Source organism: Mercenaria mercenaria, chromosome 2 (assembly GCF_021730395.1).
Source record: "Mercenaria mercenaria strain notata chromosome 2, MADL_Memer_1, whole genome shotgun sequence".
Classification (NCBI taxonomy): domain Eukaryota; kingdom Metazoa; phylum Mollusca; class Bivalvia; order Venerida; family Veneridae; genus Mercenaria; species Mercenaria mercenaria.
The window spans coordinates 43,338,700-43,393,687 of NC_069362.1; the positions used below are offsets into that span (position 1 = coordinate 43,338,700).

Consider the following 54,988-nt stretch of genomic DNA (forward strand, 5'->3'; position numbering starts at 1 on the left):
AGATCTTGACAACAGGCGGGCTCAACATGTTGCTCGTGGCCATCTAGTTTTAGATGCTCTCATTTCAAAAGTTAATTGTGATAAGATTTGTACATGGCAGTATGTGTATTGAATTTTATAGCCGGTTACTAAGGGATATCTAAGCATTTGAAAACCCCTGTACCTAGGAGTTAAATACTTTATGCAGATGCTTCACGTCAAAGCGGCCATTGAAGCCCTGGCCAATACACCAGAAGAAGAGACAAAAGGAAGAGAATTCCAAGGTTGAGATTTCTAGAAAACAGGATTACATGGCTATCACCTTGTTAGAGGTAAATTCTTATATGTTAAATCTTAAGTTCTCGAAATGACAATATTATTTTTATGTGGGAAAACTGAAGGTTATTCCACTTTGTATATCATCATGAGAGTATGTCACAGAAGAACCTCTACGAGAAATTGTTTCAATTCATGGCATGAGATTCATGGTTTACTAAAACTGATGTTTCTCCAGGATACAAATTTGCAACATTTGAAGGTAAAGTGAATGTGTATGTAATCTCTCAACTTTGAGAAACATTCATACATTTGTATAGCAGCATTGCTAGCAATACCTGGATACCGAGTTTGGAGTTCTAAAACATCAAAGAAGTGCAAACTTGAATAAATGGTAAATGTAACTGTAAAAATTCGGTCACAACAAAGTGATTTGCATTACTTTATGTTGGTTCATTTTTTTTTTCAGTTCAACAGAAACAGTGGAAAGGGAGATCAGGATACCGACTTATGGATTGCATATTGTGCTTTCCATTTAGCTGACTATAAAAGGGCAATGGAGGTTAGAGCATTAAATATGTCCATCAAACTCTCATTGTGCATAAATCAAGTATAAAAATGAAAAAATGCACTGACCTGTTTGCCTGCTGGCGGCAAGTGATTCTGCCCTTACGCCCAGTGCAGACCAAGACCAGCCTGTACATCCATGCAGTCTGATCATGGTCTGCACTGTTCGCCATTCAGTTAGTATCTTTTTGGTAAGCACCCTTTTAACAGTAAATGGTGCTGTCCAAATTGAAAGATAGACAAGTTCATTGTTGGAATTTAGCAGGGTAAGGGTTAAACAAAAAGGGGTTTAGAGACTAATATGTAAGTTACAAACAATGAGAATTTGAAATTATTTGAGTTTTGTTTAAAAGACCTAATGGTATTCTAAAAGTCTATTGTATGTAAAGTTGTGCATTTATTCCAAGTGTAACAATTAAGCAAAATGTATTCATAACCTTTTCCCACATTGATGAAGTTGAAAATAGTTAACTGCATATGTTTGAGAAATGAAGTTCCAGATCAGGATTTCAGTATATATGTGTGTGTAGTAAATCTCTTAACATAATAAAAAAAAAGTCTGATAAAATGTATCAGATAAATTTCTTTGAGTTGCATGCTACAGGCAAATTTTCATCTTACATAAAGTTTTCAGATTAAGGTTTTTTAAGTAGATTTTGAATGTGTGCCTGGAAAATTATGTGCAAAGTGTAACATTCCGAATTTCGACACCATATTGAAAGTAAAGTTACTGCATCCAGAAAGAAACTAGCAGTGTTTATACAGGTAGAGAGAAAAATATATAATATTAGATCAGTTTTCCAGTTACAGAATTTTAAATATATACTTTTTACAAAAAAATATGTTGAATTGCATACAGATTAGGTATTTAAATCCTTCAAAATGCAGTAATTATATTTTACAGGAGTACCAAAGAATAGTTAACAAAGGAAATTGTCACCCCGATGTCTTTGTAAACCTTGGTTGTACATACTTTTTCCTGGGCATGTACCCAGAGGCAGACGATGCTGCACAGAAAGGTAATCTTAACTTTGATAATGACCAAGTTACGCAAATCCATGATTAAAATCCTAGATCCGTTAAATCCTTGTTCTAGTGACCCAGATTATGGTTAGAGCTGTACCAGTTATATATTCCTTAATGTTGTATCTGGAAGATCCCCCCTAATTCTTAAAGAAATTTTCTCTAGCCTATACTTCTTAATTTAACTTTTAGCTCAGTAGTAATCAATATTGTAGCTTATTTAAATCACTCTTGAGTACGCTTCCTGGAAAAAACAGAACTGGTGTCATATGAAAAGATATGGTGATGACCTCAGTGGGGCTCAAACCCACAACCAATGGATTGAGTGGCAGACGCCTTAACCACTAGACCACACTCCCTTTATATTCTGTATATGATTGGTGTTTCAAATTGTATTTGTACTCTTCAAATGGAAGCTTCATGAGAAACCTTGTGGAGTATCATTATTTGTTAGCCAAAAGCTTGATCAGAAGGATGTAACTAAAAACTTCAAAGAAACTTGGAATAAGTTTAAGTTGAATATAATGTTGAAAGTAACACTGTTGCTTGTCTTTTTCAAGAACAATGCTTTGTTTTGCTTAGTAGCCAAAGATAGAAAAAAAATCTGGTAGCTTTAAACCACTTTATATGTTATGTGTAATATATTCTTGCATTACATGGAGACTACTTTTGCAATGTGTTTTACCTATGCTTACTCCTGGACTCTAGTTTCTCTTACTTATGCTACCTTATGCTACAGTTAATTATGCCCCCACCCCCCAATTTGAAGAAGATGCGGTTTAATGAATTGCTCATTGTTGGTCAGTCGGTAGATCATTTGGTTTCTGTTAAGTAACTAGAGAATGCTTGGTCTCACTATGGTCAACCTTCATAGGTTGCCTGTAGTTTGTAGATATTCTTTTCGGGGTCAGTAGGTCAAATGTCAAGGTTACAGTGACCTGGAGACTAAAACAATTTCATGTCTATGACTAAAGAGTGCTAAGAGTGGCCTAAGTTTTTAAACTTCTGTGGTCAGTATATTCCTCCTATTGGGGGTCAGTAGGTAAAGTGATCTCTAAACTTTAAGTTAATAAGTAACAAATGCTTTGGCTCTCAGTTTTCATAGGCTATTTGCCAGTACTGATTAGTCAGTAGATGACCCCTGCAGGTTTTGAGGTCAATTGGTCAAATGTCAAGGTCACAGCATACAAAAATTACATATCCATTCGCCTCGAGTAGGTCAGCGTTGGGAGCATATGTGTTTTACAAACAGCTTTTGATTAATTATGTTAATTCCTACTCATTTCTGTTGTGCAGATGTAGTGTTTATAGGTGTCTAATTGTGTGTGTATGATGCATGCTGATAACTTATGGTAATGAATGGAATGTTTGTGTCTATCTGTAAAGTTCAAAACAGTGTGAACTAGATTCTTGACATACTTTATTGCATAAATTGTCAACCCTGTACCTTTGTATCGCACCAATTTTTAGGGCAGTATAGTTTAGGACTTGTGTCTTTTTCGTGGTTTGTCTTCTAATTTCTCATTTTGGATGCCTTGAGTGAAACAAAAATATCTTTCAGTTTGTTCATCTGAAGTTTCCAGATAGATATGAGAAAATTTGTGTTACACATTTTTTTAAACTTTTAACAACTGATTGCCAGTAAAGGCCTTATTTAGAACACTTAACAATTCTTTTGAAATAATTTGAATTTTATAACTCTAAAATGGGGTTGTAGCTGCCTCTGTGAAATTAAACAAGAAATTTGAAAAGCTTTAAAATTTAATACCACGCAATATTTTTAAAAAAATGGTAAAAGTTTCTGACTTGTAAAGAATAATGTGCACACTGTTCTGAAAGTTTCTGTGGAATGTTGACATATAGATATCCATTGTAGGTTTGAAGCTAGCTGGAATTTCAATCGATAACCTACAGAACGATAATTGTAAGAACATTTATATACATTTTCAACCTTATTTCCAGCGTTTACATGTAGTCAGTCTTTGTTTGTTCTGTAGTTTTCTCACAAAAAAATATAAAAAACTGTTGATGCATGAAAAAGGGTGTGTTTGATTTTTACTAAAATATGGGACACTTGATTGTCACAGAAATAAAAGTTTTGAACAAGCTGAAAAAAAGTAAAGATATTGAAACAAACGATCAAATGTAAGAAACAAGCATTTTTATATGATAAGATTTTTTTAGAAATGTCAGGAATTCAAAAGATCAAATGAATTAGAGGTCATTTGAGGATTTTGGCCAGAATTACCAATCTGCAAAATTTAGGAGTGTAAATCGGACACTATTTTAAAATGATTTCAACAATCATTTTAATGATTTGGGTCAAAGTTTTGCTTTCAGTTTCAACACTTCTTGGAAATAATATTTGCTTATTTCTTACTCTTAACAAGTTCAGCAGCTGTTAAAATATTAACTTTCTAAAGTTCTTTGTAGATTAGTTTTGATTAAAGTCAAACATACCCTATTGTGAACTGTCAATACAAAACAATACCTTGTACGCAGTCACGTTTATAAAACAAAACATTTTGTAAACTTAAGTCACAAAACTGTACAAAAGAAGCTGAATTTCCAGCTATCATCACCATAAAATTGTATTAACAAGTAATGTTCAGATAAAACAACATTCTAATCTGTAACATTTTCAAATTCCATCTGACAGTTTTTACGATATGTCAGTTTGTTTTCACTGTTTTTATATGAGAAAAATTTGAACCACATTTAAATGGTATTTCAGAAATATTGACACACTGGTGTAAGATGGAAATATTTTTAAGAACTTGGTAATACATGATTGTATCACAAAGTCCTATTGTCAGTGGGATGAACAAGACACATGCAGGCGCTATAATTTAAGAGAAATATATTTTGCATGACATTACAAATAATATCTGATAAATGCCATTTTTGAAGTATATTCAGTTTTTGCAAACTGTAAAATACAGAATGCCAGCATACGAGTAAAGTATGGTAGTAAGCAGGAAGACAAAAAATTTGTTATAGAATACAGGCCAGAATGCAAAATTAAATAGGTGTTTATAAAGTTCTCTGGGAAGATAACTCTGGACCACTGCCAAACCAGCCCCTCAAGCTTAGAATGCTGGAACTTATCTGTAGGTTCAGGTGATTTCCTATATTTTGATTAAATAAAAGTTCTTGTAAACTTACGTTATGCCCTGGGCATATAGTGATTGAACAGTCAGTCCGTACATACGAACCAGATTGCCTATATCAGCCCACATAAATAACCCGATTTAGTTCATACTCACACCCAACAATCCTTGTGGCAAGACCTACAAACTGACCTAACTATAGGTGACCTTGACTCTCATATGACCTTCACCTTCCAACTTAAAACCTTTATAAACAACATTTTTGGTCCTACAGCCCACATAGAATGACACAATTTAGTTCATACTCGCACTCAATAGTGGCAAGACCTACAAACTGACCTATATATATAAATGGCATAGTTATCATAACTGGCTATAGTCAAGATTGAAATTTAACTACCAAGATAACCTGGACCTTTACCCGTCTGTACAAACCAGATTGCCTACAGCCCACATAAATGACACAATTTAGTTCATACTCACACTCAACAAACTTCATACTATAATGTAGATGACATTCACCTTCATATGGTCTTATTCTTCAAACTTAAAACATCAAAAAACAACATCTTCGTTCATACACCCAGGGGCATGACTTTGCGTTTTAAAAAAAGCAGCATGTGCATGTATTTTGCTTGTCTGTACAGTTAAATTACTATTTAAATAGAAACAGATACATATTGCTTGAGGCATTTCCCTTTTTTCGAACACTGGTTGCAGGGTATGATATATTACTTTATTCCTTATGATGTTTGATACTTTATAGTATTTGATGAAAATGTTACATATTCAAACGAGAACTCTTTAAGTACATAATTATGTAAACCACAGCACTATGTGCTTTTTAAGTAATTTTCTTCTGGATTGTAACTTAGTTAAAAATAAAAAAAAACTTCCATTTTTGGAGATTGCGTGTGCAAATCACAGGACTATGTACTAAACATTTTCTCGGAAACGTTGGATATAAAAGTATAGTCCATAGATGAATAAGCTGTGGTTTGTAGTTTCTAAAATTAGATTGTATAACGCCATGCTAGGACTACAGCATAACAATAATAATGATTGAGTTAGAAAATAAAAATTTGAGCCGTGCCATGAGAAAACCAACATAGTGGCTTTGCGACCAGCATGGATCCAGACCAGCCTGCGCATCCGCGCAGTCTGGTCAGGATCCATGCTGTTTGCTTTTAAAGCCTATCGCAATTAGAGAAACTGTAAGTGAACAGCATGGATCCTGACTAGACTGCGCGGATGCGCAGGCTGGTCTGGATCCATGCTGGTCGCAAAGCCACTGTGTTGGTTTTCTCATGGTGCGGCTCAAATATTATTGTTATATATCAGGATGGTTGAGAAGTTATCAGCGGAATATGAAAAACCTTGTTTGCCATTGTCTTGCTAACTTTTGTAGATTCATTTCTATGTCTTTGTGCATGACATTGTGTTGTTTTATGAATGCATGCTGCCTTTTGTTATTAACATGTTTTTCTTCTAATCTGTTGTTATCATCATCATATATATATTCCTTTTTGGTTGGTTGTGTGTGCCATGGTTTTTGTGTATATTTATGAAGGAGTGTCATCTTATTTTTTGATAATTTCATCAGAAATAAACAAAAATTTCAGTACTGTACATGAACAGCATGTTCAGTTCATCCATGCTATACAGTAGTAGTATAAATGATAATTAATGTTTTTGAAAGTTTCTTATAATTCAATTTTTTGGCTTGCTACACAAAAGAACGTGATTGCAAAGCTAGGTTTTATATTAAATGTTTCTATAGGTATGTCTAAAGTTCAATGAAATGTCAGTGTTTTGTAATTGGACACCTCAGATTCCTTCTGAAAAATGAGATAAATGCCTTCACATATCCATACAAGTTAGACCAAAAATATTGTGGAAGAGTGCAAAGGTTTTTAGAGGTTTAAACTGAGACAACAGTTAAAATATGTACATTGATATTTAGGTACATGTATATACAAAATGTACATTATGTCCATCAGTTCAGGTATATTTTTGCTTGACTATTTTAAATTTTCAAATATTCAAGCTTTTGTTGTCATCCACATCACAGAAATTTTGCATGTTACTAAAACTTCTAGGCCAAATGCTTATAAATTTCGCACATGTCTTTAGCATTATGAGGTGACCTAACATTTTGGCAAAATTGGACCACTTCTCCATTTAGAAGTCTTGGTTAAAGTTTTGCAGGTAAACAGGTTTTACAGGAACTATTGAATGCCTTCACACTCACATCATGAAAACAACTGTTCCTAGCCAGGTTCCGTATCTCCAACTTGACTACAATTTAGAAAGTTATGCCCCTTTTTAGCTTGGAAAATTTTGCCAAAGCTTTGGTATGTAAGCTAGTATTAGTTGGAAGGTCTTCAAATAGTGGAACACACTGTCAGTACCCAGTTCTTTTTATGCCATTGTTGTCAAGGACCAGGAAGGTTTATGGTGTTTAAACTGTCTGTCCATCCAGCACACTTTCTTAGGTACTCAGTTTTACAGTTTCAATCCTATTCAAATGAAACTTGGTAAATACATTATCAACTTTCTTACAATATTCTGTCATGCACTTTGAAGGGACATAATGTCATACAATGTAGACATCAATCTTGTTGTTTAAAGCATTTCAGAAAATTTGGGGAAAAGATGTAATGAATATATTTTTCCATAGCTAGGTATTTTTAAATGCAAAATTCTTTTTCCCCATGAAACAGTTTTATTGAACAGGTAATTTTTTATCATTTTCAGCCCCTCACTGTAGACTACAGAATCGACTGTTATTTCATCTGTCACATAAATTTAATGATGAGAAACGGTTGATGGGTTACCATGGGCAACTACAAGACATCATTGAGGACCAGTTGTCGCTCGCATCTATACATTATCTCAGATCTCACTACCAGGAGGCTATAGATATATACAAGAGAATTCTTCTTGATAATAGGTGACTTTATCATAATCATTTTTTTATCTTGTGAATTAACATAGAGACTTGAGCATTTGTAAATTGAGATGGGAATAGGAAAGAGAAACAATTTCATCAGAACTTTTGAATTGGTTTAAAATGCCACACGCGTTCCTTAGGCATGCCTTGTACACTGTTTTAGTGGCAGTGCTGCCAGTGCATTATGGTTCAGGGCTTTTTATTAGTAAAACTCTGGCTTTTTTAAATTGAGAAATTTATGGTGATAATTGCCCATTTTGGGGACAATATTTTGTTAAAATGGGCCTTTTGCCCTTCTGTTTATAGAGGTCTGTAACAGAGGCCACCAGTTGGTGGCTTCATAACTCGAGATTAGCTTGACTTCCTAAGATGTCAAAAAAACATACTTTTACATACTGAGAATTTTCTTCTTAGCCATAAGTGGGAGAAAGAACTTATTTTTCAGCAGGGAGGTGGCCGAAAGTCTTCCTTTGTTATACAAGGGTGAAAAAACTTGTGTGGCTTTTCATAATTAATCTCTACTGTATATTGTAGAGTTATTTCATATTGTTTCATTATTAAAAGTAAATAGTTTGAAAAATTGCAATGAGGTTGAGACCGAAGAAAGTATGCATAAAGTAAAATTTAGACCTTAAGATTTGCATGAGTAATGTATGAGTTTCACTTTCATTGAACCTATGCTTTTGTTATTTTCAGGGACTTCCTGGCATTGAATGTATATGTTGCTCTGTGCTATTACAAACTAGATTACTATGATGTTTCTCAGGTAGGTGTTTTCTACACTAAATATATTCAGTCCTGCCATTTAGAGTGTCTTCTAGTATTTGTGTCTGTTATTAGTCCACTGCTGATGTTTAGCTAGAGGGGACTTTGTGTTAGCCACCTTCCCACCCACTGTTCATACATCAGTCACACAAAGGTATCCTGCAATAATTTTAAGGGCTCACGAAACTTGGTACATGGATAGGTGGCAATATGGAGAAAATAAATGCACATTCTTTTATTTCATTGCTGTGTCAATAAATGTAGTTGCTATGGCAACATATTGTCAAGAAGTTAAACATAAAACTGCACTCTACAATAACTTAACAACAAGAGATTTTTCTCATGAAACAGTTCATACATAGAAGACAATATGGAAAACTTGCACATTATTTGTTGTCTCCATTTTTTATTCCATCAAACACAGATGATAGAGTCTTCTATAACTTTAGAAGTACAAAGTGTTTTTGACCATAGAAGGCAGTATCCACATCATTTTACTATCTCCATCTGTCTGTCTGTCTGTCCATCTGTCAGTCACAAAAAATGGACCCAATGTTTAAAATCAAAGAATTTTTTCATGAAACCTTGTTATAGATGGAGTGTTATTTTAAAAATATGCAGGTCATCATATAATATAGTTTCAGTGTATAAAATAATTGTTCCTAAGGAAGCAATCATGAAGAATGCCCCTACGATAGAGGCTTTGTATTGTTGGGCAATAGTCTGATTTCTTTTACTTTTTATTGAGCTATCAAAATGTTGTCATTCATGGATAATACTATTTAAACATTTTAGTGGATCTTTTACATCACTTCGGTAGCTGGCCTTTCTATGGATGAATGACACTGGTCATTAACTTTAAGTCATTTTCCCCTTACTGCTGTGGACGCAGGTTGAAGCCTTGTCAGAAGTGGATTATTTTGTGTAGGGAAGCTATTCAGGTACCTTTGGGATGGTCCTTGGTTCAACCCAGATGCTAAACCTTGCCTAAAACTCTTGTACATTCTTTCACTATAAATACTGAAAGAATAGACCTTGAAACAGAAAATATCCATAGACAAAATAACAGTTTCTAGCTACAAACATGAACAGTTACAACATGATAAAAGATGACATTGTGTCAGTAATGATCTTGTCACACTTTGTTACGCTCTGATTAAAATCAGTTTTTAATGACCAGGTTGTCGAGACTTTCTGATGACAGCATACTAAAAATGGAAGTTTTCTCAGTGACACTATATATTAATTGTTTTCAATTACAGGAAGTTTTAGCAGTATATTTACAACAGTATCCAGACAGTGCTATAGCTTTAAATCTAAAAGCTTGCAACCACTTCAGATTGTATAATGGAAAAGCTGCAGAGGTATGTCCAGTTTATTTCACATATTAAATTTGTCATATTATAGCCGTCAAGGCTAAATAATAGTTTTCTCCTTTGCAAGATACTAAACTTAAATGAAATGTGAAATCTAATTACTAAAGAATTCATGACCTTAGTTACATAATACGGAATCTGAATTTCCACCCTTCAGGAGTAAAAATAGGTGCATGTATAGTGCCCACCTGTATTAAACAGCCATTTACATTAACCCTTAGCCTGCTGGCGGCGATTGGTTTTGCCTTTGCAACCAGTGCAGACCAAGATCAACCTGCACATTCGTGCAGGCTGATCTTGGTCTGCACTGTTCGCTATTCAGTTAGTAAATTTTCAGTGAACACCCCTTCGAATAATAAATGGTATTGCCCAAACTGAATGATGGAACAGTCCATTTTAGAAATTTAGCAGGCTAAGGGTTTAGCAATATATAGTCTGCTGATTTCCTGAATTGACATTTTGCTTTAATTTTCACCTGTCTTAAGCAGCCACCTGCCTAAAGCAGGTACATTGGGTCACTCCCTTGGCAGTCTTCTTGATACAGGTTTGACTGTACATATTATGTAGGCTTTATCAGCAGCATAAAGCGGTATTCATTAATTGTAAAGATTAAATGTGTTTGAAGAAATGTCTGGTAGCTTTTTTTTGTGGGTAAACTGGTATTTTTAGCAGAAAATCATGCTTAATGAAACCTGGTTTTATATAATTACTTTTACCATGGTTATAAAGAATGTACTTACCTTGTTCCATTGTCTTTCAGGCAGAGTTAAAAAATCTTCAAGACACAGCATCACCTTCATTCATCTTTGCAAGAGACCTCATCAAACATAATCTGGTTTGTAGTTTGAAACATACAGAAAATTATCAGTATCACAGTGGTGTACATTACTAAATAATTAATATATAGCAAAATCATGTTTTAATATAATTATTTAAACACGACAAAGATTATACACCGTCAAAATAATTTCAGGGATCTTAATTCAGTATTCTACTGTAAATGAAAAATTTCTTGTAATTTTTCATTGGTGTTAAATTGCATATAGTTTTAGGGTCATTTATTGTTCACTGTTATGTTGTATTAGGACACCTGCTTTGATACTATATACTTGTCTTGTAGGTCGTGTTCAGAGGAGGTGAAGGTTCACTGCAGTGTTTACCTCCCCTGATTGATGTTATACCAGAAGCCAGATTAAATCTTGTCATTTATTATCTGAAACAAGGTAGGTAACTCCTTATGCCACATGTAGTAGTGAGAATTCATTTATTACCTCCTCTGATTGCAGTTACGGAAGTAAGGGAGAGTACAGTGGTTACCTCCTTGGACCAGTGTAATGCTTGTAGATCGGATTCCTTTTTAGCTCGACTATTCATAGAATAGTAGAGCTATTGGACTCGCCCATGCATCCGCGTCCGCGTCCCGATTTGGTTAAGTTTGTGTATGTAAGCTAGTATCTCAGCAACCACTTGTGGGAATGGATTGAAACTTCACACACTGATTTACTGTGATAAACTGACTTATATTGCACAGGTTCCATAACTCTGTTTTCCTTTTTTACAAAATTATGCCCCTTTTTCGACTTAGAAATTTTTGGTTATGGTTTTGTATGTAAGCTGGTATCTCAGTAACCACTTGTGGGAATGGATTGAAACTTCACACACTTATTTACTGTGATAAACTGACTTACATTGCACAGGTTCCATAACTCTATTTTGCTTTTTTATAAAATTATGCCCCTTTTTTGACTTAAAATTTTTTGGTTAAGGTTTTGTATGTAAGCTGGTATCTCAGTACTCACTAATGGGAATGGATTGAAACTTCACTTACTTATTCACTGTCATGATCTGACATGCACAAAGCAGGTCCCATAACTTTATTTTGCTTTTTTACAAAGTTATGCCCCTTTTTCAACATAGAAATTTTTGGTTAAGTTTTTGTATGTAAGCTGGTATCTCAGTATCCACTAATGGGAAAGAATTGAAACTTCACACACTAGTTCACTGTCATGATATGACATGCAGTGCAAAGAGTCAATAACTCAACTTCGCATTTTACAAAATTATGCCCCTTTTCAACTTAGGATTTTTGGGTTAAATTCTTATATGTAAGCTGGTATCTCAGTACCCTCTAATGGGAATGGATTGAAACTTCATACACTTGTCCACTGTCATGAGCTGATAAGCACTATTCAGGTTCCATAACCCTATTTTACTTTTTTACTAAATTATGCCCCTTTTTCGACTTCCGTATTCATTCAAGCGACAAGGCTGTTGAATAGCCCAGCGTTGCTGTCCTCCGACAGCTCTTGTTATACCAGGTGTTGAAATATATGAAGTAGTAACCAAAAATTCAATAACCAGGTTAAGAATGTTGCATGTTGAATTAGATATTTTATACAAGGTTTTATATTTTTAGGCAGAACTTTAACATACGTCTTTTAGTTGGAATGCAGTTCCCATTACATGTGTCAAACATTTTAACTTGTTCAAATACCTGCATTGATTTTCTGTTTGTATAAATTTTTTTGCACTATCCAGTGCTGTATTTAAAAGTATAACTTTTTCACTCACTTGGCTTGCTTAGAATAGGTAGTAGGAAGTATTTACTTTCTCTTTAACATGGTGTTGTAAAAAAAAGTTTCTTATGGCATCTGAATGTAAATACAATATCATGATCTGAAGTAAGTTCATTAGTAAGCAATATCAAATCTTTCTCGCATTCGAGGAGGCCTCCAAGGGTAAATGCTTAAGGTGGCTGACTTAAAATCACTTGCCCCTCACTATTGAGGGTTTGAGCCTCACTCGGGTTGTTGGATTCTTCATGTGAGATGTTGGCTTAAAGTTGGTGAGTGGTTCTATCCAGGAGTCTGTGATGAAATAATGCAAGTAGAGGCACCTAGGGTCTTCCGCCCTCATCAAAGCCTGAAAGTCGCCATATGACCTATAATTGTGTTGGTGCAATGTTTAACCCAACAGCAACAACAACAAAAAAGACTTTGATATCCACTGAGTCATGACAGCTACATATTTTAACAGTTGATTTTTCTTCACTAAAGTTAGTGTGTATTACAGATGATGTAACAGAGGCCTATAATCTGATAAAGGACTTGGAACCAACCACACCACAGGAATACATCTTGAAGGGAGTTGTTAATGCTGCACTAGGACAAGAACAGGGCTCTGTAAGAACCAGTTCTACTTTAACTTTATTCCTGAAAATGATAAACTGCTTTAGTTGGACTTTTTAAATTTATTTTTGTCATATCATTTCAAGTTAATAAAAAGAGGTTTGTAATATATAGCTGTGGGTGAGAAGTGAATGTCATTGAGTTGGAATCACTTGCCTCTCACCAATGTGGGCTTGAACCTGACTTGAGATGAAGAATTTTATGAGGAAGCCATCCAGCTGGTTTAGGGAAGGTTAGTGGTTCTACCCAGGTGTCTGCCCAGGTCTGAAATAGTGCCCAGAGGTCTCTGGGCACCATGAGATCTTCCTCCATGAAATGCTGGAAAGTCGCAGTATTGCATATAATGTGTTACATTAAACCCCTCAGAAATTTGATACGTAGCAACAAACTATATTTTTAGCAAGTGATTCTGCCTTGGTGACCAGTGCAAGATGGGCAGGCTGATCATGGTCTGCATTGTTCGCTCAATAAATTTTCAGTGAACACCCCTTCAAATAATAAATGGTATTGCCCAAATTAAATGATGGACTAGTTCATTATTGAAATTTAGCAGGGTAAGGGTAAAGGTTTGAACTAAGGATGAAGCAACTTGTATTTACATGTAGTTGCATAAAGTTATTCCCCCTTACGTAATTACATTTGCTTTCTCTGTTGTGGGCATACAGGTCAAAACGTACCCAAACCAAAAAGTACCCATGTTTTTTTTCAATCCCCTGATAAATTATTGTTAATGTAAAAGGGGTATACTTTTTGTTTAAGGTATTTTATATTTAAACTACAGTCAAAACAAGGAAAATGTATTTCTTCACTCTTCGCTCACCCTCTATTTTCCCTTTAAATTAAAAAAATATATAAGAATTTTGTCCCTCACTGCCTCAACTTTTCAATTTGTAATAGTCTAATGGATCATTTTTTGAAAGAGTATTTAGCCCCTCTAAAAATGAACCTGGGTAAAAAAAAAACATGGGAAAATGGTGACAGCTCCAGTTTGTGAGCTTAGGAGACTTGGTACGATTCAAACTGCAAACTATGCATTTCATACCTCTAGGCAAACATAATTTCTGCAGATAGATTTGAGCAAAGCCTTTATAAGTCATTGTTCAGTTATTTGAAAAGAAAAGTATGTTAAAGATGAAATCAAGTAATGTCTTTGAGAAATACACCCACAGAATTTCACAAGGTTAAATAATTATGCTGATAAAAGCTACTGGTGGGAATAGAAAAGTCTCCGCTGCCTGCATATAGGCATCAAAGTATGCGACAAATGTCTAGAAATATGAGGAAATCAAAGAAAACAATTTGAGCCGTGCCACGAGAAAACCAACATAGTGCTTTCGCGACCAGCATGGATCCAGACCAGCCTGCGCATCCACGCAGTCTGGTCAGGATCCATGCTGTTCGCTTTCAAAGCCTATTGCAATTAGAGAAACCGTTCGCGAACAACATGGAGCAGCTCATTTGAGGATTTTGAGATTCATGACTGTGTTATCCTGTAATGCAGGTAACATAGATAAGTTACTTTTCCATTGCATTGAAATAACATAGATAGGATTAAGATTGACAAACAGTGTTCATTCAATAATCTGCATTCTATAAGAAGTTGTTTCCCTTGTTTTAAAAGCTCATAATGCCTTTGTTTAAAATGTGACTGCCTGTCTGAATATTGATGCAATACTAGAATGTTTTATTCAATCCATTCTTTTTGGTTACCTCCCTTTATTGCTGTCACTATAAAAGTTCATGCGCAGAATTCAAAGTAGCGTTTTTAGCTCATCTGATTTTTTGAAAAAAAATGATGAGTTATTGTCATCACTTGAGCGGTTGTCGGCGTCGGCGTCTGCGTCGGCGTTGCCTGGTTAAGTTTTATGTTTAGGTCAGCTTTTCTCCTAAACTATCAAAGCTATTGCTTTGAAACTTGGAAGACTTGTTCACCATCATAAGCTGACCCTGTATAGCAAGAAACATAACTCCATCTTGCTTTTTGCAAGACTTATGGCCCCTTTTGTACTTAGAAAATATCAGATTTCTTGGTTAAGTTTTATGTTTAGGTCAACTTTTCTCCTAAACTATCAAAGCTATTGCTTTGAAACTTGGAATACTTGTTCACCATCATAAGCAGACCCTGTACATCAAGAAACATAACTCCATCTTGCTTTTTGCAAGAATTATTGCCCCTTTTGGACTTAGAAAATCAGTTTTCTTGGTTAAGTTTTATGTTTAGGTCAGCTTTTATCCTAAACTATCAAAGCTATTGCTTTAAAACTTGCAACACTTGTTCACCATCATAAGCTGACCCTGTACAGCAAGAAACATAACTCCATCCTGCTTTTTGCAAGATTTATGGCCCCTTTTGGACTTAGAAAATATCAGATTTCTTGGTTAAGTTTTATGTTTAGGTCAACTTTTTCTCTTAAACTATCAAAGCTATTGCTTTGAAACTTGCAACACTTGTTCACCATCATAAGCTGACCCTGTACAGCAAGCAACATAACTCCATCCTGCTTTTTGCAATAATTATTGCCCCTTTTGGACTTAGAAAATCATTTTCTTGGTTGAGTATTATGTTTAAGGCAACTTTTCTCATAAACTGTCAAAGCTATTGCTTTAAAACTTGCAACAGTTTTTCACAATCATAAGTGGACACTGTACATCAAGAAACATAACTCTATCCTGCTTTTTGCAAGAACGATGGCCCTTTTTAGACTTAGAAAATCATGGGTAGGACAATATTTCTATTATACAAAAAAAATCAGATGAGCGTCAGCACCCGCAAGGCGGTGCTCTTGTTCTAACCGTATGATTGTGCATAACATCTATTTGGACAGCTGTTTCATCTGTTTTCAAAATAAAATTTAAAGCCTTATGGAACTTCAAATAGGGCTTAGTATAAGTCGCTAATTCATATAAAATTTGATCGCTATGCAACTAATTTAACAATGACTTAATAAGGAGAAACTTTTGCCTTTTTAAGTCTAAAGTCTTAAGTTTCAGACAAAAAAAAAACATTGATGAATACAGGCCCTGATTCATGTCCATGAGGAATATTGTTCGCTATAGATAAGTCATTTCTGGTTTGAACTCCAGAAACATTGATAGGTAATCCTTAAGCGAGATATTGTTAGAAATTGGTACTGTAAAATCAGATGCATTGCGAAGTCAAAATTTTGTTGTATATAAAATAGGGATTGCTTTGTGGGGTAGAATATTTACAATATATTGCTGTCTTGTGAAATATGTTGAATGTGCTGTTTATAGCAAAGGGCTATTGATTGCAGTTATAGCACGTTTGCAAGCATCGTTCATTAGTTATCAATTATTTGCAAATAAAGCTAAAATGAATCCCTCGCAAAAATTTATGAATTGACAGTATTCAGTCCAGTGAAGTGGCCTGCATTGCCCATTAGTTAAGGCTGCTTCCCTCAATTCCCTTTTCCCTTGCCACTGTTGGATTGAAAACTTACTTTGTAGAGTTCTTCAATGTAAAGCAGCTAGACAGCTGACTTGGAGAAAGTTTGTGATTCTCCAGACTGGGCAAGCTAGATCTTCCTCTCCCGCTAAAGATGGAAAGTTACCACTTACAAATGTAATATGTGTGGGTAAACAAATCCATGTGCCAAAGAAATAAAGTCACTATAACAAAACAAATAGAAAGAATGAATTTGATACTTCATGGTTGTTTTCTCCTTCACAGCGAGAACATTTGAAGATTGCTCAGCAATACTTCCAGCTGGTTGGTGGTTCCGCCAGTGAATGTGGTACGTAATTGCAGACAATGTAACCACTTGTATATACATTATAGATATGAGCTATGCCCTGAGCAAGTCTCTTGTTACCCGTGTTTATTGTTCACCTCAAATGTTCCTGTAAATATACATGTATAGATGTCTCCATAATATAAAGCTAATAGCTTGATTACGGAAGGTCAGTAGTTCTATCAAGTGCCCATGATGAAATAATGCCAGAATGCAGAGGGGGCCTGAGGTCTTCTTCCACTATCAAAAACTGGACAAGTCCCCATCTGATCTAAATTTTGTTGGTGTGACTAAAAACCAAGCAAAACAAAGAGTACTGATGGTTGTCATTTCTTGTGATTAGATGTTCAGAACCACTCTTTGTCATTTATAAGACTTTATTGCCATGGTGTATTAACTGAAACATGAGTTAAATTTGATGATTTTGCAAAAAATGCAAAACAGTCCTTTCAGGGGGAGAAAATGGAAAAAAATGTGTCTGATCAGTAAACATGATGATAGAGACTTGCTCAGATTGTATCTAGCTTGCCTACCCTGGCATGCATTTTGCAGTGGAGGAGTGAATGCTGATAAACATGGACAAAGTATACACCAAACATTTTTATTTTCAATTCAGAGAGAAGGCTTAAAGGCTGCTCAACAATTTTTCCAACTTGTTGGTGGGTCTGCAAGTGAAAGTGGTAGGTAGATGACAATCGGTTCTGTGTCAGTTTGCAATTTTAGTTTGGTGAAATGTTTAGGAATTTACAATTTTTTTACCCCTCCCACTGTAAATTTTCTAGCTAATCTACACTCGATTTTTGCAGTATAAACATATTCTGCGGATATTTTGTTCGGTGTTTATCAACATTATATATCTCCATATTGTTTCTCCTTTGTTGTTTTTGTGTTAATTTCTGGTTATTTTGTGTCTTGTTTGCTGTGCGTGCAGTATTTCTCTAACATACTAATTCTAAGATATATTTTAAAATTCTACCAGTATGTAAACTAACAGTTGTTCTTATATATCATCATGAGCATACTGTGTTATAATATTATATTATTTTACTTTTAAATTCACAGTATGTTTTGTATAGAAAGAAAGTATTGTTCATTTTGTGAATAACATTGGTGTAATGTTATCACCGGACCCCAGGAGACTGCATGCATGATTTGACTGAAAATGGCTTGGTTAAAAAAAATATCGGAGTCGGCAAACAGATGCAAATTAATTTTTCTAACAATAAAGGTCAAATTCTAATGGATACACCCAAACAGTTTTTAAGTAGATTCAAAGATTTTGTACAGGAATATCAGAAATTGGTTTTCTATGAGAATATAAATTGCAATTTAACACAGCACTGTCTTATTGGCTGTTTATCAAAATATTATATTAAAAGATCTGTAGTCTGACCTATATTATGATTTTCTGCTACTCATGCAAATACAAATATAAGGATTGAAAATATGCATTTAGGCAGGTATAAACCACATGGGGACATTTGGCAAATCATCCAAGAATTGATGGATCAATTCATGGATTTTCCGAAGTCCAGCTGTGGTTTATACCTGCCAAAACGCATAAAGAAGATGGATTATTTATGAATTATAATTTTAGAATTTTATTGAAAAGAAGTGAATAAAGATACAGATGAATAATGAACCTTCAATCTCGGACATATTTCAGCCGCGCCATGAGAAAACCAACATAGTGGCTTTGTGACCAGCATGGATCCAGACCAGCCTGCCCACTCACGTGGTCTGGTCAGGATCCATGCGGTTCGCTTTCAAAGCCTATTGCAATGAGAGAAACCATTAGCGAACAGTATGGATCCTGACCAGACTGCGCAGATGCGCAGGCTGGTCTTGATCCATGCTGGTCGCAAACACACTATGTTGGTTTTCTCATGGCACGGCTCATTTTAATTCTCAGATAGTTCAAAATTCAGATACTTTAATCAATACTCGGATGTTTTACACTAATATACCCAGCAAAGCTAAATTCCTTTCTGTCATAGATGCCTTATGCTAACTAAAATGTTAAGTACTGACTTAGAATTTCTACAATATATTAAAGAGGTCTTTGTAGTCAAATATTTAAGTTCTTAAGACTTTGTTAAGTGATTTCGTGGTTAACAGCCTTGTTTGTGGTGTTATAAATTCATGAAACATGAGGATTTTTTTTTAGGACATAATGCAGACTATATTCATGAATATTTTAAATAGGCGAGTCATATTATTTGTGAATTTAAGTGACAATAAAACCATCTTAAATATCACCTAATATTCAGTACACATTTAATATGTACCATATCCAGTGAAAGAAAATAGAGATATAGATTTTACAATTTTGTCTTTTGTGAGATGGTTATAAAATTATTTGCCAGTTTACTTCCATTATGAAAAACCTGGTTGATTTGCTACTTTTAAGTACTGTGAAATCATTACTATTCATGGGGGACAAATTTTCGTGGATTTCGTGGTTGAGTCAATCCACGAAATTTAATTCCAATGAACGATAAAATTCCCATTCATTTTTTTGTTCGAAAGTTAAAATCCACAAATTCATATCCCCACTAAATTGCTGTTTTGACCAAAGCCACGAAATGTCATGCCCATGAAATTTAATTGATTTTACAGTATTTATAATATTAATGTAATATTTTGAGCAATAGGCACCATTAGATTCTATGTTTTTTGAAGAAAACAAATTCAACATTAAAAGTTCACTGACAAATAGACTACCAGAAAGAAAATAGAATCCCATTTGTTATTGTGTGTGTGTTTTTTTTTAAATCTTTCAACATAGAGACAATAGTACAAGTTACATTTTGTGTTTCAGATACAATTCCTGGTAGACAGTGCATGGCATCTTGTTTCTTCTTGCTGAAACAGTTTGAGGACGTCCTCATTTATCTGAACTCCATAAAGGTGAGACTTTATATTATAGTCATTTCAGTTTCACTGTTGCAAGAATGCTGACAGCTAAGGAAAAAGTGCTTTTGTCACATATGATAATAATTTTGTAAATGTTACTCTGCCAGATTGGTGTTCTGGTTAGACATTATTGTGTTGCTATAGTTTAACCTCTTTTGATGACATCTCTGCATGTCTCCAAGTAAAAGGCAACTTTTTATATTCTCCGGTGTAAAAGTTTCTTAATTAAAGCAACAACCTCTGAACAATAAAAATATTTGGTCCTCCCTGAAATGTTGCTCCCTGGAGGTTGTATTGTATTGTCCACAGATCTGAAAACTTTTGACTGAAGGATAGGCAGTTTTGAGGGTTTTCTATAGTTCTATTGTCTAATTCTGGTTGTGTTAATTTGTTCACTGCCATTTTAGCAATAGGTGTTTGTATCTTCGTTCAGTTCAGGTTTTATTGGTACATGCATTTTTTTAGAAATTTCAGATTGATTGCTTAAAATTCAATTTGTATTGTATGATGTAGGACATTAGAAGATTTTTGTTTTATTTTTCAGAGTTATTTCTACAATGATGACACATTTAACTTCAACTATGCTCAAGCAAAAGCTGCTGTAGGCAACTTCAAAGAGGCAGAGGAGGTAAAGTTACCTTATATTTACATAATAAAACACATGATTATATTATGATGGTTCTTACAAAGGAGCTGTGGTGAAGAGATCTTTAGGTAATGGAATTGTTAGCTAAAGATGAAAGGCTTGTGTCTTCAGTGAATCTGTGTGCTTGACATTACATCAGAAGTCATAAGTCTTCGATTTTAGACTTTTAAAGGAAGTGCCTTTTAGCAGAGGCTGGACAAAACCACTAATCAGTTTGTAAAGACAAGTAGAAATTAGTTTTGAGCCAGTGGAAGTTGCTATAATAAACAGCCTGCAGGACAAGTGTGATTTTGTATCCCCCCCCCCCCCCCCCAAAAAAAAAAATAAAAACAGTTTCAACTAAAATAGATTGATGGAGAAGCTGAATAGCTACAAAATCTTCAATGGAAGTTCATCTGTCATTTGTAATTAAAAGCTAAGGTCTGTCCCAGTCTGTAATATACCTTGTTTTCATCGCATTAGCTTGATGCTTGTAAGTCCAGAACTAGATTTCTGTCTGTAAAATTCATTTTTAGCTCGACTATTCAAAGAATAGTCTAGCTATTCTACTCACCCTGGCGTCGGCGTCACACCTTGGTTAAGTTTTTGCATGCAAGTACATACAGCTATCATTTAAAGGCATATAGCTTTAAAACTTATTTATTCTTTTTCTAGTTCAATTACCAACCTCACTGAGTCAAGTTCCATAACTCTAACATGTATTTTGACCAAATTATGCCCCCTTTTGGACATAGAAAATTCTGGTTAAAGTTTTACATGCAAGTTACTATCTCCAAAACTAATGCAGATATTGAATTGAAACTTCACATGTGTCTTCGGGGTTATAAAACTAGTTGATAGCACCAAGTCCCATAACTCTGACCTTCATTTTGGCCAAATTATGCCCCCTTTTGGACTTAGAAAATTCTGGTTGAAGTTTTGCGTGCAAGTACATACAGCTATTACTAAAAGGCATATAGATTTGAAACCTATTTTTTCTTTTTCTAGATCAATTACCTACCTCACTGGATCAAGTCCCATAACTCTGACATGTTTTTTGGCCAAATTATGCCCCCTTTTGGACTTAGAAAATCCTGGTTAAAGTTTTACATGCAAGTTACTGTATCCAAAACTAATGCAGATATTAAATTGAAACTTCACATGTGTCTTCAGGGTTATAAAACTAGTAGATAGAATCAAGTCCCATAACTCTGACATGTATTTTGGGCAAATTATGCCCCCTTGTGGACTTAGAAAATCATGGTTAAAGTTTTGCGTGTAAGTACATACAGCTATTACCAAAAGGCATATAGCTTTGAAACTTATTTATTCTTTTTCTAGGTCAATTACCAGCCTCACTGGGTCAAGTTCCATAACTCTCAACATGTATTTTGAGCAAATTATGCCCCCTTTTGGACTTAGAAAATTCTGGTTGAAGTTTTACATGCAAGTTACTATCTCCAAAACTAATGCATTATAAAACTAGTTGATAGCATCAAGTCCCATAACTCTGATATGCATTTTGGTCCCCCTTTCGAACTTAAAACTCTTGATATTTAACATTTTGGGTAATAATTTCCTGCTTCTGTGACAATATTTCGAATAGTCGAGCTTGGCTGTCTTACGGACAGCTCTTGTTCTTTAAGAGAATAGCAGGACAACTACAACTGTCACCGGATGATTAAAAGTCCTTGGCTGGTTGTTCTGCAGGAAAACTTGCTTTCAAAGAATTTGTTGATGTCTGCATTTAGTGATATTGTCTTTCTTCTTTTTATAACAATTAGTTGGCAACAAAAGGGTAACAGGGCTGAATTAAAAGTTAGCCAGTCATTACTTAATGAATGATGTATTATCTGGGATATTAATTATTTCTGGAGGAAAAAAAACGCAGTAAAAGAAGTAGTTGCTCAAAGTCGAAATGAGATGAACAAAAGCCTGAATATCCAGGGTTTGGAGCAACCAAAACTGAGAAAACAGCTGGGGACCATATGAGTTGCTTTGGTTAGCCCTGGGGTTCAAGCCCTAGATGTTGAGCAAGAGATATTTCAATATACTAGGCTGAAAATATTTTACTTATCCCTGTGTCTACATTTTTCAGGTGTTCTTGTTAATACAGAGTGATAAGATAAAGAATGACTACACATACCTTAGCTGGTTAGCTAGATGCTGTAAGTATTGTTTCCTGTTTCGTCGCAAAATATTTGAGTATTTAACCTATTACCTGCAGGCGGCAAGTTATTCTGCCTTTGTGGCCAGTGCAGACCAAGATCAGCCTGAACATCCGTGCAGTCTGATCATGGTCTGCACTGTTTGCCATTCATTCAGTATTTTTTTGGTAAACACCCCTTTTAACAGTTAATAGTACTGTCCAAATTGAAAGATGGACAAGTCCATTATAGAAATTTAGCAGGCTAAGGGTTAAACTAATTTCTCTGGGATTGAGCAGTGTGTGAATACCAATGTCCAGTGTTAAGATATAATGGATTGTGAAATTAATTACTCACACATTCCTCTAAAATTATCAACAGTCTTTTGAATGTGACTTTAAATTGGGGCTTTACTCCTTTAATGTAAACTTGTGTGTCTTGACAGCTGCATTAGCATTCAAAACCTTACATTATGGGAGATAATGGGCAATATTATCAAGTTATTTAACATTGTTTTGTACAATACGGTAATATTTTTTGACAAATGTCTATTTGAAGAAACACCAAAATATATATAATTTGCTATATATATTGTACATAAAAATGTTAAATTATAGTTTCATTCTGTGCTTATTTTTCTAAGTAAAATATGGAAAAAATGTCACACCAAGACTTTAAAGTATGAATGTTTCTCATTGCAGAGTTGGTGCAGCTATTCGGCGCATGCGCGGAATTATTATCAAATGGAACGCACGGCAAAATACTCATTTTTTTGCATGTCCGCATGCATTTAGTGTATAATGTGCATAATATATTGACTAAAGGTTAGGGTTAGAATCACCATGGTTACAAAATATATACATTTAAGGTATTTTTTTTCAAATTTAGTTAATCCAGTATATACCGGAGTCTGTAATATATCACGGGCGCACCAACTCTGTATTTAGTCACAGCCTTAAAGTATATACAGAGGCATCACATCAGGTGCTCATTTATGTTGTTATTTATGCAGATTCTCTCATGGGTCAGTGACTTTCACTGTGTAGTTAACATTGCAATCAAAGTTGTTGCATAGCCTAGGAAATATATTGTACCTATCTTAGTAATATGGAAATAAAATGTGCAGTCACATGGTACAAATGTGAATCACTGAATGAAATAGAAAAATGGGGATGTAGTCTGATAATAGTATTCACTGGATTTAAACCTTGCATCCCTTACTATAACATTTGACACTTGATCAAGTGCATCTCTGTCCAATCTTCCCCTTGATTTGTAATCAGCCAAATTGAATGAATATGGGATTTAGGTTTTTCGTAAATATTTAAAATAAAAAATTAGTGTTTCAGGTGTGATTGCACTAATATAGGATGTATGAACTTAACCCGTAGCCTGCTGCCGGCAAGTGATTCTGCCTTTGCGACCAGTGCAGACCATGATCATAGTCTGCATTGTTTGCTATTCAGTCAGTAAATTTTCAGTGAATTTAGCAGGGTAAAGGTTAAGAAGGGAAAAAGAAATGAATTTTTAGACTTGAATGAAAGTTTGAATGTTGTCGTTTTTTTCTCTCAGATATTATGAACAGGAAAGCCAGGCTGGCATGGGAGTTGTACCTGAAGATGGAGACATCAGGAGAGTCCTTCAGTCTATTACAGCTTATAGCCAACGATTGCTACAAGGTTTGTTTAAAATGTTGCCAAGCTGAGTTTCTGTTTTATCATATCAATATAAATATTGTATATTAAAAAATATGAATTGTATTTCACATATTAATCAGAACTCATAGAAATCAAAATATTAATTTAGATTTGTACTAGATGGAAATCCAATTCCATAGCATGCCAGCGTTACTTTCAAAAATATTCAGGACAAAGTTATTGTCATTTTTGGTTCAATTAAAAAGAAAAGTGGTTAACATATATGATAAAAATGGTTATTTAAGAGTAGGGTGATTTGGGATGTAGTCAGCTCTCCTGGATTTTCAGCTTGTGTGACTTGCGTGATCCATGCCTGCCAAAATCCATTTGAACAGCAACTCGGATCAAACTACTGTTGTAATAACCCTGTTATATCACAGAACTGTTTCTAAGAGTATTCAGAGTGTATTAAGATCATTTCATTTTAGTCAAAGTTGTAACATATTGTTAACATGTAAATTTCAATTACTATTTGCCATGTTTAAAGCTAAAGGAAAATTAAACAATAAATAGACATTATTACTATGGTTTTAGGGATAATTTAGATACAGTGAAACACCGCACGCTCGAGCATCGATGACTCGAGTACCCTGGCTCACTGGAGCAATTCATGTGGTCCCGGCCGATTTCCTTCTATTTTCTATGCGAAATTACCACGGCTGGGTCGAGCATCGATAACTCGATCGCTCGAGCATGACGTCTGGTCCCTGTGTATTAATTTACTCTTTGTTGCTTCTGGCAAACTCGAGTAGAGGTGTCAAATTTTTTCACACCTTCGATGGTCAGAATTTGCCGGTTGATTAAAAATTTTCACACACCGTGAGAATTGTGTGGTCTCTTCCGCGACTATCTTAAATGTTTGTTTGTCGGTATATGTGATCTGATAATGAGAGTAATTATTGATAAAAGTTGAACAAAAGTTTTATTGATCAGATATAGATGAATAACTGATTATTTAAATCTTCTTTTCTGCGGGATCGAGAAGACTGTCATGAGATCTTAGTATTTTAATCAGCAGTTGTTTGCATGCAAATGAAGGAAATAATATAGCCTTTTCATAAAATTGAGACGATAATTTTGATATGCACTTGTTGATAAATAAAAATAAAAAGTCCTAGTTGTTTCTTCACGTGTGCCATTTACAAATTACGTATTAAAACATCTATCATAGATAACGTTTGTAATACTTTTTTTTTAAATGTCACAAGCATGTTATTATTACGCATCACCGTTTAATCTGCAAATGGTAGCGATGACAATTGATATTGGTAAAACAAACAATTTTCTTCTTATGTTGGTGAATGTTTGGGTCGCTCGAAACCATGGATAACTCGAGCATTTTGCTCATCCCCTTGCGACCTCGAGCGAGCGGTGTTTTACTGTATATATAGAAGATGCAAATTTTCCCAGTTTACAGTAAAAGATTTGCTTTTAAAAAGTACATAGTTACTGGAAAAAGAGATGTGAATTTCTTTCCAAAAGTTTCAAATCTAAATTAGCCCAGCGTTTTTATTATGTTTTTAGATGGGACAGTTTTACTATGCAGCCAAAGCCTTTGATGTGTTAGAAAGGTTAGATCCAAACCCAGAGTATTGGGAGGGTAAACGTGGAGCTTGTGTCGGTGTGTTCCAACTTATCATTGCTGGTCATGAACCAAGGTATGTGGCTTTTGCTTTAATTCAACATCATATGGACTTATTATCTGTGACTCCTTTGAATAGGCCTCTGTGGCTGAGTGGTTAAGTTTGTTGACTTCGAATTGTTTTGCGCTGGTAGCTGTGGGTTTGGACTTCACTTGAAAAATAGAATTCTTTCATGTGAGGGAACAATACATCTGGCTTATGGAAAGTCAGTAGTTCTACCCAGATGCCTGCCCATGTCTGAAACAATTCTTAGTTAGGCACCTCTATCTTCAAAACTGGAAAAGTCACAAACTCAACCCCCACCCCACCCCACCCCACCAAAACAAAAAAGGCTATTAATTAGAAACTTCTTCAGTGCTGAAAGGTAGTTACAGTATGTATGATAATCTTCAGTTAACTTTTATTATTCTAGTTTGTTTTTAATATGATGTTTGTCAATTCAAGTTCATGTCAGCAAAAGCAAGTTAACATTGAGCTTCTACAAATTATAGACAGCTCAACTTTTGCATTTTCAGGGAAACACTACGAGATGTTATCAACATGTTAAGAAATTCAAGCACACCGCAAGTAGAGTACATGGTCAGAACGATGAGAAAATGGGCAAAGGAGAATCTCGTTCCTCTACCATGATCAGCCACAACAAGTGTTCATCTATCATTTTAGCATGCTCCTCAGTGAAGAGACTGCTCTATGCATTTTTCATATATAAATAGAAGCAGTTAAGGTCTAGATTTGAGACATTTTTAGTCTCGGAGATATGCATTTCTGAGATTTTCCTTTTCTTGTCTCTGAGACATTATTACCTAACTGGTCTTCTATGGTACTGTTCAGCTGTTTCTTATTTACAACTATCGATTTATACACAGTTGGAAGTCTTGTGTAGATATACAAAAATCAAAACAGTTGAAATTTCTTCTAGTAGAAAATATATTTGTTATTAAAGGAAAATCTGACAGCTGTTTGAACTGCTGTTTGGTGTAAACATGTATGGCATATCAACATTATAAAAGCTTCTGTTTTGACTTTTTCCACTTTGGATTACATTGGATTATCTGCTGTACCTCTATCCTGGTTTTGTGTCAAGATAAAAAACCAAAAAAATAGAAAGTGGAAAGATTGTAATCTACTTGTGGCATTATTTGTAAGGACTTACCATTAAGAATGTCTACTGTTCACTTGGCTTTATGCCAGAGACTGATTAAACTTGCGAACTTTGGGTATTAACATTGATAACAAAATATGAATAAATTATAGGTCAAAATGATACACTTTGAAATTATTAATATTTGTAGGGGACTAATTTTTGTGGCTGCATCAATCCTCAAATTTGGTCCCAAAGACCAAGCTAAAGTCATGTTAATGAATGCTTGATAAGTAAAAGATCCTCATGAAACAGCAATTTTGGACAAAACCACAGAATTTCATGCCCACAAATTTAAGTGATTTCACAGTAGTCTGTTGTGTGCTTATTTAGATGGTGCAAGTTGGGGGACAGGCTGCTGATGGCTGTATATATATTCAGATTTTGTTTGAAAGACAGTCTGCGGACAACCATATATTTATTCAGATTTTTATAAGAAAAAAGTCAGCTGCTTTTATAACGTTGGAATTACAGTAACACGTTATATAGTTATAAATTAGGGAGTTGTATCACTGGGGCTTGAGGTTTAGATAAAAACATAGTTACCTAGAGCAAGCTCTTTCTATATTTTAAGTGACTGAACCTTTGTTTAGCTCAAAATAGCAGTTAAAAATATTGTTTGCACCTAAACACCGGTTTTTGGTTAAATGTTACATCCATTCATCAACCAGGCTGAAAATTAAGCATATCAAAAAAATAAACTGCTGATAGAATATTATAAATTCAACACTGGCTGAATATAATTGTCTTATTTTTATAGAGACCATTTTCAAATAGTTCAAGCTTTATTAACCTTGAATGATTATATTTCTTATATGTTCAGACCATAGTCTTGAGGCCTATATATTGTTGGATTATCAATACTTCATCTCATGATTGTAAACTGATCCCTGTGTGACTATTGTCCTATGGTTTTATTTCATGTCTTTGGGTTCGATATCATGTGACATCATTACCTTAAATCATGCATCTGTTGAAAGGCTGTGATATAATAAAATCTCATTGATTTTTATACATCCTGAGGTTGTTTTGTGATACCCAAATAAAAGTGTTGTATTAAGGCAAAGTAAGTGGTACATAGACCTTCTTTGGCATTTTTTGAACAATGGACATTGTGTGTTATTTTGACAGAAAATATATAATGTAAAAGACAGTAACATCAAAAACAGTACTTTTAAATAAGTAAATACTATATAAGTTTCATAAAATAATCTTACAGAATAAAAAAAAATCATTTTTCGCCATGGTTTCCTTGAAAATGAGAAAACGTAACTTGAGAAACTAGACAGTTTGAGTGTAGCTTGAAGAAAACCAAGTATATTCATGATTATACATATCAGTATGGTGTAAGAATGATACCGTTGTTGTATATATTGTTTTTGTCTTAGTTAAGAATGATATTTATTTTTATATTCCGTCCAGTCACTTGTAAATGATCTGTTTACATTCCACCATGATAATTAACGTAATTCTGTTACTCTGTTAAGTGTATAGATTTTAATCCAGTTTAAGACATTTTAGATTAACTGAAACTCAAAGTTGTATGAATCATACATGATGTGAATCTGTAATGACGCTTACTTTAAAATATTGTGATATTTAGTTGTGCTGAAATTTCTTTGAAGGGGCATGATTTGTGCCCTTTGTACAGGATAACATGTTTAATTTATTGAATAAATATTGCAAATATGATCAGTCTTTTTATATATCTAAAGATGTTAATGTTAGCTGTCAGCCAAATCCTAAATTTTCCGTTATATGTTCCCAACGGGAGTAAATTAATATATAGTAATCACACGTTTTAGCTTGAGCATTGCTCAGATAAGTTATGATTGCTCGATGTCTGTCTGTCTGTCAAATTTAGCTTGTGTGTGCGATAGAAGCTGTGTTTTTCAAATGATCTTCATGAAATTTGGTCAGAATGATTGCCTTGATGAAATCTAGGTCAAGTTCGAATATGGGTCATCTAGCATGAAAAACTAGGTCAAATCAAAGAAAACCTTGTGTATGCAATAGAGACTGTATCTTTCAATTGATCTTCATGTAATTTGGTCAGAATGGTTGCCTTGATGAAATCTAGGTCAAATTCGAATTAGGTCATCTAGGGTCAAAAGCTAGGTCACTAGGTCAAATCATAGAAAATCTTGTGTATGCAATAGGGACTCCATTTTACACAGGATCTTCATGAATGATCAGAATGTTGGTCTAGATGAAATCAAGGTCATCTGAGATCAAAAACTAGATCACTAGGTCAAATCAAAGAAAAACTTTGTGTATGCAATAGGGGCTGTATTTTTCAATTGATCTTCATGAAATTTGATCAGAATGATTGCCTTGATGAAATCTAGGTCAAGTTTGAATATGGGTCATCTGGGGTCAAAAACAAGGTCAAATCAAAGAAAAACCTTGTGTGTGCAATGGGGACTGCATTTTACACCTGATGTTCATGAACTTTGATCAGAATGGTAGTCTAGATGATATCTAGGTCAAGTTCGAATAAGGGTCATCAGGGGTCAAAAACTACCGGTAAGTCACCCGGTCAAATCAAAGAAAAACCTTGTAGCAGTAGGGGGTCAAGTTCCAATATGGATAATCTGGGGTCAAAAACTAGGTCGCTAGGTCAAATCAAAGAAAAACCTTGTGTATAAAATAGGGACTGCATTTTAAACTGGATCTTTTGAAATTTAATCACAATGTTTGTCTGGATGAAATCTTGGTCAAGATTGAATATGGGGGCTGCATTTTTCATTGGATGTGCATGAAACTTGGTCAGAATGTTTGTCAGCATGAAATCTCAAATGAATTTTTATATGGGTCATGAGGGATCATAAACTAGGTCACCAGGTCAAATCAAAAGAATAAGTTTGTTTACACCCTAGGGGACACATTTTTATGCCCCCCGGCATCTACTGATGCGGGAGGCATATAGTGATTGTCCCGTCCGTTCGTTCGTCCGTCCGTACGAGGTTAACCAAATGGGACCGTTTCGTCTAGCTTCAATACCTTTACTAGAATGACTTGATACTAATGCAGATGTACCCTGTGACCATTCCTCATCTTCAGACATCACCTGACCTCAGTTTGACCTTGAACTTGACCTCGTTTTGGACTTTGACAAGGATGCCACCGGGGGCATCAAGCGTTTATTGAACGCAGCTTCTTGTTTATTCTATCTTCATAAAACTTGATCAGAATGTTTGTTATTATGAAGTCTTGGATGATTTCAGATTTGGATCATGCGGTGTCAAAAGCTAGGTCACTAGGTCAAATCAAAGGAAAGGCTTGTATACACTATATAGAGGCCACTTTTTTGCTCTAATCTTCCCATAACTTTGTCAGAATGTTTGTTTTCATGAAATTTTGGAATTCGAATCTGGGTCATGTGGGCAAAAAAATAGGTCGCTAGGTTAAGTCAAAGAAAATTCTTGTTTACACTCAAGAAGCCGTGTTTTTTGGTCCAATCTTAATGAAAATCGGTCAGAATATTTACAAGTCTCCATGAAATCACTTGGTAAAATATGTTTACACTGTTATGGTGTGTTACTCAGGTGAGCGACCTAGGGCCATCTTGGCCCTTTTGTTCTTAGTTAAGTTGGTATATCTGTATGTCCTTAGTCTTTCTGACTGAAACAGTGTGCGCTTCGGCTATAACTTGGAAACGATTCAAGGAACTTAATGCACTGACATCTGTTTGTAATCCTGTCAGATTAGAATTCCTATGTTTCTCGACTAGATAAATTGACAAATCCTGTTGACATTACATAAACAAAATACATTTCTTTCAACAAAGTGTGTCTTAGTCGAGGGTATTGTATGTCTTTTAAGGTATTATTCACCATTTAAAGCATAACTGTGAAGTGGTAAAGAAAAAATGTAAGGAGATAACTTGTGCTTCTTGCCATCGCGTATTATCAAAATTATTCAATTATCACATTTTCCTTGATCCCTTGACAAAATATAGTTAAGTATCATTTACTTACCAGTGCTAATAAAATAATTTTTGGTTTAAAAAAATACACTTATTTTGGATAGAAATTGCGATCTTGCGATGTTAAAAGATTGTTGGCCTGTGTGGATGTTGCTTTGCATTTGTTAAGGTGCAGGAGACTGCTTTGAGTCACTGCAAATGTCAATTAATTATAGTGTTACGTTTTAGAGACTTGGCTAGTTATTGAAATAAGTTGGTCACAGAAAAGAAAAATGTCCAATAAGATTGTATATAAAGTTGGTCTACGTTAACCCTCCAAGTACATTCATTTATCAACTTTTCAATTGTTTTGTCATTATTTTGTGGTATTTATTTGGTACCATGCACTGCCTTTCAATTGAAGAAAGCAAATTCTGTTGAACTAACTGTGCCACGCTTCGTTTGATAACAGAGATTTAATAACAACACAAAATGTTCAAATATTTTATGCAATTTTAATAAGTTTGTAACGTTACAATTATAACTTCAAATGTACAACATAATTGAGCCGTGCCATGGGAAAACCAACATAGTGGGGTTTGCGCCACATGGATCAGACCAGCCTGCGCAATCGCGCAAATTGGTCAGGCTCATGTTGTTCGCTTTAAGCCTAATGAATTGAGAACTGTTAGCGAACAGCATGGATCCTGACCAGACTGCGCGGATGCGCAGCTGGTCTGGATCCAGCTGTCGCACACCCACTATGTTGGTTTTCTCATGGCACGGCTCAATTATATACTCAAAACTTCACAATATGACATAAAACTGCTAACTTGAAAAAGTGTTGTCTACAAACATATATGATATTGTTTGTATACATGTGGCACTGAGAAGAAATACATACCATGAAAGGTGAGTTACATTTCATACGTTTTCAAAAAGTTACAACAAAGAATGCTTTAAAGAGTACACGGTCACCAGGACAAATACGCTAGATTGTATATTTGTTTAAATCCTTAAATTACTAGTTAATGAAGAGTATAAATATTTAAACCATACCATGTCCAAAGGTACCGAATACGTCAGTCAGACTGGTGATATTTTTTGTGATTGAAGTGATAATTATAGATGCATCCATGTTCCAAACAAACTTGAAAAACTGGTGCGAACAGATATCTGATGTTTTAAACCAGTATTGAATTTTTATATAATATTTTTTATATATAGAAAATAATTTTGTAGAAAGAGCAGGGTGGCCAATATGCGCGACTTTCCGGCAACGTACACGAGGGAAAATCAGATGACATTTTTGCTTATAACTTTCTTATAGAATAAAAATATATAATAAACTGATGTTATTAAGATAAAATTGTGCCAAAGACAAAAACGAGTTCTCTTCTAGACCCAAAGCCTCTACCAGATATTTTCAATGCTTTCTTCGAACAAGCCTCGGTGTGCAAATAACCTACACATTTGGTCCATGAAGGGCGAAGTGTTTGAGAGAAAGTATTGAAAATTTCTGGTAGATGCTTTGTGCCAAGCAGAGCCCTTGTTTTCCTGTCTTCAGCGCTTTGTTACAAGTAATAAGAAGATCATTAGCAAAGATGTTACCCGTTTCCCCCCGTGAAGTACTGAAAAGTCACGAGGGTTGCAATTGGTCACCCTGTAGGAATAGCAAATAAGAAAAAAATCATTACGTAATTAATAATACAGTTTTGCTCCTGTATTCTGTCAAAACTATGCAGGACAGTTTCTGGCCATGTTAATCTGACAAAAATTGTAATGTGAATACGGACGCATACCCGTTAGAAATAATTTTCTACGTACATGTACATGTGCATTGAACAATATTTGTAAGCACCGTGACATTAAGTTGTGATCGATAAATTACTTATATTACCCTTTCGTAATGCAATTATTATTTTGCAACATCTTACCTAAACCACCGCGAAATATCGAAATATAGGCACCAGTTGCTAAAAATGATGTTTTGTCCGCAAAAATCTGTGTTATAAGTAAGAAGTCAATGTGGTGAAAATTTAGCTTCTATAAGCAGGTGACTGCTAAAGTTAGGTGGAAACCTGAACAAAATAATTCCGGAAGTTTGTTGACATATTGTTTAAGATAAGAGTCCGTTCAACACAGGTGACTGTTATGATAGTTTCACATGCATAACAATTAGTGACCGTTTTATATTAGAAATAACTGAAAACCATTGGGCACTGGAGAATTTCGGCACATACGCAAATGTTAATTGCTTACGAAATAAAGTGCAATGTTTAGACTAAGTATAAACACAACAGATATTTTACACGTGCGTGGCATTTCTAACATTGAAGAAGAAACATCTATCAATTGTAAGAACTCTTTTTGAACAAAAATGTTCAAGTTGTGCACTAAAATCGCATTTGTAACTATGATCCTAGTACTATTTATTATTAAGTCTAGTTTGGACATCTGTCATATTTGAATCTAGTATATTGTGGTAAATGAATTTTGCAATAAACACATAATACAGCCTAATAAATGCATATTTTACACTTTTTTATATTCCAAGACGTCTGAATAACTTCTGTTAACTGCTTTTGTACACTTTTTCTTTCAAATCCAACGCGTATGAATAACATGCAGTAAATGCACAATTTTGCATTGTATTATTTCTATTCAGACCATTTGAAAAACACTTCTAATAAACTTGGGTTTTACACTCACATAAATCCATCATATCTGAATAACTATTTTTTTTTATATAAAATCATATTCTATACGTCGATAAGAGGGCCTGGTTTACTCGCCATTATTTTTGACAATTCGTTCATGTTTCTTTTTACCTTATATCTAAAGACCCACGGTAAGTCTCGTTTAGGTAAATACTTTTTCGGTCGTGGCAGGTAACTTAGGTCGTCAAATTCAAAAGTCTCTGGGTATATTGTCATGTTTTCCTGTGGCGGTGCTGTTCTCACGGATTCTGGGGTCTTGCGTATGGATCTGTGTGAATGTCGTGATGAGCGAGAAATGCTTCGGGATTCAGACTTCGGCCGCACCTCTGAGTAGGCCGTCGGTACGAGCTGAAGTGGGCTAGGTTCCGAAGGAGGTGGCGGTGGCTGAAATATAGAAATGTTGAAATGTTAATAAACATGACTGGGAATTCTGGGTATTGCAGTTCTTTTAAGTTCAATTTACTAGCAGTGGAACCAGTGCTCGGCGTATTCCAGCACTCGGTTTATAAATTTTCTCTAAATCCTTCAATGTAATCAAATTATATGTATTACTATTAAAGTTATTTAGAATAAAGAAAGCGTCTGAACTTTTAATAATACTCGTAAATAGAATAATCTTAAATGTCTTTGGCTGAAAATGAATTGGCGGACCAAGTGCTGTTTGGATTAGTTCCTACGTCAAAATGCAGACGCTAAAATATTAAATTTACCTGATCTATGTCATCATTTTCAGATTACGTAAAATACAGTTTTCAAAATCACTTGTTTAGCATTCATAAATGTATTACGTTACACAGAGTTTCAGGTCCCACTATTTATAGTTTGGTTGGGAAAATTCTGCAGGACAGTATTTAATTTTCGTGTCTTTTTTCATATCTAATTTGAGCCGTGCCATGAGAAAACCAACATAGTGGGTTTGCGACCAGCATGGATCCAGACCAGCCTGCGCATCCGCGCAGTCTGGTCAGGATCCATGCTGTTCGCTTTCAAAGCCTAATGGAATTAGAGAAACTGTTAGCGAACAGCATGGATCCTGACCAGACTGCGCGGATGCGCAGGCTGGTCTGGATCCATGCTGGTCGCAAACCCACTATGTTGGTTTTCTCATGGCACGGCTCATTTGTATCTCAGTAGTTCGGTAAGCATCAAATTTACACATTCACGAAATAGTGGCGCCATATTGTCATAACAACATAGAAATAGATAATAATTACTTATTTATACTCAATGAGAATCAAAAGCGAAAATAATACAAATGAAAGATATTAGTATCCGAAATTTGAAGAGCATGATCAAAAGCATGCCGTACGTTCAGTCTGACTTAGTAATAAAAATAATTTTTAATGAAAATATGATACGAATCTTTGTTCATTTAAAAGAACACGATATCGTATATAATTATCGGTACATAATGGCTGAATTGGGAATCAAAACGACATCTTAATCAATTTTGGAATAAATATTTTAGAACACTGTTGCTCACCGGTACCATATTTTTTTTTTTAAATGAACAAAGATTTGTTCACTGAATTCAGACATATTATGTACTAGGTGCTTGTTAGCTTCCAAGAAATAATGCATCTTTCCCTGTGTGTTAACAAGTATGATCAGCAGACATTTACTATAAACATGTACAATTTGATGTTGGCCTTTTGGTCAAATACACTTGTGTAAGAAATTACGGGTATATTTTATTAGACTCCATTTTGCGACTTCGGATTCCATAGAAATGGTCATTGTCTCGCTGGAGCAAATGGTGAACAATATTTGAATATGCACCAGCGCAAAACTATTGTAACTGCATACATAAATAAAGGTGCATAATTATACCATACTTCCGCACTGAGGCGACGATATGTCTTTTGAACAGACAGTATGCGTTATTATGTAAGTTGGCTCCATGAGGAGGAACAAGAATTTTGGTCATTTTATCAGGAATCATTACTATCGTAAGTGCGCAGTCACGTTTCATCCTCATTAGGTATGGGCTTCGTATACAGATAGTACCCAAAACGACTATTCGTACCTACGATGTTGACCTCGATCAGTTTTAGATTTACGAACTGGAGCAAAAAAAAAGAAAATGAACTACATGCCCTCTGTAGCGTTTGATTTCACGCTGCAAACAGCATGGCAAATTATTTCTTGTTTTCTCTGTTAACTTGTGATCAATTTTTTCTTACGTCATTTCCATTCATCTTTATAATGCCAGTTGCTGCTGCTTGCGGATACATGGTTACAACAATGAATGAAGCATTGTATTTCACAAATGCACCACTTCTACCTTTACAAATTATACCGATTTATTTCCAGCGAATGACTTAATACCATTGTGCGTAAAATACTATTTTCGTGCCTTTAAGAAAAGAAAATATTCTTAATGTTTTCTCGATTTTATTTTAAGTAAACACGGCTGACAATTTGCTATATTTCCTGACTTCAGACAATTAAGTAAATTTTAAATATTTACATATTTTTACTTTCATATTCACTCAATTTCTAAGCTGAAAAGTACACGACTTGAATATAATCTGCCAATTATTGTTAACACCTTTTCTTAAAGTAATATTTCTGGCGGTATGCCAAATAATCGTAAAAATGCATATTGCTGTATACATCCGCGGATTATTATAATACTAACTCGTCAAACTTCTTCTTAATCCCGATAATACCTAAACCTAAGACAAAATTTACATTATACAAAGATCAATACTATTTGAAATAAATGTGTTTACTATTTGACTTGAAATTTTAGCTAGTCATCCTTTAAATTTTAATTGGGCACGTATACTTTATATCAAGTTAAACTCAATAGACACTTAAATACACTTCTTTACTTGTGATATCTCTCTATGGAACAAACCGCCTGTTTCCAACCTAACACGACATCTAAGCCCGAAAAGAAACAACTGGGAAAATTAGGCTTTCGTTAAAAAAAAGGACCCACTCATATGAAACGTAATGAAATAGAACATATTTCAGATTTCTCTTTGAATTTTCAGTTAATCGTCGGAAGTAGTAGTATATATATATATTGTTGAATAGGTAAATGTCTAAAAGAGAAACTACATATCACAGTCACTATTAACTCCACTTGAGATGAAATAGTCCTTAATTTTCAATCTGACAATGACAATAATCCAAAGAGTGAAACCCATACAAAAGTAGATTTGTTAGTCTCAAATCAAGACATGGATGTGTAGTTTACAGATACTTTGCAAACTATTTTTGCGTGTAAATTTATACCAAAGGCCACTTTCTCAAAATACAAACATTTACAAATTCTGAGAGCACATCATTTTTACCAAATGTTTATGAAAAAGCCGCTTTAATCGAAAACATATATCTCAATACAGGTGGCTAATCAGAGGACTATTATACCGATAGTTGAGTTAGTAAATACAATGGTACCTAAACGAGTAGCAACGAAAGGTCCCGTAAGCCCAAATGTTTTTCTTTCAGATATTGAAATGAATGAAACTGGTATAAAAAAAAGGAATACGTAGAAATTCAAAATGATGTCAGAGCATAATATAGATGATCAAATATGATACAGACGGACAAGTATGAAGTTGCCAAATGCTTGTACTATAGTTTTATAGAAATCTCAACTGGATTTTTTTTATTGAAGAATAATTTTACCTCTGAAAAAGCTACTGTAGGCACTGATTTGTCAGCCTTTGCCGATCCCCGAAGTTTTACTGGTGGGAAAAATCCATTTATTCCTCTTCGTTTCTGTGCTCCCATTTTTTTCACATTAAATTCCACCACTTTTGGTTGTGTTGTCGGCCTCGACATGAACCTTTTAGCGAACTCCGAGGACGAACTACCCGTAAGTCCGAGCTTTTTGTTATGCGGAGCACCCATTTGATGAGTAAAATTCGGTTCCAACATATCCGAAAGCGTAAACGTATGAGGCTTCGGAGGTATGCTGCGATAAATAAGGTTCTTGGAGCTCGTACCCCTCGGATTTTGGCTCACCATTCCTCTGCTAGGGGGAGCCACACTGTTAGAGGCCGCCACGTTCGAATTCGGTTCTTCGTTAATCCCACATTCTCCGTTAGCTTTTAAAGCAGTACTGTTTGCACTAATCGGCGGTAGTTTCACGTCCGCGCTAATACTGCCGGATTTATTATGCCGATTTATATGCATTGTTGTAAAAAGACTAAATCAATCCCTTCATTTTGAAACTATTCATCTGCTTAGGTATTTTATTTTATCAGATATTTCAAACAATTCAACGCGTATTTGACAATGTGATTGCTAAAAAATTACTACCTCCGATTCCTATCGCATTGAAAGAGGTTATAACGCTTCTCTCTACCCCGATCAATTTGTTAATAAATGTGTTTTAGAATATAACATGTTCGATACTAGTATATATAGCCTTTTGAAATTGTGTCAAGTAGCGGCAAAAGCCGCATTGCCACATCCAAAAAGGTCTTTGTTTAAATAATTGGTGTTTCTTAATTGGGCTCGTCAATAACGTGAATTTGTCTTGTTTACATAAATAAATTGAACTATAAACAACCCATAGAAAAAAACGTTTAAAATCAATATACAGTGATCTATATTGGTTCTTCTTTTCATTTATCTTGTTTGTGTTTCAACTTTATATGATGAGACTTTAAACGGATACAAATCTGATTCAATGATATGTGAAATCGCGTATTGATTGGTTTCAAAATATTTAAAACGGCAATGTAGAGAGTAGACTGTAGAGATAGGGTTTGAAAAAAAAAAATGTTAATAGTTTCTTACGTGACTTTTGGGTTGTTTTATGAAAGGCATTTACCTTTTGAAAAGATGTTTTAATTGAATTGAATTGAATGCAACATGTGAAAACTGATTTAAGATAAGAAAAAGATAAGTTTGATTTTAAGTAAGGGTTATAAATACAGAAATTTCGTTTAAACGTTTTAAATCAGATACAGTAAAACTCTGATAAACTGACGCCGTGCCTTATATAACCACAGCTCCTTCAAACCTAATTCCTTCAAATAGAAGTCTGGTCTTTCTGGTCTAACTGCTACTGTCATCGTTAGATATAAACATGAAAACTCTCATTTCATGCAGAATGCATACGAGCAGTGAAACAAGCGTGACTCAACAATTCAAAACCAAAATGTGTAAACGTTGAGAAAAATACTAATACAACTTCTTTCAATTTTGACCAATTTACTGACTTTAATTATCCCTATAGGGATTTTGATGCAAATGCGCATTTCAGAACATTTCCTGTTCCTGTATGGCAACTATATATCTATTGTAAACAGTTTCGCAATTGTATTATAGAATAAGCAGATATTTATGGCTTTAGTATTTTTGCACATGCATAGTTATGTAGTTACACGAGCATTACCATCGGATATAATGGCGGTGGTGCAAAGGTGACCCACTACAGAAACTACGGTGTTCCGAAAGAGCCGTCGCACTGTCATATTGCCGAGCCCTAGAAAGCGTGAAGACGATACTAAAATAACGAGATTACATGGTATGACAGCACAACAACACATTTGCGATATCATAATACTGTAGCAAGACGTGACAAAACGCTAACACAATGTGACATCACGACGAGTCGGCGCGACAGAAGGCATTAATATCAAGTTATCGCATCGTGTTCGCGTGCTATCGCATCGTGTTACCGTGGTGTCGATGTTGATAGTACTACATTTATATCGTACAATAGCATCGTGGCATAGAGGTTGACAGTACGACGGTACGACATTAATATCGCGTAGTTGCATCGTGGTGTAGAGGTTGACATTACGACGGTACGACATTAATATCGCTAGCAGCATTGTGTGGTGTGTGTGAGGTTGAATTACGACGGTACGACATAATATCGCGTAGCAGCATTGTGGCGTGGTGTGAGGTGCAGTACGACGGTACGACTAATATCGCGTAGCAGCATGTGTGGGTGGTGTAGAGGTTGACATACGACGGTACCTTATATCTCGTAGCAGCTCGTGTGGGCTGGTGTAGAGGTTACATTACACGTACACATTAATATCCGTACAGCATCGTGGGCGTGGTGTAGAGGTTGACAGTACGACGGTACGCCATTATTATCGCGTAGCAGCATCGTGTGGGCGTGGTGTAGAGGTTGACAGTACGACGGTACGACATTAATATCGCGTAGCAGCATTGTGTGGGCGTGGTGTAGAGGTTGACAGTACGACGGTACGACATTAATATCGCGTAGCAGCATTGTGTGGTCGTGGTGTAGAGGTTGACAGTACGACGGTACGACATTAATATCTCGTAGCAGCATCGTGTGGGCGTGGTGTAGAGGTTGACATTACGACGGTACGACATTAATATCGCGTAGCAGCATCGTGTGGGCGTGGTGTAGAGGTTGACAGTACGACGGTACGACATTAATATCTCGTAGCAGCATCGTGTGGGCGTGGTGTAGAGGTTGACATTACGACGGTACGACATTAATATCGCGTAGCAGCATCGTGTGGGCGTGGTGCAGATGTTGACAGTACGACGGTACGCCATTATTATCGCGTAGCAGCATCGTGTGGGCGTGGTGTAGAGGTTGACAGTACGACGGTACGACATTAATATCGCGTAGTAGCATCGTGTGGGCGTGATACGACATGTGCGACATTATCAATATCGTGTTATCGCGCTTCTGTTAGGCATACGCAGTTACTGTAACAATAGCATACTTAGATTTAGGCTACAGATCTACAGTATATATATATAAATACAAAATGTACAACGGTTCAGCAAATATCAATTTTGTCTAGGGCAATATTATATGTCCTCGATCTGCTAATTGGTCAAAAATGACTACATGTGCAAATTATTTTCTATTATAAAAAATAAATAAGATATCACAGACTTTATAAGATATGGTGAAACATTCTTGGCTTTAATAACTTGTTAAAATAGTGGATATCTAGCTCGTCCTCCATTTTGCAATCTCTTTTGCGCGGAACACGATATTAATGTCGTACCATCGTACTGCCGGCCTACTTCAACAACACAATGCTATTCCACGATATTAATGTCGCACTATCGACCATGACGCCTCGACAAATTGATGCGATAGCATAACAACACGATGTAACAGCACGACAACACGAATTGACAGCACAACATTACGATGTAATAACGCAGTATTATTGTCGTTCTGTTGCATCGTGTTGTCAAGATATCGCATTATGTTATCGTGCTGTCTCATCATGTTATCGTAATATCAACCTTACATCTGCAGGGTTCAATAGTGCGACAGTACAGAAAGTTTAAAAACGATTCACCGTATCATTACATGTATTGCATGATGTGTTTTATAGATATCCTAATTAATCACGTTTTCTATGTAAAGACATGATCAAAAAGTATTATCACGGTATTTTTTATGACCGAGTTGTGAATAATCTTTGCACAACCAACTGAAAACAATATTCAGTAACCCTACATTTAATTGAACTATAATGTTTAGAAACCATAATCAAAGTAAAGTACCATGAACTTTGCGGACGATCACACATTGATGATGTATTTGTATTTCTGTGATTCCTAGTGACGCCACTGTGACAGTAATTTACTACGAAATATGTATTCAGTTGATAATAAAACTAGAGACGCGGAATCGTCTGTTACGTATACCAAGAACGAACGGGAAACGGAAGCTTCATTTTTACTGTCAAGCAATAATTCGAGGAACTTTTTGTCAAACTCGACTCTTTCAAAGGAGAGTGCTGATGGAGATAACCAAAATGGAGGAAATCTGTACGTGCCAAGATCACGTGGTGCAATAGTAATGGTGGCTTGCTTATATATGAGCTTTTCGGGTTATGGACTGGCGACAGCTCTAGGAGTTGTTTATGTGGAGTTAATATCGGCGTTCCAGTGTCAAAGATCAGAGGCGGCACTTGTTCAGAGCTTGTATATTGGACTTATATTAGGTATTTCATGTACTGACTAGTCATTTCCAAAAGGAAATTTCCCCGGTATCTGTTTCGACTGAACTATAGCTATATATTTCACGAAAAACAAGTTACGTCCGATCGAATATCATTCTGTAATTTCGACATTTCAAAACTTCGTACATTTTTAAAATTTCAAGTAACGTCTGCACAGTTTTACAGAATACATAGTAACTTAAAGTGCCCTCATTCAATATAGAATGACAAGCTCAAAACAATAATAAGAAACTTCAACTGTTAACAATAAAGCGATGTCTGTCTGAAAATGATACATCAGCATATAGAAAAATGCGGTTGCAGTTGATAAAATATACAAAAGTAGTGAAGTAGATAAACAAATATATTTACAGTTTCTTTTCATATATTTCCATTTATTTATAGGTGGTGGACTTCTCTTCACAAAGGTCGTAATAAAGTATGACACCGGCGCATGCGTAATGGCTGCTTCCGTCGCCGCTTGTGTTGCAATGGCTTGTGGGAGTCTGGCACGTGACATTGGCACAGTTATAGCCCTTGTAGGAGTTGTTACGGGTTTATTTGCAAGTGTTCATATCCTCGTATCATCAATAGTTATTAACTGGACTTTTGTTAACAACAGACAATTTGCTCTTGGTATTCTGACATTAGGCTCTACAATTGGACAGACTGCAATGCCATACATTACTGATGCTTTAATGGAAGCATATTCATGGAGTGGATGTTTGCTAATTTTGAGTGCTATAACATTTCTGAACAGCATTCCATGTGGGTTAATTATTCATTATTCGAAAAGGTATTTTCAAACTGGAGAGAAAACCCATTCCCAAGGCGGTACTACTTCCGTCATGAGCTTTTTTACTGATAGTGCCTTTATGGTTTTCATTGTGGCATGTTTTATATTTGTAACATTTGGTCCGGTTGAACTATGGTTCATTGTGGACGTCGCTGTCCTTAAGGGTTTTGGGGTTCAGTCAGGCGCGACTTTGCTGTCTCTCAATGGAATATTTGGACTTGCTGGCAGAATTATGTGCGCTGTAATTTTGAAATTTTATCCAAAGACTCGATCCGAATTACACATGTGTTACGGGTTTATACTTTGGGCTGTAGCCCATTTTGGTGTAATTGCCTCGCCAGTATACTGGGGAATGTTCTTGTCGATGATACTCCGAGGCTTATCAGGGGCTGTAGTAATAGTATTTATACCGTCTTTGCAGCTAGAGCTTCGAGGGTCAGAAAACTTTCCAACGACAATTGCAGTAACTAATGTAATAATGGGTGTAGGGGGTATAATAGGGGGATATCTGGGCGGGTACAGTTTTGATGTAACAGGGTCGTACAATCTAATTTTCTACATAGCTACAGTGGGTTCTGTATATTGCGGAATAAGTATGCTTATCATTTTTCTGATATTCAAAAGAAGAAATGGTCAATCCGGTCAGTATCAAAATCTACTAGGATAAATAGACTCTTCAAGTAATATTTTCAATGACCGACATTATAGTGGACATCATCGAAAGTTGATAGTAACGCGAATGTACCTTAAGGTGACTATGCAACACAGTGAAACTCCTTTCTTCTCTCCCTTCATCCTCTCTTCCATTTCCCCTGTCCCAGCCTCAGTGGAAATTTACTTCTCGTTTGGAGTTTCCGAGTATTCATAAAATTACGGCATGACCATTTTGGAACAAGGACTACAGTAATACAATAACTTTCTCTTTTTTTTCATTCGAATTCATTGCAAATTTCTTCTAGTGCAAATTTGAATACATTTTCAATAAATGTCATTATACATTCATATATCACTGAACATACCGTTGATACTCGTGTAAAATGCGCAGATATATAACCTCGGGACCAACCCTGAGTCCATTCTCATCCATCAGATGTTCGTCAAAATCCCGAGACGGGAACCACGGTAGACCTCTGGTATGCGAGAATGCCCTGAGTCGTGAATGCATCGTATTCACGGGTATAGACGATTTTCCAACTTCGAAACACAGGTGCTATAGACACATAACCAAATATTTTACTTATAGGCCTATATATGTATATATATATATACATATATAGGCCTATGAGTAAAATATTTGGCTATGTGTCTAGCACCTGTGCTTCAAAATAAAGTCATTTGCGATTTTCGCCATTTCGGTAAAGGGAAAGTACTCTCGGCGCTTACTGTCTACGCTAAAATCTAAGATTGCCGTTACACACCGTAAAAGAGCGAGTGTTTTTTTGTTTTTTTGTTTTTTTGTTTTTTTTTTTTTTTGTTTTTTTTTTTTTTTTTTTTCTTAAACAATTTTAATTTCATACAAATTTAATATTATTTTGATGAAAGAATTAATATAAAAATAATCATAGACATTATGATACTGATTAAAGATCGAGTGTTATCTCCAACCGAGATCAAACTGTGAACAACAAAACTGACACGAGGTGTCACGCTTATTGCCGATAATTACTGGCAATTCAATAAACAGCAGACTGTGTTCAATTAAGCGTGTCAAAGTCACCGTTTTGAGTGGGTAATTATACCTATGGGCAAATACTCTTCCTTCTACCGACTTCGCACGTTTTTGTTGATAAAACTATGTATATTCCAGCTGTTAATGGACAATTTTTTGCAATATTTTTTGTAGCATTTTTATTAATTAATCGCCATTTTCTATCGCCAAAAATTGCGTTTTAATCGACTTTTGAATAAAATAATCGACATTTGGCGATAATGTTGATTGGCAGCGCGAGCACTGGTGTCGGAATCATTCTGCCTATGTGTCAGTCACTTTTTTGTCCTGGTCATATCATTATCCATATGCAGATTTGATTATATCCAACAAAGACGGTAAAAGGAGATTTTTTAAAGGGAAATTTTCTGTTTCATTGGACGACTGGATTTAAGGTAGTTATGCACGTTCGATAAACCGGAAGTAATCGTGTAAGGTTATTTATATTCCTGAATATGTAGAATAATGCATTGACTCGGTATCCAGAAATGAAAATCAGTTTATAAAATAATGGCAAGCCGTGAGTCAAATTACTTAAACGGCAATGCTACTATCTTTCTGAAGGCAAAATATGAAAAAGTATTATCGGACGCGTTAGATAATTCCAAATATACTTGAAATGTGCGAATCTCTTTAATCATGGGCAAATATCGCAAAAAATAAAGGGATAAAAGAACAAGCTCATAGACTTATACAATTTCAGTTACACTATCACAGAGCATTGTGTTTACTTACGACTATGGGAAGTTTCGTTAAGGTTTACATTGTAAAAACAATTCCATTTGCGAAAATGTTATCAGAAAAGCTATATTCTGAAAAAAAAATCAGGGTTGAATCAGATTCTTCATTGTAGAAAAAAATATCCGAACGTGCAGAACCACCTTAACAAAAGATACCTTAAATGAACAGATCAGAATAAAATTATATTAAAAGAATACTTACATTAACTAGAAATATTTCTTATAAAACAACCGGAATATGACATAAAATCGGGATCCGGACATTTGCCCCCCAGGACATTTGCCCCCAATGAAAAAGTGGACTGCTGGACATTTGCCCCCCAGTTGAAATGGTAGACAGGACATTCGTCATATTTTAGGGGACAATGGCTTTGTTTTATACAATTCTGTAGTAGATAATTGCCAAATTAACAAGTTTGAGTGTTAAAAACATTGCACTAATTAAGAAATCATAACACTGTTATGAGCACTTTTATTACTCAATAATAGGCTATTATTATTTACCTTAACACCTGAAAGTAATTAATATATTTATCAAATTATTATCTGTTTCTGTTCTGTTCTGATAATAAAACAACCAAAAATACAGTTATATATACTCGCATATAGGACAAAAATATTGGGGGGGGGGGGGGGGGGGGGGGGGGGCAAATGTCCGTTCCAAAAATAAGCAATGGGGGTCAAATGTCCTATCTGCCATTTCAACTGGGGGGCAAATGTCCAGCAGTTCATTTTTTCATTGGGGGGTAAATGTCCTGGGGGGCAAATGTTCTACAATCCATAAAATCATCTTGAAAATGAAGGCTTTTTACCTCTTCAAGTATGTAGTTTTTGCATTTTATTTTCTTGGGAAGGCCCTAGATATTGTTGAAATAACGTTTTGTCCAACCCATTTGTGTGAGCTCAAACCATTTGTGTGTATTTGTTTGAATTCTTGTATAAATGTGATGTATGCATGTATCTAGGCTTACATGCATTTTATTTTGTAATGATATCTTAGTAATAATTTCTGAAGAGAAATTATCAAAAGTCTATCCTTTAATTTCGGTAATCAAAATAAAATCTTTAAACACTCATTAAAACACTCTTGATAAGAAATTTTAGACTACATCGCCCTTTTTCTTGAAGTCTGGAAAATTGTTTTTTTTTTTCTTCTCTCTATTTTTGTGAGACTGATATTCTGGCTAATTTTACTTTTGTGTTTATCGATACAAGTCATGTTTGCTTTTCTCTTCACATTCATCAGAGTTTGTCAAGAACGAACGGTTGTGTTTGAAAGCAGTTTAAATTTACTTCATGGTATTCGATATGTCGAAAGTTTTTATAATACATATGCACGTACGATGTATGATGTTTTCATAAAGCCAAACTGAAATTATTGACATTACGAGCCACATTTAAAAACAATTATGATATGTGTCTCGGATACTTTGCGTTATTCAGAAAATAGATTTTATCATTTATATATAGGCTTAAATTCATGAAATGATGTTTTGCTCACAGAGAATTAATATGTTGTTGCTTGTTTATTTTGTCGATAATAAAAGCTGAGATTTTCTATTAATATCGAATTGATTCTTGATCCCGCATGACCCAGTAAAAATAAATTACATACTGTTTTGAAAATATTCTCTTAAGTAAAATGCTCTATAAACAAAAATGTGGAGTAAATATAAATTGATTGACTACCAATGCCTATAAAATATTTCTGTTGGGTTTAATGTCACACTGATACAATCATGGGTCATATAGCGAGTTTCTAGCTTTTGACGGTGGAAGAAGAGCACAGGTGCCTATCTAGTCTTCATTTAATCACGGACGGGCACCTGGTTAGAATCATCGACCTTCCGTAAGCCAGCTTGAGGAATGGCTTCCTCACATGGAAAAAATCTTCACCCTAAGCAAAGTCAGCGACCTAAACCACTCGACCACGGAGGCTCTTTCTATCAAATAAAAGAAGTATAATGAGTCTAATGATATACCATTGACGGATAGAAATCGGGAAACTAGTACACTCTGGCTTTTAAAATTAATCCCACAGCGAGCCCGCTTATCTTTTTTTTTTTTTTTTTTTCATTTTTCATCCTCAGAATCTAATATGTCTTATCATAAGAGTAGATTTGACAGAAAATTGTATGGTTGCGTTGACCTTTCTCGAGTTTGCTCAAATGTCCCGCTTGACTACATTTTCTCCATGTCAAAATGATATCTCACAAACGAACTCCGTTGTTTTTGGTATCTGACAACCGAACTTCGTTTTGTCTAACGCATTTTGGTATTTAACGCATTTTGGTATCTGACCACCGAACTTCGTTGTGTCTTACGCATTTTGGTATCTGACCACCGAACTTCGTTTTGTCTTACACATTTTGGTATCTGACCACTGAAATTCGTTGTGTCTGAAGCATTTTGATATTTCACTACCGAACTGCGTTGATCAGTCTAAAGCAATTTGATAGCGACAACCATAATTCGGCCGATGTTTGGTAATCACCAATAACTTGCGACTCTACCGTTTTGAGAAGAATCCCAAACCTAACCATTTTAAGCACTGAATTTGACCTGTTTAGCCGAGAAGTTCACACATTGATTATAACTTGTTTTTTTTTTCTTTTCGTATTCATACACATATTCCTGCGTTGCATAATGTCCGAACTATACTGAAAAATTATTTCTGAACGAAACATGTACGTGTGAATACACATTTTCTAAGTAAGACATTCAGGCGTTTATACAATGTGTGCGATATTCGATAGGTATTACACATTCATTTACACCTGAAAAAAATAATTTAATCCTGCTCTAGATTCCATGCCATGATAAAAACAATGCATGTATATACTATTCCATGCCATGATAAAAACAATGCATGTACATACTTACATTGACGAGAACATTTGAAAATAGCCATGTTATTATTGCATGGCATGTTATATATATATATATTAATTAATCACGTTTTCTTTTCAAAGACATGCCCGAGGGTAATGTCATGTTATTTTGTTATGACTGAAACTATATAAGGTACATTTATCTAAATTAAAAGCAAAGTAAAGTGTAATATGTATATGGTGGCAATTGATACACTGGATGTACAAAAGTAATTCTGTGATTCCTCGTGACGTCACATTATAAAACATGTCTTCAGTTGTTGAAAAATCTAGTGACATGGAAGTATCTTTAACATATGCCAGCTACGAACGGCACACGGAAGCATCTTTTTTACTTTCAGGGAATAAATCGAATAACTTTTTGTCAAATGCAACACTTTCAAAGGAGAGTACTGACTCAGAGAGAGTTGACCGAAATGGAGGGAAAATGCTCGCGCCAAGATCACGTGCTGTAATAGTAATGGCGGCTTGCTTGTATATAAACCTTTCTTGTTTTGGAATGGTGCCGGCACTAGGAGTTGTTTACGTTGAGCTAATATCAGCCTTACAGTGTCTACGTTCGGAGGCGGCACTTGTTCAGGGCTTGTGTATGGGGCTGTCATTAGGTATTAGATATAATAAAAATTGAAAGCTAGCTAGCAGTTCTGACGCCAGTACATAAGTAATAAATCTCCACTCCAACATTGATCCGAATTATCTGTACAGTCACATACTTCATTAAAATTAGTATTCCTTTGAAATTCTGACCTCTTTAAGTGCTAGATGACGTAAACATGTGGGATTTACAAAATAACAGTTAAACATTTTTTATTCCAACCTAACTGTTTTTCCATTTATTTCTAGGTGGTGGGATTCTATTCACAACAATTGTCACAAAGTATGATACCGGCGCATGCGTAATGGCAGCTTCCGTCGTCGCTGGTGTTGCTATGGCTTGTGGGAGTCTGGCACGTGACATCGGCACAGTTATAGCCCTTGTTGGAGTTGTCATGGGTACATTTACGAGTGTAAATGTACTCAGTACATCAATAGTTATCAATTGGACGTTCACTGACAACAGAAAATTTGCTCTTGGCATTCTGACAATTGGCGCTACAATCGGACAGACGGCAATGCCATACATTGCTGATGCTTTAATTGAAGCGTATTCGTGGAATGGATGTTTATTTATTTTGAGTGCTATAACATATTTAAACTGCATTCCTTGCGGGCTTATTATTCACTATTCTAAACGGTATTTTCAAAAAGGAAGTGAAACCGGCGGTGCCAAAGGCGATACGACGTCTGTTGTGAGCTTTTTGACTGACAGTGCCTTTATGGTTTACATTGTAGCATCATTTATATTTATAACATTTGGCCCGGTTGAACAGTGGTTCGTTGTGGACGTAGCTGTCCTTAAGGGCTTTGGGGTTCAGTCAGGCGCAACTTTGCTCTCTCTAAACGGAATATTTGGATTTGCAGGAAGAATTATTTCTACCGTGATTTTGAAATTTTATCCAAAGACTCGACCAGAATTACATATTTGTTATGGGTTTTTACTTTGGGCTGTAGCCCACTTTGGCGTTATTGCTTCGCCAGTATACTGGGGAATGTTCTTGGCGATGATACTCCGAGGTCTCACGACTAGTATAGTAATAGTATTTTTGCCGTCTTTGCAGCTGGAGCTTCGCGGACCAGAAAGCTTTCCAAGGACAGTTGCTATATCATATATGATAATGGGTGTGGGGGATGTAATTGGGGGGTATCTGGGCGGTTACAGCGTTGATGTAACAGGGTCGTACAATCTAATATTCTACATAGCTACAGTGGGGTCTGTATATTGCGGAATAAGTATGCTTATCATTTTTGTGATATTCAAAAGAAGAAATCGTCGTTCCAACCAGTATCAACAACTACCATCGTGATGATCAATTTCTATTTCGCTGGCCCAGTTCATGCTTTAGCTGTGTAGCTACACATATTTGTAAATTTGCAGGCATAGCAGGGCATTATCCGGTATAAGGTATACAGCTACTAAAAAGCGAAATGGCTCTAGGCTGAACACCACTAAATCCAGCTGTTCTGTATTTCATATAAAATCCACTCACTTCATAACGGTGTTTCGACATTTTCTAGCATATCAATTTTCAGAGACTATATTCCCATAAAGAACTAGATCGCTACTTTAGAAAAACAAAAAGAAAAGGGGTGTTAACTTTATATAAGAAAACTACAGTTCGTTAATTACAACCCGCTGAATTTACTACTTTTCGCTTCTTTCAATTTCTCTTTTCGTGACATTAAATTCTTACGCCGCCATTTTTTATCTAGCATGCGTTAGGAACATGCCGATTTCATTACAATGCAAAGGATACATACTGAAACGCGGTAGGTAAAAGTAAGCACGTTGCTGCCGAGAAAATGCACTAGGAAAGGAAAAAAGATTAGTACTATTTATATTTGGACTACTTGTGACTAGACCTGCGGAGGCTTACATTCTATTTGGTAGTGATCAGCCTCTAAGATAACGACAGTCACATAATGGCATTTCGTTCACACTCATCAGGAGCATCAAACCTTAATTTCATTGCAATATCTTGGTTTTCATCATTATATAACTTCAATGCAGAATTCATCACGGAACTTTGTTATACTCTATTACTTTACAGAAAATGATTTTCTTGCATCAAACAAAAATCCAATATTTTTCTTTTTATTTCTATACAGATCTAGCACTGACAATATTTTCAAGAAAGAAAATGAAGTTTACTACCATTTAAAAAGAGTCCCCACTCCAATGACTTTGAGTATATGCAGAATCTTCTAATTATTAGCCAAGGAATATAGCCCTGTATACAGTGAATGAAATACTGCAGCGGTCGCAATGATTACGCAATTTCCGTACAAACTTCGGTATTCTTCGATTTTTACGGAAAGCCATGTACACGTAGCTGTAAGTACGTTAGAGGTTATAACACACTAAATACCAACCACTATATATTCTATATAAAACGACAAGTTTTCACAATGCTGCAATACACACCTAAACCCATTTTAAATTTCTTTAACTTACATTTTCTTGCAGAGCAACATTTATACTGTAAAAATATCCAAAGAAAAGTAGGGGTCATGTTTGATGCAAGAAAAATATTTCTGGCCAAACGGACACACCGTAATTTTTACACTGAAATGACAATCACAAATTAGGGTAGGGGTGTATGAATAAATTTCACATGTTAAATCAGTCTGGAGTCTTTTTTCAACATGCAAATGCTACCAGTATGTCAAGTATAGGCATGCAATATGATTTCAACCAATATATAGTAATGATTTCAAGGAAAAATCCAACCAATATATAGTAATGATTTCAATGAAAAATCCTTCTTACAGCAAAAAAAAAAACTGAGAACTATTTGAATCCGCCATTATGCGACTACCATTTTTTCATAGGTGCTCAGGCTATTTAGTGTCTGTATGCCTAGACTGGTCCCCTGCGAACTTCGAAATAACTGGAAGCCATTTTGAATGGGAACCATTATAGGACAGGGAACCAGATTATAAGTACGTCCGAAGAATGCCGAATACGTAACCGTACGGAAATTACCGAGGTCGAGACAACACTGGTATGTTCACTGTATCCCTGAATATGTTTACATGAATAGAAATATTGTTAATTAAAAAATATTCCTTTAAATAATAAAATTTAAGGTTATTAATAAAACCCGCCCAAACCACGGAAATAGCCGATTCCGATTGTACGGAAACCACCGGAAACTTACGGACGGAAGGCTAATATAATTACGAATGGTGATACCGTCATCTTAATCAAGGCAAATTTATGTGTATTTTATTTCATTATTACAAAAGTAGAAGCAAAGTATTTAATATTGATGATACGTATGTTTGATGAAGTATTGCACTTGGCATAAGCAAAGACCTAAAATAACAAGATATTTGAATCACACTCAATCAAAGAAGTAATACGTTCGGCAGTCGATGTGTCATTTTGTGTACCGGACAGACACGAGATAGCAGTTTGCAGGATCAATTTAATAAAAATATCTTGCCTTAGGGAACATATGAATATAAACACTCTTATATTAAGGTTGTCAAAGATTTGCATTGATAAGTACACATTTTGCGAAAATTAACTAGAAATGTAAGTTTATGAAATTATTATTATACTCCTTTTGCCTATCTCGGTTGCGCAACTTCGAAGCTATGCGCTGTTTTCATACTTGCCACTTATTTCAGGTTGTTGAAGTATTCAAATTTGAATATAAAACTATAAATTATATCAAAAGCTAAAAAATAGTCCACTTTTTACATTTTTCATATTAAAGGGAGGCAATTACAAAATTTCATAAAAAGTATCAAAGTAAACATTTCCAGAAGAGGTATAACTCTATGTAATAGATCTTTGTTCCTTAAATACAAGAACACTGAAAAAAAATATCATAAAATGTTGCTTAAATGATAACTCATATGATTTAGCTTTAAACAAAACCGGGTGATATGTATGGAGATGATACCCGGAGTTACAGTAAGTTGTAGAAATGAATGAACTGGAGTATAAAATATGAAAGATCGGTCGCAAAGTTTCGAACCCGGACCCTTCCCCCACCCTGAAACATGCCCGCTCAGTCTGTTTAAAACAAAACAATAAAAAGAAAAACGGTAAATATCTAATATGGATAAATGAAAGGGTAGTGATAGCAATGAACTTTCGTGTTTTAACAATTTACTGCTAACGTTATTTTTGTTTTTAGATTATTTAATTTTATATTTCTCTTTCTTTTATATTTGAAATAATACTAGCATATCTTTTTAGCACAGAATTAAAAAAAAAACGGTCTGGTCGGACTACGAACTATTTCAGCCTATGCTTATACAACTATTCACACAATGTTAACTTTTTTGTTTTTAAAATGAACACTTTAAGCAATTTTCTCATTAGTTTAACTTGAATAATATATCATATTTACAAGCGTTTTTATATCTCGTGCGCAAAATCGTTATTTTCAATTTCTACGCATGTGATATTATACAATAAGTGACTTTTGGTGAGGTCGATATGAGCCGCGTCATGAGAAAACCAACATCCGTGCAGTCTGGTCAGGATCCATGCTGTTTGCTAACGGTTTCTCTAATCGCAATAGACAATGTGGTTTTCTCATGGCGTGGCTCATATGTGGATTTATCGGCCTGATAAAAGCAATATCAACCTCGGGCGAATTTATCGACTTGATATCGCTTTAACAGGTCGATAAATCCACATATCGACCACACATAAAAGGCGACAATTGTTTTATTATTAAATCCAGCCTACTCATAAGTATAAACATTAGATGCAAATGTCTGCAGCCTTAGGTCATCTTTCGTGGTTAATTGTATACGACGTCGCATTGTTTTAACGTAATAACGTGTGGACGTCACAGCTGGAGGTCAATACGTGTGTTTGGCTCCGCCTTCGAGAAAATACGACTTTTTATCGTTGAACATGTGACTACATTTAGAACAATGGAAAGGACTATAAATATAGATTTAATGATAAAAAACAATAATTTCATATCACATGCGCTGTGTACAACGCTATTTTGTTTTTCTGCGCATGTGATATTACATTTTCATGTCTCCCTATGAGAGATCGTTACTTTTGTACTGATTAAAAGACGATGCGCTTATTTATACATAGGATTAAATTACTTTATCTTGTGTTCATACATGTGTGAACCCGGCCTATTTTTCTGTTCTGTTTTTGAATGATTTGTTCTACATGCAACATTTTGAAAACAATTTTTCATTAAATATTAAACTGAAACTATCACCATCAGATTGGAAATTAACTAACTACTAAGAAAATGAGTGCTCTCATTATATGTTCCGTAGTTATCGCCGTTTTACGAATGTTACTGCTGCTGATTTTGTTGAAGTATGCCAATAAATACAGCGATATGTAACCTCAAGACTATACTTATCAAAAAATATTTTTATACAGCAAAGTCGCGACAATTTCTAAGTGCTTACTAGTAAAGCCTCCTTAATTCTGTCTTCATTATTTGGTAAGTAATAACTTTTTTAATGTTAAATAAATCATTTCATTAATTTTTCAGTATAATAAAATAAATATTGTATTCCTGAGAGGGTGATCCCTCGAAATAACTCTATCCGTGACTAATATTTTTCAATGCGACAATTGTAAGTTACTGTAGAGAAAGAGTTTAGTATCTAAAATGTAAATGCATAATAAAATGTTGACGAAAATGGGCTTAAAATCCTAAAAGGCCACAATAGGAAATAATTCTTCCCGGCTAATTCTGACTTTTAAGTTGATCGGGACTTTGATATGCACAGTCAAAATTTTCCTAGCACCGCAGCATGAAAATGAATCTGGTAGTCATTTTATAATTTTATTTCATTCAAAAACATTTCAGGAACATTTTCAGAAAATAAAAGATACATACTGAGTGGCGAACGATCAGTAAAATGTTTAATAAGAAGTACTATATTATGTTTTTCATTACGCCGCTTTTGTGTGTAACATGTATTCAGGTATACACGCGTAACAATAAAGATCGGAAAGAAATCGAAAATGACTAACAAAATAAGAATAAAATTAAAATTAAATTTGTGCTGTTGTAAACTTTTTTTTTGTGATTAACTTATTTTTCCCTTAGATACAAGCATTTGTATATAAATCGAGTGTGCAATAGCTGCGCGTGAAAATAGGGTAGGAGAAAATAAAGACAATACCGCGAAAACGAAGGAGACCCCTGTTTATTTTTCGCTCATATTACAATTCATTTTTTTTTATCTTAATTGTATTTGTGAAAAAAAGAACTCACTACTTAGTCATTCCGTTTGAAAACATATAGGTTTCAATGGGCCTGTTATACCAAATGAAACATAATTACTTTTGGATATAATGGACAACCCAAAAAATAAATTAATCTCCGTAAAAACAGAAACGTCACAATTATATATATTTAGGGTTGAGCTAAAATGTGATTTCTCGACGCGATTTACGTAAGAAGTACGAATTTTACCTTTTCAATACAATGTAATATCGGGTGAAGATCAACTTTTACTCTTATTTAAACAAGTTATGAAGGATGTAACTTGTTTTTGGAAAATCCCGCTCATTACACTTTTTTTACCGTAAAG

The 54,988-nt window shown here is 35.1% G+C and overlaps 4 protein-coding genes across 5 annotated transcripts; 3 read left to right on the top strand and 1 right to left on the bottom strand.

Moving 5' to 3' along the window:
* Positions 1-281: 281 nt before the first annotated feature.
* LOC128555037 (intraflagellar transport protein 56-like) lies at positions 282-28,850 on the top strand. Of its 2 annotated transcripts, XM_053536394.1 has the most exons (17): positions 299-311; positions 725-817; positions 1,727-1,841; positions 3,722-3,769; positions 7,713-7,908; positions 8,605-8,674; positions 9,936-10,037; positions 10,810-10,884; positions 11,170-11,272; positions 13,122-13,231; positions 16,929-16,992; positions 19,811-19,899; positions 20,450-20,533; positions 22,629-22,698; positions 24,250-24,356; positions 25,899-26,032; positions 26,533-28,850. In XM_053536394.1, the coding sequence occupies exons 2-17, from the start codon at positions 812-814 to the stop codon at positions 26,645-26,647; spliced, it is 1,488 nt and encodes a 495-aa protein (XP_053392369.1). In that variant the 5' UTR covers positions 299-311; positions 725-811; the 3' UTR covers positions 26,648-28,850. The 2 variants fall into 2 exon arrangements, with proteins under 2 accessions (XP_053392376.1, XP_053392369.1); XM_053536401.1 differs by lacking the exon at positions 3,722-3,769 and having other exon boundaries at positions 282-311.
* A 3,014-nt stretch (positions 28,851-31,864) lies between these two features.
* Positions 31,865-38,124, bottom strand: LOC128555048 (uncharacterized). Its single transcript, XM_053536408.1, has 2 exons — positions 37,428-38,124; positions 31,865-34,169 (listed from the first exon to the last, which is right to left on the bottom strand). The coding sequence occupies exons 1-2, from the start codon at positions 37,935-37,937 to the stop codon at positions 33,828-33,830; spliced, it is 852 nt and encodes a 283-aa protein (XP_053392383.1). The 5' UTR covers positions 37,938-38,124; the 3' UTR covers positions 31,865-33,827.
* Positions 38,125-41,218: 3,094 nt separating this feature from the next.
* Positions 41,219-43,670, top strand: LOC128548473 (monocarboxylate transporter 13-like). Its single transcript, XM_053523346.1, has 2 exons — positions 41,219-41,713; positions 42,116-43,670. Exons 1-2 carry the CDS (start codon positions 41,362-41,364, stop codon positions 43,171-43,173), a joined length of 1,410 nt encoding a protein of 469 aa, XP_053379321.1. The 5' UTR covers positions 41,219-41,361; the 3' UTR covers positions 43,174-43,670.
* Positions 43,671-47,951: 4,281 nt separating this feature from the next.
* Positions 47,952-49,966, top strand: LOC128555055 (monocarboxylate transporter 3-like). Its single transcript, XM_053536415.1, has 2 exons — positions 47,952-48,450; positions 48,689-49,966. The coding sequence occupies exons 1-2, from the start codon at positions 48,093-48,095 to the stop codon at positions 49,747-49,749; spliced, it is 1,419 nt and encodes a 472-aa protein (XP_053392390.1). The 5' UTR covers positions 47,952-48,092; the 3' UTR covers positions 49,750-49,966.
* Positions 49,967-54,988: the final 5,022 nt, after the last annotated feature.

Bases quoted from the DNA above. Each gene is read 5' to 3' on its own strand.
- LOC128555055 (XM_053536415.1), top strand. From the start codon at position 48,093: ATGTCTTCAGTTGTTGAAAAATCTAGTGACATGGAAGTATCTTTAACA. The intron at 48,451-48,688 runs GTATTAGATATA...ATTTATTTCTAG, and splicing joins GTGTATGGGGCTGTCATTAG to GTGGTGGGATTCTATTCACA.
- LOC128548473 (XM_053523346.1), top strand. From the start codon at position 41,362: ATGTATTCAGTTGATAATAAAACTAGAGACGCGGAATCGTCTGTTACG. The intron at 41,714-42,115 runs GTATTTCATGTA...ATTTATTTATAG, and splicing joins GTATATTGGACTTATATTAG to GTGGTGGACTTCTCTTCACA.
- LOC128555048 (XM_053536408.1), bottom strand. From the start codon at position 37,937: ATGCATATAAATCGGCATAATAAATCCGGCAGTATTAGCGCGGACGTG. The intron at 34,170-37,427 runs GTAAAATTATTC...TCTATATTTCAG, and splicing joins CTACAGTAGCTTTTTCAGAG to CCACCGCCACCTCCTTCGGA.
- LOC128555037 (XM_053536401.1), top strand. From the start codon at position 291: ATGGCTATCACCTTGTTAGAG. The intron at 312-724 runs GTAAATTCTTAT...TTTTTTTTTCAG, and splicing joins TGGCTATCACCTTGTTAGAG to TTCAACAGAAACAGTGGAAA. The intron at 10,885-11,169 runs GTTTGTAGTTTG...CTTGTCTTGTAG, and splicing joins ACCTCATCAAACATAATCTG to GTCGTGTTCAGAGGAGGTGA.